This window comes from Gouania willdenowi, chromosome 21 (genome assembly GCF_900634775.1).
Source record: "Gouania willdenowi chromosome 21, fGouWil2.1, whole genome shotgun sequence".
NCBI classification, from domain to species: domain Eukaryota; kingdom Metazoa; phylum Chordata; class Actinopteri; order Blenniiformes; family Gobiesocidae; genus Gouania; species Gouania willdenowi.
The window spans coordinates 26,837,134-26,909,222 of NC_041064.1; the positions used below are offsets into that span (position 1 = coordinate 26,837,134).

At 40.4% G+C, this 72,089-nt stretch overlaps 1 protein-coding gene across 3 annotated transcripts; it reads right to left on the reverse strand.

The window, feature by feature from the left end:
- Positions 1-6,312: 6,312 nt before the first annotated feature.
- ankrd50l (ankyrin repeat domain 50-like) lies at positions 6,313-47,079 on the reverse strand. 3 transcript variants are annotated; one of them, XM_028435781.1, is made up of 4 exons: positions 46,981-47,079; positions 46,231-46,915; positions 12,167-12,378; positions 6,313-10,765 (listed from the first exon to the last, which is right to left on the reverse strand). In XM_028435781.1, the coding sequence occupies exons 2-4, from the start codon at positions 46,638-46,640 to the stop codon at positions 7,233-7,235; spliced, it is 4,155 nt and encodes a 1,384-aa protein (XP_028291582.1). In that variant the 5' UTR covers positions 46,641-46,915; positions 46,981-47,079; the 3' UTR covers positions 6,313-7,232. The 3 variants fall into 3 exon arrangements, with proteins under 3 accessions (XP_028291582.1, XP_028291581.1, XP_028291583.1); XM_028435780.1 differs by having other exon boundaries at positions 46,231-47,072; XM_028435782.1 differs by lacking the exon at positions 46,231-46,915 and having other exon boundaries at positions 46,981-47,004.
- Positions 47,080-72,089: the final 25,010 nt, after the last annotated feature.

The following is a 72,089-nucleotide window of genomic DNA, read 5'->3' on the forward strand; positions in this document are numbered from 1 at the left end:
ATATCCAATTTAAACCATATCAAAGTATATTTTAAGCTTTCAGTGGGGAGAAAAAGAGAGCGACAGAGAGAGACACCAATAAATCGAAATTGTTGTATTTTAAGCCTCTAAAACATACAGTTTAACCAAAGTGGGCTCTCTCCCAAACACCTTCATTCGATATCAAAATAAACGTGCGCTGTGATAATGTCCAAACGTAAACTAAACTCCAAAATGAAATATAATCAAAACAGCGCATCAAATGTCCATGTTTTAATCCCAAAACAATTTAGATAATCTGTCCAATGTCACATACTGAAAATGTTCTCCAATATCGTTTACCTACTCACTAGCCACGGAGTACCTATTCATATTGTTGTCACTTCAGTCTCCATCCACCTTCAGCTTGTCCAGGTAAGCATCGGCCTCCTCCGGGGTCTTGAATTCCTTTTCAACTCCCTTATATGTCACACGAAGACGGGCAGGGTGTAGTATCCCGAACCGAAGGTCCGGGATTTCTCGAAGCCTTCGTCTCACGTTGTTAAAAGCAGCGCGTTCTCGGGCGGTTTTAGCTGTGAGGTCCGGGAACACAGCAATGGTCATGTCCCGAATCTTGACGTTCCTCAGCTCCCTCGCCTTCCGGAGAATGTCCACACTGTCAGAAAAGTAGTGGAGTCTGGCTATGACTGCTCGAGGCCGTTGTCCTGGCTTTGGCTTCGGTTGAAGCGTACGGTGTGCCCGATCCAGTCGTGGTGCTGCATCGAGGCCGAAGGCCTCTTTTAGCATGCCTGCTAATGCATTCGGAGCTATGTTAGCGTCTTCGGGAATGCCGATAATTCGGATATTATTACGACGTGATCTCGATTCTAAGTCTTCACACTTATTTTCAAGTCTTTCCACGTCTGCAGAAAGCCGTTTCACAGTCCCTTCGATCGCCGTGATATCGTCCGTGCATGTAGAGAGGCATTGTTCCATGTCGGCCACCGTGCTTGTTAGCCCCGCCATGCTCGCCTGGACCGATGCTATGCTGGTTGAAAGCTCGGTCTTCATGGCTTTAAGTTCACTTTTGATTGAATTTAGATCGTCGCCCAGTGCAGCTTTTAGTTCGGCTTTGAACATTTGGGAGATGTCGTCTCGGAGTGACTCAAGAAGTGCGCGTTGATCGAAGCCGGCCTGTATCCCTGCCGCCTCAACACAGGTATTATCCCGGCCAGGTGAATCACCGCTTGTCGAGGCTTTAGGTAGCTGAGCAGGCCGGATCAGAGTCTGAGTCGCACCTCCTCCTTTATTCATTTTAGCAGGCATTCTGATTGTTCTTATCGACCAGGTCACAGAGATATACAGTATGTCAGAGGTTTGATAAAGTCAGACGGTATAATAACCACCAAGATGTTGAATTTGAATAAATTCTGCAGGAGCTCCACATGCACGCGTCCTACTCCATTGCTCGCTACGCCGGAAGCCCACATTTTGAGGAGTTCTTAAAGGTTTCATGTCATTTTTTACCCATCTCCATTTGTTCTAAGAACCCAAAAAACATAGTATTTGAGGTTTATTTTCCCAAACTCGCCTGTTTTTGCCTCTGAAAAGTTACTTTCTGAGCAACTCTACACAAACAGGCTGATTTGCAGCCTACTTATGCATATTCATGAGTTGGCGTGTCTATAGACAGAACACTGACTTCCTCCTCCCTGCACGGTGACCCCTAGTAGGGCCAGAGGACGGCCCGCCCTCCTCCCACCCACTCCGTAGCTGAGCTCATTCTGCTTTATAAACATGAGACAGAGTGTGGGGGCGGGGCGTTCGCCGGTACATACATAGACTGTAGAAAATACATACATAGCACTGCAAGAAGAACGCTGACATGCTCACCTTCATGGGCGTGTCTGTTTACATGTCAATTACGGCAGAGAGCTTCCTGGAGGCGCACTTCTCCAGCTTTGATGACTTTGTCATCAAAGTGGGAATGCGGCATCAAATTGGAGCGAGGTGTTTGGGCTCACCCTGCAGTAAGAAAGGAGCAAATCACCCTCTAACTAACAATTGAGGGAATCAATGATAAAAGCACTTTAAGCATGTGTGTGAAGCCCAAATAGCACTTTTTTGATGTTTAAAGCACAGAAAAGTCAATTTAGCGTAACATGGGCCCTTTAAACACAGTGCGTTTGCTGGTTATGTGCAATGGTTGTCTCTGCAGTGTTCTACGGTCTGTTTTTTGGATTTTTCCCAGTGAATACATGTTTGGTGTTAGTATTTTTAGGGATTAGTTTTACTTTGTTTGGTTACACAGGATTTGATGAACATTATTCCTTCCAAATTTTCTATCTGATTTTGGGTGCCACAACAGCCCTGAGCCTGACACAAAGATGTTTTCACTCAGCATCAACACCACATGCCTGCATGGAGGCGCTTCATAGTATTGTGTTCAAAATCGTCAGAATTTATCGCAACATTTCTGAACAATCCGTAAAAGGTGTTTCTTTAGCATCTTTCTTTTGATAAAAAAAGATGCTAAGGTTTATGAAGCAGATGTGGCTCATAGGCCACAAGGTGAATATTTTTTGCTTAAAGGCTTTACCCTCAAAGGAGGTATTTCCCTTTTTGTTGTTGAGTTGCAGCTTCTTCTCTTCCTGTCTCCCTTTTTGTAACTCCACCAGTTTACCATCAGCTGTTTCCAAACTGATCAGCCTTCCTGTTTCTTCATTGTTCTCCTCATGTGAGCTTGTTATCCTGCCTTCCACATTTTTCCTTCCTTACATCACTCAAAGCCCTTTCCGTCCTCAGCTTAGTCTCAGTTAAGTTATTAACAGTGGCAAATATGCTCACTTTAGCTGTCGTAGGATGAGAGGATGTAACAATGATGGTGAGATCAATTAAACCTTTCGTTAGAGAAGCAGGCACTGATATTACTTTTCCAAAGGATGGCATACCATATATTGATTTAAATTGGGGTTTTATCAAACGGAGTAATCTGCGAAAAAAAAAAAAAAAAAAAAATACAACAAATTTGGATTTTATTACAATTGTCTATGCAGATTTGTACAACAACAGCTCCAATTTGAATAATCTCTAATGTTTTTTTCCTTGAGTAACAGTAAAGATGTTCATGGCTCCTAAACAAAGCCACACTGCTCATATTAAAGAGAATTAGAAGCATGTTTTTTCACATGTTAGCACCTTTTACTACTTTTATAGACTTAATAAAATATAAAAGACTAAGCATGATCAAAGTATGAATTGCAATTGGGGCCAAAAATGAACTATACATGGCTCACAAAAACTACAGCCTCCATGACTCCTTGGCTGTGATGGAACAGCAGTGCACACCAATACAGTAAGAGTGGACACATTATTAAATACATACATGCCAACCTATACTGTTAGACCAGATTGTTGCTGGTTCTATAAAATGCAAAATCAATATTTAAGTATCTGCTTCCCTGCATGTGCATGCTGTTTACTTTGCAAACCTGTCTGTCAGGTGTGCTTTATACCATTTCCACACACACTTTCAAAGCACATTATTCTTGTGAGATTGACTTCTCGTTAGTCGACATAAAATAAATTTCTAGTAACACGACATTGTCTACTAATAAACAATTTTGCTTTACTAGTAAGTGCGCCAAAAACCTTTACTTGTAAAACAATTCTTTATTTACGAGTACTACCAGTATTCTCAAAATATCTCACTAATAGTACTGTACAATACACTGTTTAGTGTACAAGTAGTACTAGTAAAGCCAAAAGATTCAGTAGTAGCACATTAGTAGTAGTACATTCCAGTAATAAACAGTATCTGTTTTTCTGTACAAAACTGCAAAGTAGGTCATCGCTGACACACAAATGGCAAAAGTACCCAGAAACGGCACAGTGTATGGACAAATCAAACTACAACGTGTTCAGTCAAAGTTTTTATCAACACATTTATAAATGTACTATAGACAGATCAGGAGTCAGAGTGCAGCTGATAGAAACAGAAAAAAATGTCAAGTGAGCAGGAAAAAAGCCTACATTTTAGTCTTTGCAAGTAAAATACCACACACAAGGCTTTAAAAGTAAAATACCATTAACATGAAAAAGCAGGTCCAGAACATTTACAATACTTCTTTTCAAAAGGCACTTAGTTCGAAACAATCTTTAATATGAAATTAAACATTAATTTAATAGATAGATAGAAGATAAAAGTGCAGCAACTTTATTTTGAAAATCTCTGCTTTGGTTGGTCAAGCCCTTTTTATGCCTTATGCCTAGTAAATAAAAAGGGTTTCCATGATTCAAAACTAATAAGTGCAAACTTTAGTTCATGAAAGCAAATATTTGATAAAGATCTCAAAGTTTCTACTGTTACCCTGTTTAATTGGGTCACAGTTTTTTTTTTTTTTTAAAATAGAAATGTTACAAATGCACCACTACTGCAAACTGGTACAGGATGGGTGGATATGCAAAGCCTTGCTTTCAAATGTGTCTCTTGTGATGTTGGTCATTCGATAGCCAAAGTTCATGAGATGTAACTACAAATATACACACATACAAATCTCAGCTTTCCATTTTCACTCGAAAAATATAACATAAAATGATGAAAAACTAGAAATGTATGGTATATTATGTACTGTGGTTTGGTATTAAAATCCCTTCTCTTTCCTTGATCACTTTGTCTGGTCTTTTGTTCACTTTCCTTACTGCTTGTAACAGACCCACGGTGATCCTTTTGTGTGGATTTAGTTACTGACTTTTGTGTTTTCTAATGAGTCACAATCCCACACAGGGTCATAGAGTTTACTGGTTACAGCTACAAACGGTGGTAGGCCAATTAAAAGCAGGGAAACTGAAATTTGAAACTCCAAATATCAAAAGACCCTGTTTTATAGGCAAAAACAATATGTCATAAAAGGTCATCAAGTTTTGTAACAATGCTTGGCTCCTAACTTCATAAACAACACCTACAAATAACTTTTTGCAAAACTTCTGCAAACCCCCCAAAAACTAAATTAAACACGTTTAAATTTAATTAAACACAATTACCTTTGCACTTTAAATGAATAAGCCTGATTGTATCTATGAGAGATTTGCATTGCAGAAACAGGAATGTTGTTTCTGTGTCATTCAGTTCGTTCCACCTTCGTTTTTACTGAAGGGGGTGGAGACAAAGATTACTTCCTCTCTTTCATCTAAAAATACTTAAAAACACCCACAAATTTGTAGAAATCTGCTTTTTTTCCCAACACTTTAAAACTTGGGAATGCATGGTTACCACAGAGATCTGATTGATACCTCCCAAAAACACAAAACACATGCATGGGCTTCAACTGCTGTATTATCCTGAGAATGAGCTCACTGCATAATTGATCAAATCTCAATCACGGGCATTTAAAGTAAGGAAACGCAAACAAAATCTGCATTGATTGATACAAAAAAAAAAAAAAATCACACACTATCTATCTAGTTTGGTCCAGTTTTCACTTACACTGTTGATTGCCGGTTAAATTTCAATAAAATAAGTACTATAAATCTAAACAATAAAATACCAAAAAAGCAGTGACGTGCACTCAGGGTAGGCAAGGTAGGCAGTGCCTACCCAAGGGTGATTGGATATTTTGATAATTTGTTTTAATTATAATATAATTATAAATGAATTATTTTTCAATTTCTGATAGCCTACAGTACCTATAAGTTTGAAAGTGTCAGCATTTTGTGCGTTTCATAGACCAACTGACTAAACATCGCTATTTCCTGGTACGGCAGAGCCGCTGCACAGTCTCATTCCGCTGTACGGCAGGAGGGGGCCACACCCCCTCCCAAAAGCACATTGCTGCTCTGCCTCTGTTTCCATAGCGCATGTGCAGTCAGTTCCCCAAGATGAAAACCATTTATGTAAAAAGGCAACTCTCTACACTGCCTTTGGATGTAACTATGCTATGCTAAATGCTATACGTAAGTTCACAGTTCATTAGTGAATTGATCCAACGTAACTTCTGCAGCGAGTGGGCGGGATAACACTACAGGAAGGATGACAGCGCTAGAGACGATAAAGAAACTTTCTTTTGAGGAAAAACTGCAGTTTTTAAAAGATGGGAGACCAACACCTGAGCTACTAGACCTTCAGCAAAGGTAAAGTCAGAACATTGTTGGTACTTTCCACAGTGAATAGTACAAAAGGAAGGGTTGGCTTTGTGGTTGCGCCTCGCTGAGGCTGTTCTGAGTTGTTGTTGTCATTTTCTCTATGTTTCTGTGTTTCCAACACAAACAACGAATGCGCTGCCGTGTCATAAGATATATCTTGTTGGGAGAGTATGGAGGCTGCTATTGAATAATTGCATATGTTTCTTTAATGGTGTTGTACGATGTTGATTTTGTTTGATTAACACTTGCCAGCAGAAACATATAAAATTGTCATTGGGGGTCTCGATTTGCAACGTGCCTTCCCAACCCTAGTGGTCAAGGTACGTCACTGCAAAAAAGGTATCATTAAGATTTAAATCTGCATGTTCTTTATGGTTAACATTGGATTCCTCCAGAATTTTCAGTTTTTCTCGCTCAGTCTAAAAACAAGAACTTTACATTAATTGGAGTCTCCAAATTAACTGAGACAGTGAAGTGTTTCTGTGTCTATGATTGTGTATCAGATTGTGTTTAGTGATCAGGCCCGGCCAGTAGCATCAGAAATGAATAGAGAATTCTTCTTTCCGCATTCAATTTATGACTAATACATAATATATAAAAGCGAGTTATTTCATCACTCTGCTAAATATGTGAGAACATTGCCCTGTTATTCTGAAATACAACAGTGATATGTGTGTAAGAAACTTGCCTGTGGCTTCTATAATTGGATAAGGTTGGACATATAATCTTTCTTTTAGCATACAATACAGTGAGATAATTATGTGAACAAAATGCTGTCTTGTCTCAACAGGCAATGTGATTTATTTAGTTAAAGAGGAAAAATGAATAAAGGTGTCCATTCAACATATGCCTTATTTTTAGTGAACGCTTTTCAGTCATGCAATTTTTCTGTTGTTACATAGTGCAGCTTTGTACCAAGAATCAAACCATTCAGCTCTCGCAGTTGTTCTGCACTGATAACAGGTTTTAAAGGATTTTTTTTAATGGCATCACAGATAATGTGAATGACGTTTTCTATTTAACTTTATTTAATCTTTTCAACAGTTACCCCTGAACCCATATAGACAGAAATGCTTACATTAGAGGCACACCTAAAATTACACAAGAGCAAACTTGGGTTACTTGAGTTGGTATCACAGGGATGTCTCCCTCTTGTATAAGGCCACACTAGTGGGTCCCTCAAACTGCAGTTTCATGGCTTGTTTCAGATTCAGATGTGGGTCTGTTGTTGACATGCTGACCATGATGTCCTCTTTTAAGGCACTACAAGATGGAGTGAGGCTAAAACTGTGGCAGGCAGGTGACAAAATATCCTTCTTGGGTTCAGAATCCCAAACATCTCTTTGAAGGGGGCTCTGTAGCCTGAATGGGTATCCCAAAGGAGGACTCTCTCTATTTTTAGCACCAAGAGGAAAGTCCTGTCCTGGTGTTAGCCCAAGAGAAGTCATGACTGAGTGCCATTTTCCACCCGTGTAATTAGTCCTGTCTGCTTTGATTAAGCTTGAGCCTTGTTTAGTCATTTTCTCATGACACTCAAGTCCAGACAATAGAGCTGTCTGTGGAGGTTCAAAGCTGTGGACCATTGCAGTGATTTTGCACATAGGAGAAGGACTGCCTTTGGGATTCCTCTTGCTACTTCCATGGAGACTGCCTGTGCCCGAACTCCCTGGTGGAGGGAGGGTGGAGGGGCGGCTACGGCTGCGAGGCAGTGAGTGCTGCTGGATCTGTTGGGTGAAGCTGAGGCTATCGGCGGGCACTGTCTGTACCGTGGCTAATGAGTGGCAGGTAGAGGAGTTTTGGGAGTGAAAACGCTCTGCAGTGGAGCTGGGAGAAGATATGGAAGAAGAAGCAGTAGCTATTGCTTCTACTCCATCATTATCTAAATTTCCTGAGGAGAGGATCTTAGGTTTAGCAGGAGATACACTACTTGAATTGGGCACTTGTCCTTTGTATGGTGTGGCCCCGTGACGTTCCAGGAGTCTGACAATGTTAAAGTGTCTGTGTTTCCAAGCCACTTTGATAGGACTACGGCCATATTTGTCTATGTGATCTGGATTTGCTCCTTTTTCCAGAAGCATTTCAACAATGTTAGCATGCCCGGCTTGGGCAGCAATACTCAAAGCTGTTGCTCTTTGATGACAAGCAAGGTGTACATTAATAGCAGTGGCTTCCAGGAGGCACTGTCCTACTTTTGCATGTCCTGTCCAAGCTACTGAATGCAAAGGTGGTCTTCCTCCTGAATCTTGTGCATTAGGGTTTGCCCCATGGTTCAAAAGTAGCTCAACGATCTCCCAACATCCCTGCCAGGAAGCTACATGAAGTGCTGTGCGACCTTCTGAGTCTCGAGACTCCAGGGGCACTCCACCTTTTTCTATGAGCAGAGTGGCCATTTCAAGATTACCCTCCAAAGCTAGGAGGTAGAGCAGAGGTCGTCCCTCTGCATCTCTGACATCCGTATCAGCTCCTCGCTTCATCAACAGATCGGCGACATCAGGATGGCCCTCCAGGGAAGCCGCGCTCAGTGCTGAGTGTCCATTATATGCCCTGTGGTCAATGGGAGAACGCCGGTCCAGCAGCAGCCTCACAGTACTCCAATGACCATCTTGAGCAGCCAGTATTAGAGGTGTTCGTCCCTCAATGTCCATTTCCCCAACACGGGCCATGCTGCCACATTCCGTCAGTGAAGCACAAACAGCCCTGTGGCCATCGCAGGCTGCGGCATGAAGAGGAGTCCAGCCCAGGTCATCCTTATGGTTCTCATCCAGGCCTCGGTCCAGCAAGGCTCGGACAACCTCTGTGCTTCCTCTAGCAGCTGCTAAGCAGAGGGCAGTTCTACCTTCAGAGTCAATGGCGTCCACGGCTGCTCCCCAGAAAAGCAGCCGCGACACTGTTTTAATGTGACCCATGGCTGCAGCTGCCAGGAGAGGAGTGACAGCAGCTGCAGCATGGACAAAGCTATCAGGGCCAGCAGTTTCATCTACATCAGCTCCGGCCTCTAATAGAAGCTCAACAACATCATCATTTCCCTCATAAGCTGCCAGAAGCAGTGGAGTCATTCCGTCGTGATCTCTGTGCCTTGGATCTGCTCCGTGCTCCAGTAACATACTTGCTACTTCACCAAAGCCTTTAATCCCTGGAGCAGTCGGGACGCAGAAGGCAGCGACAGACAACGCTGTTCGTCCATCTCCATCTGCTAAGTTTACCTCTGCATTGTGGTTCAGCAAATTCTCCACAGCCTCATGATGTCCCATATAGGCAGCAGCGATAAGGGGTGTGCGGCCCTTGCTGTCAGCTTTATCAACCTGTGCTCCATAGTCCAGCAGTGTGAGAACAATTTGATCATGACCTCCCCACGCAGCTGCTCTCAGAGCTGTGCGTCCTTCACTGTCACAACCATCTACATGTGCTCCTGCATTGAGCAGTAGCTTAACCACCTCACCATGTCCTCCCCAAGCTGCAGAACGCAATGCTGTCCAGCCTTCATTATCAACATGCTCCAACATCTTCACCACAGTACTTGAGTGTTGGCTCTTTATCCATTCCAGGAACAGAGATAACACATTCACATGACCCTGCCTTGAGGCTAAAGTGAATGGTGTTTGACCCTGATTATCACAAATAAGTGGATCAGCTCCACGTCCCAGGAGAAGTTCAACAACATTAGAAGAACCTTCGTGAGCAAAGTGTGCTAGCAAAGTCTGTCCATCTGGAGAATTGGGATGGTTCACAGACACTCCGCTGTCCAATAGCTTCTTTATAGAGAGCTCCTTTTCGAATGCCCCTGCACCGTTAGTCCTTTCTCCACAAACACAATTTTGTCCAACATTTACATCTTGATCCAACAAACATGCAGCAGACACGAGACCACTTTCAATCAACAGTTGAGTGACATTCCTGCAGACTTGTGGAGGAAGCTGAGCCATTGATGTCACAAGGCTTTTGCTACAGCTGGGAGTAAGTGTAGGTATGTCTGTCCAAAGCATCCAGAGTGCCAATAATGCAGGTTTGTCTCGGTGGTAATCTGAGTAAATTAGGTGTGTAGCAAGCTGGCAAATGTCCTCAATATTCAAGTTGTATCCCTGTACGCTCAAAGCCATTGCAAGCATGCTGTGACCCTCTGCCCTACAGCAGAGATATTTTTGTGTGCAGTACTTGACGTCAGTAAGCCACTCTGTAAAGCTGGCATGAAAAAGTAATTTGGTGCCTTGAGGCCCATCAATGAGTAGTGTAGACAGGGTTTGAAGTTTGTTCTGCAGGTCCTGAAGCTTTAGTGTGTTGTCTTGTGTCCAAACGGCTGTCAGTAACTGCTGAGGTGTGAGGGGCCTCGGCGCTGCCAACAAAACATTGAGGAGAGGTCTGATGTAGGTGAAGAGCCCCCTGGGGAACAGCCTCTGGCACAGCCAAAGGTAAAGCCCATTGAGAGTCCCAGGAATGTCTCGGATTTCCCGCAGTCCAATTAGTGCAGCGGTCACACCATCCAGAACCCGCTCCAAAATGAGGAAGCAGCCACCACTCTTGATGTGAAGCAGATTTAGCATATCGGCCGTATCTGGGGTCAGTTGACGACGAAGCGCTATTTCTTTATCAAGCCGGCAGAGGATGTACTGCTGCACATCTCGGACTACTTGTGACTTCCGCAAATCATCCAGGCAGAGTCGTCGGAAACCTATAACACAGATTAATAATTTTTTTTAAGATACAATCCATATCTTGTGAGATGCATCATGATAAACCCTAGAGAAAAAACATTGTTCCAACATTTTAATATTTTTTTATTTCATAAATGGCACCAAGCAGTTTAGTAAACATAATCAACTGCACTGCTCTCTATGGCTCATAAACGTTTGAAAGAATAAACAATTAAATAGTTTTTACTCTATTTTATATGTATTTTGTTGTAATCGCTTGGGTATGTTAACAGGGAGTACTGGCGACGGTCACAAGCAAGTACAAAAACTTTTGTCACCAAGAATTTAATTGGATATGTGATGGGGAATGAAAAAATCAGGAACATGAGTTATTTACAGATTCTGAAAGTCAAATATTATTATTATTATTGTTTTTTTTTCTTTGTCTGCACATGCTCTCAAAGGTCAACACTACATTGTTGCATTGCTGTCTTTTTAAGACAACAATGCATATTTTGTTATTGCAATTATATTATTGAAATGAGTCAATTATCATGTAAAGAAGCATATATATATATATATATATATATATATATATATATATGTATATATATATATATAAATCATTTAAAGAAGATATGGTCATTCGAATGTTGTCACTCTAAATTACACAATGAAGAAAACAGTAACGGTCTTCAAAAAAAATAAAGGTCATAAAGGTCAAAAAAGTAGGAATAACTTCTCAACACAATATACTTCAAATTTGCAACATGTCTCGAGACAGGCAGCAACCAAACAAAAGCCTCGCTCCGCAGCCTTTTAAACCAAAGTTACATAACATCTTAAAAGCTATTTTTGCATTTTTGTGGTTTCATAACAGTATTTTCTCATTTGCATTGCTTGATGTTTCTGCCAAAATAAAGTTTTTTTTTTAAAAGTAGTGGCATAAACCTTGAGTGGAAAGTTTGCATGACAAATGCTATTTCTGGTTCCCTGTCACCTGTAGTACATTTATTATCTATACCCAGTGTTTGGAATAAAGGCATTTAAAATAACGGCGTTAGGTAACGGCGTTTGTTTTTCAGTAACGGAGTAATCTAACTAATTACTTTTTATGCCATTACAACGCCGTTATCATTACTGAACGTTAAATGCGGTGCGTTACATGCATTGATTAAATAAACTTTTATCCGAAAGCATCCCCAGCTTCTTACTCAGCTGTTGTGAGGAGGTGGGTTAAAAAACGAGGTGAGCGATTATGACTGGCTAAGGCGGCGTCATGTTTCATGGTAGCCAATCAGAGTCAGTGTTTTTACACATGTGCCAGCAAGAGGAGGCGGGTTAAAAACAAGGTGAGCGATTATGATTGGCTAAGGCGACGTGCCAGCACACGCGACACACACACGCGACACACACACACACACACACACTGTCTATACCTGAAAACATCTTGCACACTGGCTTGTTGTGGCGTCGGACAGTGCAGACCAGCAGTAGCCAGTTGGGCAGCAGATGTTGATTGGTGGCGAGGAGCATTGCAATGGATCCACCTTTTCCAGCTTCACTGAGCAGTCCATGATCCAAAGAGTCAACAATCACCATCAAGGTCTGTGCAGGAGGTGGAAGGTCCAGTAACGGTCCCAACACGGCTCTGTGGAGGAAGAGGAAGTTTATTTCTTAGAAGCAGGCACTGAAGGTCAAACCTGTTTCCAAAAATGCAAAAAATGTGAATGTTTGAGTCATACCCTTATGAGAACCAGCACATACGTATATTACTGTCCACTAAAGTGGATGTTCATTTTTGCTCTTTAGCTTTTGCTCCTTTCAGCTATTTGTACTTATTCCAGACAGGCTTCATAGAAGATATCCTAACCTAAGACATATCATGTGTTAGGATGGGATAATGATAACTAGTTTATAAACTGAGAAAAATGAAGACTACAGAACAGAGAAAAAGAAGACTACAAAAAGTCCATGACAAGAAAAGAGACCTGAAGTCAGAATGAAAGTAAACTTTTTAAAAGATCATTGCTTTCACAATTCTCTAAAGTGCTCAAAAGACTGTTCGAAAATTAAATTGTTTTATTGATAATAATCTTATGAGTATCTTTATGGTTTTAGTTCAAATCTAGTCGAGGTCTACAGCTTAAGCAATGTTGAAAATAACACATTACAACATAAATTGACATTAAAAATATACAATAGGGGTGTTTATAGATCTTAAGAAAGCATTTTCCACTGTTGATCAGTCAATTTTCCTCTCTAAGATGAGTACATACAGTGTGAGAGGAGTTTTGAATTGATTAAACAGACAACATGTGCAGTCAGCTAATTATAAACCAGCATGTTTAGGGATAGAATGTGGGGTCTAACAAGGTTCCGTTTTGGTACCTAAACTGTTTATTTTATATATAAATGACATCTGTGTTCTAAATTATTTAAGTTCATGTTGTTTGCAGATGATACTCATTATTTCTGTTCAGGACATGAAAATGAATATTGAAAATGAAAATGCAATGGTAAAACTTAAATTCTGGTTTCATGAAAATACGTTATCATTTAATTTAAACAAAACTAAGTTTATACATTTTGGTAATAAAAAGGAATCCTCAAGTTTATTTATCTTTTTTCAGATTGAGAACATATGAGTTTAGGTTTTTGGAAGTTATAATTGATGAAAATGTGTCATGGGAATGTCATGGTTAAAATTACAACGTACCCAAGCAACATTCAGGCCTGCAAACAATATAACTGAGTAGTTAGTTATTGCCGGCATTAGGATTTATTTTTATCGGGTTCTGGACTCATTGGAGAAATTTGATCCTTGTAAGATGATTTATTTTCAGAAACAAGGCTTATATTGGGATTGCCTGAAACTGTGATTGCATTCTGATTTGACTGACTGATTTGTGATTTGCATTGATTGCTCGAACTATGACTATGAACTATGGGCAGCCATATGCTTGAAAATAGTGGTTGTTATGGACAAACTGCTACTAGTGCAGAAGTCCAATAACTAAACAGCACCCAGATTTAAGTTTGGCAGGCAGTTCCTTCCAATCATGCCCCTCCAGGTCACACTGACATTGCCTATGTCAAAATTAAAGTCCCATAGGAAGACAATAGAGTCAACAGGTGGGGCACTATCCAGTTAGTCTCTCAGAGATCCCAGAAAAGGTGTGTACTCGGGGTAAATCTAAAGTATAAGCAGAGAGCCTGGACGGGTAGCAAAAAGCCCACCCTGGTCTTCTGCCTCACACCCGAAGCAACTCTAAAACAATAAGTCAAGTTCCTTTCAAACACTTGCTGTATTTCCAATGCTTAGTTTCCATGACTGAGGATTAGGCCGCATGGGTCCCTTCCTTGGTACGTTCTAGACCCTAATATTCAAATATAGTACATTCCTTTTTTGAAGGAAGTGGTGGAACAAAACCTGCCATTGTTGACTGGAACAACTACAAATATGTCATAGTGATTTGAAAAAAAATAAAATATATATTGTTTTTTGTTATTTTTTTTTACAAAGCTGTAGTTTTCAAAGAGACCATTATTTTAGGCTTGTTATCAAATCAAGTCAAACTTCATTTATATAGCGCTTTTCACATAGTGTAACTCAAAGAGCTTTAGATAGTTAAAAACCACAAACCACATCAACCACACACACACACGCACACACACACACACACACACACACACACACACACACACACACACACACACACACACACACACACACACACACACACACACACACACACACACACACACACACACACACACACACACACGCAGGTTAAAATAAAGATAGTGCCGTATAGTACATGGCTGGGTACAGAGGTTCTTGGTGAGGAGACACCATCACAAGGAGCCATCTGCACTAGAGCAGGTAATAAACCAAGGCCACGGGACACCGACACAGAGCCTCCAGTGTAACAATGATAAAAGCCATTCACCACTTTGGACTGGATAGATGTGCAATGTTTTGGGCTGATAAAATGGACACAACCTCACCAGTGATAAACTTACACCAGAACACACACATACATTAAAGTGCATAAGAGTTAAACATGTTTGTTACTACACCTAGCTAGTCACAGTTCAAGCAGTGGTGTGTTCATATATCGTGCTGTGATGTTATGTAAGTATTTCACAAAGCTGCACTTCGGGATTTGCGACTGAACACTTGCAGGAATGTGAATGTAAACGTGTCAGTGAACACTCCTCAGCAGATACTGAAGAGCAGCATAGCATGTCACTCGTGATGTCTTTTGAGGATTTGTAGTTTTAAAATGATCTGCTGAAGCCGATACTTTGATCACCTTGATTTGGCTTGGTTTGCGTTCACAGTGAACCTTTGGATCTGCACCAAAGTGACAGGAAAAAAAGATGCTGGTTTTTGATGCACTATAAATCAGATCTTACAGTGTGGATAGGATTTTCAGCAGTAAAACACTTTGCATAGAGGTAGTCAGAAAAAAGGGAAAAGAAAGGAAAATAAGCTACACAAATTTTTACTGAAATAAAATAAACTAGGCATGTTTTTGATGCAGCGCAAGTTGTTTTGCAATATACAGTATGTTACATTGAATTTGTGCATATTTCCATGTGTGAATCAATGTTGTGTTACAATAGAGTGGCCATGTCCTTCATTTCTTTGTGCGTTTTTAATGTATATGTGGTCCAACTTACTGATTAACATGCAAAAATGCATGCTACATACAGAGCCACACAATCTGAATGTGATGAGTCTGTACAGGCTGCATATAATAGTAACCAGCTCGGACGATGACCTGTGTTTGTTACACACTTACATAGATCAATGAGATAGTTCAGACATGTTCATTCAATTATAGTCTACATTTATTTTTCTCTTATCTGCACATGCTGTCAAAGGTCAACACTACATGAAGTGCAATGCATGTTTTATTATTGCAATTAAATAAATACATTTATTTTATTTCATAATTGTGACCATCACCAGCCCTCCCTAAGAAAGGGTACAAAAAACTTTATTAAACGTAGAATATAAAAAGGAAGGGCAGTGTTACATCTAGGTGAGTGGGAAGGGAACAGGGAGGAGGGAGTCAGGGTCGGACAATGGAAAGGGTCGTGAAGAGTCGACTGTTTTAAGGTGAGAGTACAATGTGGTGTTGCAGTTGTGCTCATTGTGTTATGTAATCAGTTAAGCCAGTCTGGTGACAAGTGTGGGGAAATTGAAGTGGGTGACACAGCACCCAGCTCAAGTATAATGGTGGTAGCCGTGAACAGAGAAAAGGAGTGAGGGGTCCACCTAAAACTGATATTTGGATTATGTGCCGCTACTTCTTATTTTCCCTCTAAGGATATTCATTCTTGGATACAAATTGAAAACAACACAATAGAATTGTCATTAAAATCCTATATTTACTCAGCTGAAACTAAACAACTGCTAAAAAAAATACAAAAAACCCAATTGTCAGAAATACTGTTTCGATCTGGCACCAGGCACATGTGGCTTTGAATGAGGGGTCTAAGCTTTCAACTCTGTCACCCATTTGGGGCAATGGTACATTTAAACCAGAACGTGCTGATATGGGCTTTAAAATGTGGATGAATAAAGGAGTGTGTAAAATAGGGGATTTGTACAATGATGGAGTTCTGGTGACCTTTGAACTGTTGACAAACAAATATGAAACATTTTTTTAAGTATCTTCAGGTCTGGAGTTTTGTTACCAATTTACTGAAGTCGACTGTGCACACCCCATTGTCCACTATAGAGAATATGGCTGTTAACCATCATCAAAGTAGGGGCTTTCACAATTTTATAATACTAGTACAGTGCCCGTTGGAAGTATGCATTCATGTGGGAGCATAAGGTGTATATTTGCAGGTGCAATTTTCCTGGTTTATTTCTATGGGATCCTTTTTATTTGGAGTCATGTATATTTTTGTATCTTTCTGTTGTGTTTTTGTGCATTTTTTTGTATTTAGTATTAGTATTTAGTTTAGTGTATTTTGAGTCATTTTAATTTTTTTGTTGTCGTTTGGTGTATTTTTCTGTAATATATGTTTTTTTCTCTCTCACACATGCACTGCAGAGAAATGTGTAGCTTTCAACACAGCAGCCATTGCCGTCAATCACTTCCGGGTGAGGTCCGTCCGGTCTAAATAGCGCACGGTCAAACTAACGTTTTGAAATGACATCATCTTCAAATAAGAAAAGGGGTTTATTTCCAACGTGTGCGATTTCTCTGCTTTATTTCTATAGGACATGAACATGATAAATGTGTTTGTTGTTTTTTTTTACTCACTTTTATATATTTTTGTTTGGTGTATTTTTCTGTAATGTATGTTTTTTGGAGTCATTATGTATATTTGTGTATCTTTTATTTCATTTATTTATTATTTATTCAGTTCATTTCCGACATGGTTGCATTCACAGAAATTCATTTGACATTCAGAGCAAAATCATTTTTTGTCCTTTTTCATGCCGGAAAGGGCGACGGAAAAAAGCATTATGCTTATCCAGATCCGTCCCCTAATTTGAACACAGATAATTTTACATCCAACCTCGTTTCTTCCTTTTTTTTTTTTTGTCCTTTTTTATGTGATGTATTCTCGTCTGCAGTCATTGTTCCTGTTGTTACTCCTCTTCACTGTCCTTTTTCTCCGTATCTCCTCGGGCTTTCTTTTCCAGTCGTTGTTTACGTTCCTCCAACTCTCCACACGTAAAGTTCTTCTTCTTTCGGAGTACCTTCATATCCTCTGAAAGTCGCCTCAGCTTACGATCCATCCGGAAGGCACATGCACATACACATACCCCCATCATTAGCAGGCCAAAGATCATGACTCCTAGCAGATAGATGTCTTCCACATCTTCCACTGTCAGCTGGGAGAGACAGAGCATCTGGCTTCTCCCTCATGCATCCATGACATATCCACCTGGGTATGTGTCCTTTGGACACGGTATTTCGTGCTGAAGCAATTGCCTCGTTGAGAAGATTTTGTCAATGGCGCTCAATGACCAGTTAATGAGTTCCATGTCGTCGCTGTAGAGTTCAATGAAGAGTTGACTTGAGATCTGTATGCATGTAGAAATGTACTCCTCGTTTTCTCCTTAAATCGTTTCAGATTAATGGACTGTTGCGTCTCTGCGTCAAGGCTGTTCCAGAGGTTCATGGCTCTATGCACAGTACTATGTTTGCCAACGTTTGATATGACCCTGTTTGGTCTAAACACATTATTATGTCTGAATTCATAGGAATTTTGATTGTATGTGAAACGTTTTTGTATTCGATGTGGTAGTATTTTTGATGAAGCCCTAAATGCGTGTATTTGTGTGTTGTAGTGTATTATTTCTTGCAGTTTTAGGTATTTTGACTTCTCAAATAATTCGTTTGTGTGTGTGTTGTGTGGTACTTTATGTAAAATTCTTTTAGCTTTTTTTTGTTGTTTAAATAGTGGTTCAAGATACGTTTTGTAGTTATTACCCAATATTTCGGAGCAGTAATTTAAGTGCGATGCTATGAGTGAAGAATAGATTGTTTTAAGTGATTTGGTATGTAGGATTTGTTGAAGCTTCCATAGGATGTAACTGCTTTTGGCAACTTTGTTTTTAACTATTTGTATATGTTTTTTCCAGGTCAGCTTGTCGTCCATCCACACTCCGAGTACCCTATATTCTTTTACTTCTTCTATTATTTCCATGTTTAGTTTCATTCTTATATCTACCGTTTTTTTTCTCTTTCCGAAATTAATGAATTTTGTTTTACTGACGTTTAGGGCTAGTTTATTTACATCTAACCAAGTTTGAATTTTTAATAGTTCTTCATTTGTTGACTCTATTAGAGTTTTAATGTCTTTGCCTGAGCATAGAATGGTTGTGTCATCTGCAAACAACGTTAGTTTGAGGCTATGTGAGACTTTGAAAATGTCGTTTATGTATAGAATGAACAGTTTTGGCCCTAAAATTGAACCCTGTGGCACACCACATTGTATGGTTTGGTATTTTGATGTGTGTTCTTCAAAGTCAACATATTGTCTCCTATTTGTCATATAGCTTTTAATCCATTTTAAGGCGTTGTACTTTATTCCGTAATTTTGAAGTTTTTGTTCAAGAATATCATGATTAATTGTGTCAAAGGCTTTTTTTAGGTCCAGAAAAATTCCGAATACAAATAGTTTTTTTTCTAATGCTTCTCTTATATTCTCCGTGATGTCAATTATAGCCATTGCTGTTGAACGTCCTTTTCTAAATCCATATTGTCCTTCATGTAGTATATTATTGTCTTCTATAAATTTGTCGAGTCTGTTCATAAACAGTTTTTCCAGAATTTTTGATAATTGTGGTAATATTGATATAGGTCGATAATTAGTGAAATTCCATTTTTCTCCACCCTTGTAAATCGGTCTGATTTTTGCAATTTTCATCTTTTCTGGGAAAACCCCATTCTTGAATGATAGATTACTTATATGTGTTAATCGCGGGGTTATTTCAGCTGTTATGGTTTTTATTAGACTCATAGTTAGATTATTAGTGTCTCTGGATTTTTTTGAGGTACAGGTTGTGATTATTCTGTCCACCTCTGCTTCTGTTACTTCTTCGAGTACAAGGTACTTATCAATGTCTTTCTTCTCATTGTCAAAATGGTTCCATTTAAGTGTTGGGTGTTTATTTATCCCTTTCTCTATGTCTTTTCCAGTATTTATTAAAAAACTGTTGAGTTCTTGTGCTATTATGTTTTTATTGTATTCTTTTACATTGTTTATTATAAAATGGTCTGCATTTTTTTCTTTGCATTTGCGCATGGTTATGGTGTTTATTATTTCCCACAATTTTTTGTTTTTGTTTTTATTCTCTTTTAATTGTTTTTCATAGTATTCTCTTTTTTTTCTCTTAGTAAATTATTAACTTTGTTTCTGTATTTTTTGTAACGTACTTCTGCTTTTAATGTTTTTTCTGTTATATATTTTTTATATAATATGTTTTTCTTTTTGCATACGTTGGCTATTTTCTTATTAATCCATGGTACATTGTTTATTTTACTTTTGGTTGTTATTTGTTTCAAAGGGCAGCATTTATCTTATATTGTCGTTATTGTGTCTGTAAATGTGTCATACGCTGTATCTACATCTCCTTCCTTGAAGACAGTTTCCCACGTCTCTCTTTTTATCTGTTGTTTAAAGTTTTCTAGTTGTTTTTCTCCTTCCAGTCTCCTGTATGTCTGTGTGTTATGATTTTCACGGTTCTTCTTCTCTTTTGTGTTTAGTATCATAAATATTGGTAAATGATCAGAGATGTCATTTATTAATATACCACTCTTTACATCTGTGTTTTGTATGTTTGTGAAGATGTTGTCTATCAGTGTTGAGCTGTGTTTATTAATTCTGGTTGGTTGCGTTATGAGAGGTTTTAATCCATTTGTGTACATGCAATTGGTAAAGTCTTCAATGTGTGTATTTTTTAAAGGATTTAAAATGTTTATACTGAAGTCTCCACATATCAGTAATCTCTTATTTTTAATTTCTTCTATCATTTTAGTTAGTTTCTCATTAAATATGTCTATTTTACAGTCAGGTGCACGATACAAACAACAGATTATTATCTTACGTCCCTCTGGACTTGTAATTTTCACTGTTATACATTCCATTACTTCTTCCACAGTTAGACTCAAAGACTCTATAATCTCCATCTCTATATTTTCTTTTATGAATAGTGCTACCCCTCCTCCTGGCTTATGTAATCTGTTCTTATAGACAAATTTATATCCTTTTATCATAAAATCCATGCCTTTTTTTTCTTTCATCCAAGTTTCTGATAGTGCTATTATGTCAAACCTATACAAAGTAGAGATGTAATCCTTAATGTCTTCAAAATTTGCATACATATTGCGACAATTACAGTGAACAAGTGACAGACCTTTTTCCTTCTTATTTTCCACTTTGAAGTCATTCTCTGTGTAGTAATGGCTGTTTGTGTATTGTTTCCAGTGTGAAAAGTTGTTTGGGTCCACTTCGTCTACTTGATTAATCTCCCGTTGTTGATGTTGATGATGTTGTGGATGATTTTTAGTGATTCTGTCCATATCCATGATTTTTATCAGTGTTCTTGACTTTTAGGTACCTCATTCGTATTTTTCCAGGTCTTCCATCCTTTGGAGTAGAACGGGTTTTCCATTTTCTCCTCCTGGGGGTGTGATGTAAATCCTGCAGCCTCTGGTCCAAGTTTTCACAATTTTTCCTCCTTTCTTCAGTTGGCGTGCTTTCCATGCGATACTTGCATTCTGCTTCGTCAGGTTCTCGTTCATAAACACCATCGTTCCCACAAGTTTTCTTCCTTGTTTCATTATTTCAGCTTTATATTTCACGTTGGTAAATGTAATTTTCACATCTCTGGTGTCTTTGCGTTTTGGCAGCAGCTGGCAGTAGTCTTTCTGTTGTGTTTTTGTGCACTTTTTGTATAATTCTAGTTATTTGTTGCCATTTTAGTGTGATTCTGTTTCTTTGGGTGTTTTTTGTATAAATATTTAGTTTTGTGTATTTTGAGTCATTTTCACATTTTTGTTGTATTTTTCTGTAATGTATGTTTTTTGGAGTCGTGTATTTTTTTATTCTTTCAGTTGTCTTTTTGTGCATTTTTGTGTTTTATTTTGCTCATTTAGTATATTTAGTATGTGTTCCGTGAAATGTTTGAGACGCTGATAACCAAACTCCAGATATTGTAGCGCCAATCAGAAAAGTAACAAAACTGCACAAAACAAAACGTAAAGCTCCAAACTACATGAGTGAGTAAGTAAATTAAAGTATAATGTACAATTCGGCTGCCTTTTTTTTTTTTAAAACAAAAATAATTTTTTACCTTTGAACCGAGTGGTCAGAGCTTAGCTTTCATGCATGGTACAACAGGGAATCTGCAGTTTTACAGATGGAGTATTGAACAGGTTGAGGTCAAAACCGACTCTAGTGAAACAGCGTGTTATTGAGCAACAGTTATATGGTTTAAACTAGGAATGTAACGATTAATCGTAAGGCAGTTAAAAATTGATTCATAGGTATCACGATTGACATCGATACTTTGAAAATTGAATCGCAGTACTTTTTTTAAACAGCAGAAGGCTGTTTATCCCTTCTCTTGTCCAACAGTGTACGGCGGGCGGAATCTGCTACTATTTTCTTTCTGGCCGCCTTCTACTCTTACATGTTAATGTTACATGTTAATAAATGATTCCTTACCCATTTAGCACCGAAAGAATATTTGTAATATTACGTAAATATCTGAAAAAGTCACGTTTTTCTATTAGCTCTGTCTGCTAGCATAGCATCTCTTCTTCACTGCTAGATTAGCTGCATGCCAACCAACCACTGGGTTACCAGCGCCCTCTGCTGGTCCAAACAAATATCTGATGTAAATCAGTGCAATTACGTGTTTTTTTTTTTTTTTTAAGTCCAATTGTTAAGGCACAAGATACATTTTCAGTTGCACTTTTAAAAAGAAAAAAAACTAATATGCAGTTTTGCATTGTTTACTATAAAACCAGAATTTAAATTAATAAGCTTCTTCTTCAATTGTATTATTCCTTTTTTTTTTATTTCATTCAAGATTTATTTTTAGTTAAATTGCATTGTTTTGAATAGTTTATCAAGGGATTCCTTTGACAATTAAAAATAAAAGGAAATTAATACAGTATTTTCTAGTTTTTTCCCCCAAAAAAATAAAGGAATATTTTTCATTTGACTACAGTCCCATTTTGTAAAATAAATCGTGAGAGAATCAAATCGTGAACCTAGTATTGTGAATCGAATCGTATCGGGAGTTGAGTGAATCGTTACATCCCGAGTTTAAACAATGGAAAACTTTGTTTAAACTCACCAGACTCACCAGTGGCTTACTGTTTCAAATGACCTATTCCGAGAGCTCCCGTGTCTCGGTCTAAGCTATCTTCTTCTCTATCACTCGTGTGTTTACAGTCCGTGTCTGCTTTGCTGTGTGCGCAGCGATTGGCTCTGGCCGCACACGTGATTCTTGCTCGGGTGAGGAACTGTGCAGTGAAATAGATATAGATGGTGCACTAGCGCCCCCTCACACCCTGAGGTCAAAAATTTAATAGGTTTTATTTCGGGGCTGTCCAGAAGTGAAATAAAATTAAAATAAACATTTTGAAATGACCATATTACTCCAAAATAACAGATACACACACTTGGGGTATTTGGAACTCGTTGACTAAGTTTCAGGTCGAACTCGCACCGCGTCGGTAAGATATTAGCTCCACACACACACACAACACACACACCATCCTTGCTTTTATAGGTAGATTTTAATTGCAGCCTCAAAAGAAAGTAGTCTTTCACATTTACAAGCCTGGTGATTTGATATGGAAACAGACATTTGAGGATTGAAACAACTCCTGTTTACTCACAAAAACAAATCATCAACAAAAGATTCTGATTAGCACAGTACAAGTGGTTGTTTACAACCTACATCACACCAGTGAAACTCCATCCTTTCAACCCTAATATCCCTAATGACTGTATCAAATGTGATAAAGAAAAGGGGACACTTAATCATTGTATGGGGCAGTGTGAGGAACTTCAAAACTTTTGGAAGCAAATTTGTGCAGTCATTTTGAATTTGATTGAATGTAAAATGCCCATTGATGGTACTGTAAACTCTGTGTAGTGCACATTTTTCCAAATATCTTCAAATGCAATCCAAAGAACAGGAAACTTGTCAATTTTTGCCTGGTGCAGGCAAAATATGTTATTGCTTTGAAATAGAGGGACACAGAAAGACCTGGGGTGAAACAGTGGATTACTTGGCGCTGGAGTAACTGACATATGGCCAAAGGAAAACTCGAGGACTTTAAAGACATTTGGTTTCCCTTTTTACACCTTGTAAAATACTTTGATTTATAGAAAGTAACGTTGCTGTAATTGAGTGAAGAGTGGGTTTTAGGGTGGGGGAGGGATTTTATTTATTTAATTTTTTGTGTTTTTGTATTTGTGTGTGTTTTATGTTTTATCCTTAAATTATGAAAAAAAAACAACTGATATTTGGGATCAACGTATGTAAGGTTTTGCCCAATGCAAGCTTATTCCAAAGCCCAAGACATGCCAGTGCATCCACGACCGATGTGTGCAAGAGAAACTTTTGCCAAAGAGCCCCAGGCCACCCCCCATGACCGAGCAGCCCATCCAGATGCCCTAGAGACCCCAGGCCGAGGTGCAGCAACTGCACCCCAATACACACCCAAGAAAGCCCCAAGGAGTTGAGGACCCAGCCAACTCCCGCACCCCGAGACACCCCGCCAGCGCTACTCCCGCTATACCCACCCAAGCTCCAACATCTGACCCTTCCTGGGAGAGGGCCCAGTGAGCCCCCCACCCGAGATCCCAGCAGTGAAGCAGAGGCCCGCGCCCAGGAGGTGTAGATTTCCTTTTGGTGCAGCTCAGCTTGTGATGTCAATGCCAATAGACAATAAATTAAAGTTGCTATAACACAGCAAACACTATGACAGTGGCAACATACACACAGTGGTTTCAGCCTTCAGGGAACAGCAGTAAATTGTTGTATATTGCTACTTACTTTAGGCCCGTTCTCCAAATAAGTTTAGCAAAAAACTCTCCAAGCTTGTGTTTATCACAAACAACCCCATGACCCCTGACGTCACCAGCCCGTCTGCAATTGCAAAATGGTCAATTAAAGCTCAGCAGCAAAGGTCACCCAGAGCCCTGTGCTTAGAGCGGTGAAATGCTGAAGAAGTGTTAGAACTGAAGCTGCAATACAATCTTAACCACACTTCCTCTTTATATAATGAGTGTAAACATAGTAAGGAAGTGTTGCACTTATCAGGTGACAAAAGCCCACAGTGGTTTGATAAGCACAAGCTTTAATCAGAGCACATCTTGACCGCAGAAAAAGAAGTCAAGGCTGAAGCAATGGAAGCTAAAAATAACTTTAGTGAGACATGATGGCTAGATTCTCAAAGACTGACCAAATGATGAGTAATGTTTAATCTAATTTATTTTCAAACAGCCAGTCAGTAAACAAAAAGCAAACAAATTCACCTGATGATTTAGTTTACACTGTTAAGTACTCTTTTGATATCTGTGCAAATATGCACAGTTCACCAAATTAAATTCCTCGTGTGCATAACATACATGGTCATTAAAGTTCATTCTGATAATTGTAATAACTTCCGAATTACAGGCACTAAAGTTTGTTCTTTTGATACATCTTAGGGCTACCGTGGCTCAGTGGAAGAGTGGTCATCCAATGACCGAAGGGTTGGGGGTCAAATCCCGCTCTATCCATGCCATTGTTGTTGTGTCCTTGGGCAAGGCACTTTAGCCATATTGCCACGTATGAATGGTATGAATTGTGTATGAATGTTGGTGGTGATCGGAGGGGCAGTAGGCACGAAATGGCAGCCACATTTCTGTACCACCACTGGTGTGACTGATGTGAATGAATAATGGCTTCTGTAACACACTTGAAAAAAGTACTATACAAATCCAGACTGTTATTATTACCCTGTACAGGTTTCCAGTTGATTGCAATATCAGCACACAGAGAGGTATATCATATATTCAGTGAGCAGGAAACTAAAGAACTCTGACAAATTGTATCATTGTGGAGAAATCAAAGTGGAATCAAACCCCTTGTCTTCTAGATTAACAGCATCACTAACCAATGATGTGTCTTTCCAAGACATCTAATGAAAGAGAACAGAGAACAAACTGGAACTGGCTTTCAACTAAATATTTCCGCAAAGTGAGGAAGCAATCAACAGTACGTGTAATTTCTAAACCTGTTGTCAGGTTCGATTATTTGTTGACATTTGTCAAAGAGCTATTCATTTTCCAAAAAATATAAAATTATTTTCTTAATTTAAAATTTGCTAAATGTTTGAATTTCCCATTAAAGTGAGCTGATTGTCTCACCTTGGACTTTAAAAACTTAAAAATTCTAAAGCATATTATGAATGCAAAGCAATTTATCGCCAATGAAGTGTATTTAAAAGGTGTGAATCGACTAAACGTTTAATTTTATATATTCATGAATTACAAATCTGACAGCAATTAATCATGATTAATTAGGGCGGCAGTATCTCAGTCCGTAGAGACATGGGTTGGAAACCGGAGGGTGGCCAGTTCAAGTATGTTAGGAAGTGTGACCAAAGTGGCTCGGATGTGGTAGGAGGCAGACGAGGGAAACTTAATCCAGATGCAAAAATAATTTATTTCCAGGAACAAAAGTAAATCCCAGTTTTACTTGCAATGTAACAGTAGCCTCCAGTGTCTCCAGCTACACTGACATCCCCACCCCCCAACAGTCCAAGACAAACTGCTTAAATAGACTCCTGTCAGCAGGAGTCAATCAAGGCAGCTCCATCTACCTAGGTAGCGCCAAGTACTTCCCCCTTAAATCAGGTAGAGAACACAGTCATTCACAACTTCCATTTCATACATAAATGCTAAATGAAGTGCCAAATACTGTTTCTATATAACGACACTTATTTAAATAACATTTCTCCCTTTAATCAAATAACCTAATTTTATGTCCCACCCCTTCTACTTGGTCTCACCCAGTGACATCACCAGTGACATCACTGGAGTTGTCACCCAGAGTATAAATGCAGGAAATGGTGGTATCCACCTTCCCTTTGTCCCTGGAACACATGGTGGTGCAGGTGAGTAGCAAAGAACACTCAGCAATTAAATAGCAATGCTAACTAGTACACAAGATGAAATTGATGGGACAAATGGTGTGTTCTCACCCACTTTGTCACACTCCCTCCCCCTTACGAACGTTACTCCTCGGAGTCACGGGACAGGAAGTCAGCAATGTTATTCTTGTTCCCCGGCCGATACTGGACCTGAAACCGATAAGGCTGAAGAGACAAATACCATCTGGTAATTCTGGCATTAGTGTCTTTCATTTTGTGAATCCACTGCAATGCTCTATGATCAGTCTCGAGAACAAACTCTTTGCCAATGAGGTAATACTTTAAGGTGTCTAAAGCCCATTTAATGGCCAGAGCTTCTTTTTCCACTGTTGAGTACCTCCTTTCCCTTGGGAAGAGTTTTCGGCTGATATACTGCACAGGAAACTGGGTCCCATCCTTTTCTTGTAGTAAAACGGCTCCAAGACCCACTCCGGATGCATCTGTTTGTACTGTAAAGGGCAGATTGAAATCTGGACATTGCACAACAGGATCTTGGCACAGACAGTTTTTCAACTCATTGAACGCATTCTCAGTTTCTTGTGTCCACTTAACCCTTACTGGGCTGGTTTTGCGAGTCATGTCCGATAGTACAGCAGATCTTGAAGAGAAGTCGGGGATGAGCCGGCGATACCAGCCAACTAACCCCAAGAATGACCGTAACCTCCTCTTTGTGTTAGGCAGTAGTGAAGTTGCAATTGCCTCCACTTTCCCTACCTGTGGACGAATGCCTCCGCCCCCAATCACATAACCCAGGTACTGAACTTCAGGCTTGGCAATGTGACACTTCTTAGCATTGATGACAAGACCAGCAGCCTGGATACGGCGAAAGACATCGGCGAGATGTTGCACATGCTCCTCCCAGGTCCTGCTAAAGATAACAATGTCATCGATGTATGCCGCTGCATAGTCATCCGCTCCTCTCAATACTGCATCCACCAATCTCTGAAACGTTGCTGGGGCTCCGTGTAAACCAAAGGGCATCACTCTGAATCTGAACAGGCCACTGGGAACTCTGAATGTTGTCAAGTCCTTTGAAGCTTCTGCTAAAGGTACTTGCCAGTACCCTTTGCAGAGGTCAAGGGTCGTCAGGAAGTTGGCATTTCCCAAGCGTTCAATGAGATCATCCACCCTGGGCATAGGATAGGGGTCAAAGGCCGACACAGCATTCAGTTTTGAAAAGTTTACACAAAATCTCAATGTAGTGTCATCTTTCTTTGGAACCAACACAACAGGACTACACCACTCACTGTGAGAAGGCTCGATGATTCCTGTAGCCAGCATATCCTCCACCTCTTTCTTCAGTTCAGGAACCAGTTTGGCTGGAATTCGACAGGTAGTGTCCCTGATCGGTTGCTGTTCTTGTGAATACAGGCGGATCTGATGTTCAATGAGGTCTGTACGGCCTGGCTTCAGACTAAACAGCTCTTTCGCCATGTAGATTTGCAGCTCCTCATCTTTCCCTGCTGTAAGGTGACTTAGATCTGGAAACACTAGAATCTCAGATGAAGAAGGAAAATACTGCTCCTGTGGGTCTTCCTCATCAACCACTGTGCATGCCCACAAGGAGGTTGCCTGTTCGGGTTGATCTAGCCACTCTTTCAGAAGGTTCACATGAAACACTTGATGCTTTCTACGGCGATCTGGTAAAGAAAGTTCATACGTGACTGGGCCAATCTTTTTATTAATTTTATATGGCCCCTGCCATTTTGCAAGAAGCCCACTTTCGGATGTTGGTAGCAAAAGGAGAACCTTTTGGCCTTCCTGGAAAACCTTCCTCCTGGAAGCTTTGTCATAACTTTGCTTCTGACGCTGCTGTGCTTGAGCCAGATTGTCATTGGCGAGTTCTTGAAACTGGGCTAGTCGCTCTCTCATTTTCAGGACATATGAGAGCTCGCTGCACTGTGGTTGTGGTTGTGGACCCTCCCAGGCCTCCCTCAAAACATCCATTGGACCTCTCACCGAATGCCCATACAAAAGTTGAAAAGGTGAAAATCCAGTGGATGCTTGAGGAACTTCTCTATAGGCAAACATCAAGAACGGCAGCCACTGGTCCCAGTCTGATCCTGATTGATTCACAAACTTCTTTAGCATGGACTTGAGGGTCTTGTTAAAACGTTCAACAAGACCATCTGTTTGTGGGTGGTATGGACTAGTCTTTACACCACGAATTCCCAACAAGCGGTACACTTCTTTTAGAAAGCATGACGTGAAGTTTGTCCCTTGGTCAGTGATGATTTCCCTAGGAATGCCAACTCTGGAAAACAGCTGAATGAGGCAATTGACAATCTGGCGGGTTTTGATTTTTTTTAATGGGAAGGCCTCCGGATACCTTGTGGCATAGTCACAGACTACTAGTATGTACCTATAGCCTGCACTACTCCTTTCTAGTGGGCCCACAATATCCATGGCGATGCGGGAGAAGGGCGTACTAATGATGGGCATGTTAATGAGGGGAGCCCTATCAACTTTCCTGCCTGGAGCTGTCAGCTGACATTCTGGACAAGCCCGACAATATGTTACAGTGTCCACATATTGCTGGGGCCAATAGAAGCGTGGAAACATCCTAGAAAATGTTTTTGCTTGGCCTAAGTGACCAGCCCAGGGAATCGAATGACTCAGATTGAGGATGGTGGGCCTCAAACTTTCGGGGACAACTAGCTGATCACCAATACGACTACGACGATACAACCTGTCTTCTTTGACCACAAATTCTTCCTTTCCTCTCCCTGTAACTTGGACTGTGTCAGGCACACTTTTAGAAAATAAAGACACCAGCGTGGGGTCCTCTCTCTGTAACTTAGCAATGTCGCAAGGAATAACAAAAAGATCAGGATCTAAAGGCCTGGATATCTTCTCTGCTACTTTTGTTCCTCTTACTCTGTCCTGTCTCCTCTGTCTCTTACTTTTCCTTTCCTGGCCCCGGCTGGTTGATTCATCACAAGGCAGGTCTTCATTTACAAAAGGTAGCGCCTCCCACCCCTCTTCTGCGCTATCCTGTTTCTGCTGGCTCTTAGACCTTGTGACAGCGAGCAGGTTTTTACTGAAAATGCTATCTTTAGCTTCACAAAACTGTTTGGCAATCAACTCAGCAAGGATAGGGAGATCACAACCTAGCACAACCTGATAGGGAAGTTGTTCTAATACCCCTACTGACATGAGATAGTGCTGGCCTTCGACCTGGATAGCTATCTCAGCTATGGGGTACCCTACCTTGTCCCCATGAATACAGAAAACATCAACTGTCCCTCCACAGAAAATAACATCCCTAGGGAGACTATCCTGCCTGACTAGGGTGCGATTACTTCCTGAATCAAGAAGTGCTACACAGGGTCTATCATTTATCACTACCCCTATTGTGAGCTCCTCTTGGTTACCTTCCAATACTTCATCCCTAATAAACTCACAGACTGAAGACTGGGGAAAAAAACACATGTAATTTTTGCTAACCTGTGTTTTAGGGCATTCTGCTATAAAATGACCTGTCTGACCACACCCATGACATGACATATTTGCTTTATTTCTAGGCTCAAATCTAGCTGAATTTGAGTTAATGGGGTAATATCTTGTACTCCTGACTTTAAACTCATTTCCATTGCTAGGCTTACCCAATGAAGTGGGTAGACAGGACTTAGCTGGAAGATAGTCTTTTGCTGGTCGGCGGGCTGCCAGGAAAGCTTCAGCCATTTCGGCTGCCTCCTTAGAGGATTTTGGGGTCCGCTCTTTAATCCAGGTGCAAAGCTCTGGATTCAAGACTCTGAGAAACTGCTCCAATATGATGTTGTCTCCAATTTGTTCCTTCGTCTTCTCCTTGGGCACCATCCACTTCTCATACAAGTCCTTGAGACGGACCTGTAACTCTTTCGGCGTCTCCTCTTCTCCTGGAACACTGGAACGAAATCTTACTCGGTAGGTCTCGGCACATATTTCAAACTTCTGTAAAACAGCACCCTTTACTTTTGCATAGTCCATGGTGTCATCAATATCCATTGCTACATATGCAGAACGGGCTTTCCCAGTTAGCAGGGGAGCCAGACGCAGAGCCCACTCTTCCCGAGCCCACTGGCAAGCATGAGCCAGTCTTTCAAAGGTGATTAAATAGTGTTCAATATCCTCACCTTCAATGTAGGGCTGCATTTTTGGGCTTTTCCAGCCTGAAAACCTCAGAAAACTAGAGGGCTGCTCTCTGGCAGCTAGCGGCGCCGCTTCAGCTTCATGTCTGTCTTGGATAGCTGGTGAGGACAGGGGCTCAGCTGTTGGTTCAGTTGTGGGGGTGGGCGTGGCTACTGCACCTTCCATGGGCCGTCGGCGATCCTGGCGGTCTTGATGCACCTCCTGCTGGAGCAGGACGAACTGATGCTGCATCCGTTTCCATCTTTCCTCCTGTTGTGAGCGGTCCTGGTCTGCCCTGGCATCTCGATCGAATTGCTGTTGCATCAGACCTTGCAGAAGACTTGAGAGTTCAGCCATAGTTCCCTGCCCCTCGGGTGGAACACTTGTTGCCCCCTGCTGGCCACCGACCTCTGTGGGCACTTCCAGCGGGCGCTCAGTCATTGCGAGTTTCTTTGGTCGAGTCGACATTTTCCCTGCCTCCTACTGGCCTGGATCCCACCACTGCCACCAAATGTTAGGAAGTGTGACCAAAGTGGCTCGGATGTGGTAGGAGGCAGACGAGGGAAACTTAATCCAGATGCAAAAATAATTTATTTCCAGGAACAAAAGTAAATCCCAGTTTTACTTGCAATGTAACAGTAGCCTCCAGTGTCTCCAGCTACACTGACATCCCCACCCCCCAACAGTCCAAGACAAACTGCTTAAATAGACTCCTGTCAGCAGGAGTCAATCAAGGCAGCTCCATCTACCTAGGTAGCGCCAAGTACTTCCCCCTTAAATCAGGTAGAGAACACAGTCATTCACAACTTCCATTTCATACATAAATGCTAAATGAAGTGCCAAATACTGTTTCTATATAACGACACTTATTTAAATAACATTTCTCCCTTTAATCAAATAACCTAATTTTATGTCCCACCCCTTCTACTTGGTCTCACCCAGTGACATCACCAGTGACATCACTGGAGTTGTCACCCAGAGTATAAATGCAGGAAATGGTGGTATCCACCTTCCCTTTGTCCCTGGAACACATGGTGGTGCAGGTGAGTAGCAAAGAACACTCAGCAATTAAATAGCAATGCTAACTAGTACACAAGATGAAATTGATGGGACAAATGGTGTGTTCTCACCCACTTTGTCACAAAGTACCAACGCGGACCAAAATACGGAAGTTGTTCTGGTAGCTGGTGAGGTGCCAGGGCACTTCTCGAGCACTGTCGAGGTGCCCTTGAGCAAGGCACCTAACCCCAACACTGCTCTGGTGTGCTCCCTTCATTGTAAAAGCAGCCCCACTCTGACATCTCTCCATTAATGCATGTCCACAGGTCCTGTTTGTGCATATGTGTGATTCGGGCCTATGTGTGTGAGAAGCATGTCCCTAAAAATAACAGAGTGCAATGTAATTTCCCTTCAGGGATTAATAAAGTAATTCAAATTCAAAATTAATTTGTAAATGACACCCTGAATAGTCAAGTAATTACATGGAATGTGTGTTTATTCAGAAGCAGTTATATTTATTAAGGTCTATCTACACACAGTACAGTAAAACTAATCATGACAATGACTTGGATTTATATAGCACTTTTTTTGAGGGGACTCAAAGCACATACAGAAACCATAATTCATTCACACCAGTCACTCACACAGTCATGCTGGTGGTGGTAAGCAACAATGTAGCCACAGCTGCCCTGGGGCATGGCTGCCATTTCGCAGCCTACGGCCCTTCTGTAGGAGGAGCAAGGATTGTGAGGAGGAGGAGTTTCCAACTCGCCCATTTGGAGATCGCTTTTTACAAAATGTGGAATAGCAAGGGAGGGAGGAAACAGAACTTTTTCCAATTTGGCCCTCTGAATTAGGCTAAAGGAATGTATATCACTGTAGCAAAACCATTATCAAGTGATTTTTTTCATATCACTGCAATTTTAATGATTATTGCATCTCTATGTTGTACTTTTCAATACATAAGAAGACAATGTTTGCAACACATTTTGTAAATCTAATGATAATATTCACAGCCCTAAATGAAACACATTGTTATATGCCCTGACTGTCCATAATCTGAATGCTGTAATATATGCAATTTTGCTAAAAGATCATAGAAGAAGTAGTGGTAGCTCAGTAGTGTAGTTGTTAGTGCATCCGCATTACAGTAAAAAGGTCCTGGGTTCAAGCCCTGTACTGTACACTCTGGGGTGTTCTCCCCGTGCTTGTGTAAAGGCTCAAACATACTCGGGCGTACATCCACGTAGCAGAGTCCACCAGGCCAATTAAGTGTTATTAAGTGCAAAGATCAGATTTTACGACCGTTCGGACTTGTCCACGTACCTGGTGGCTCACACAGCACGGCATGTAACGACTCGCATTAAATGTAACACCGAGCTGCATTTCACCTGCAACACCGTTAAAACACATCCCAGGAGTACAGGAACTTCAGATGATTGTAGGAAATATAGGATTTTACTGGAAACTACTTCATGGCAGTGCGCTCGAGTATGTAAGCTCTGAGGAGTGCCCACAGTCTGCCAGGAGTCCGTTCTGCAAACGTTCGCCTGAGTATATTTGAGCCTTAATTTTTCTCCAAGTACGCCAGTCTAACATGTATGTTAGGTTAATTGGAGTCTCCAGATTGCCCGTCGGAGTGAATAGGAGTGGAAGTGGTTGTGATCTGTCTGTCCATTTCTGTTTGCTCTGTGATGAACGGGCTGCGATCTGCATTCAATATCTAACCAATCAAATATATACCAGTAAATCTGCTTCTGTAAAATTTCAGGGCTCACCAGATGGGAACTTCACCATACAACACTGATGTGTGCATGACATGAACCCAAGTTAAAGCCTGAACTGGAGCAGCTTGACATGAGAAAACAGTAAGGAGGTTAAAAACCTGCTGACACACATGTTGTCTATCTAGCTGCTGCTGACTACAAAAGGTCTGAGGAAAACAAGGAAACCAAGCCGGTACTTCACACCACCGAAAAGCAAACACCAGAGCATTGTAAAATAGCTGAGACTAGAGGCAGAGTAAACACTAGAAAGTCCCTGAGAAGAAGATGAACGTGCTGACTGGGACTGACCTCTTTGTTCAGTTATTCCTGCCCACTGGAAGGATGCTGTGTTGTAAATAACACTGTAGCATGCATTTAAACTCATTGTGTTAGCTCTGAATGCTTTGTGTTACGAAGACAGAAATAAAACAAGACAAAGAAGGCAGGCTGTCCAGTGTACAAGTTGTATTTTACCATGACACTGTATAATGACAGCTTGTCAGATGATGGTTGATTAAAGCTTTGAAATATTTCTTGTTGTTTTGCTTTCACTGGACTCTTTTACACTCTCTTTAGTTATTTAGCCTGTGGATAGTTGAGAGCCACAGCTCAGCTAAACCATAGCTGAGGCCAGGTACACTTGTGCTGCTCTTTTATTGGGAAAGTCCCAGATTTCATTTGGATTTGGGTGGAGATTAAAACACCTGATATGTTGAACACTATCATATAGCTTGGTGTGCATTTACAATGTAGTTTCTGAATCACTCAAAACTGATAAGAAAAACCATGTCAGGAGAAAGTGAAGGAGAAACACATCAGTGAATCCCTGACTTGCGTTGCGTCCAAAGCAAGATTCATGGAGCTCTGCGCAAAGCATCCTCTGCACCGCACCGTCACCAGACTCCACACGGGCAGCCTCATGTTCAGCTGTTTTTCACACACACACACTTTACTCTGCATTGTCTTTCAGTGGCTGTTAATTTTGACTATTGTTTGAAAGTATTTTTTTTCTCATACTAGAAAGGTTAACTGGAGAATTTTTTTCCATCTCCGCTGTGTTTTGTGTCAACATTCAGTGCAGCAATGATTTCTCTGCGTGTTTCTACCTGAATGTGGGTCATACTATTTTTGGCGCAGAAAACAGTCACCGCAAACAGTTCCAGTTCGATGCATTGCATTGCATCCACTGCATTCATTTATTTGCATCTCTCCCTCCCATTTTTTTTGCTCCCCTTGTGAGATCCACCTACTTTACATATTAATTAGAGGGAAATGTGCTAAATGGATTGTGGCCGCATTGTGACGCACAAAAGATGTGCTGATTCCCTGTGGTTTGTAGCCCTTATCAGTGTATGGAGTGACACATGTTTTAATACCCCTAAACCTTTAGTGAATCCGCCCCATAGGATTCAAGGATTCAAGGATTCAAGGTTCTTTATTGTCAAATATGCCCCATGTTAAACATACAGCACAGATGAAATAGCAATCCCCCCCAACCCCCAGTGCAAACCTGCAGTGCATAAAAAGAGCACTTAACACACAACAAACACACAAAAAAAAAACAACTAGCAATACTATACAACAAATAACTTAACTAAAGACATAACAAATAACAAATAACGAACAACAATGAGGTAGAATGTGGATAAATTACTATGAGGTAGAATATAAATAAATTACAGTATTAATAATATAAACAGAGTGCAGATGAAGTTAAAAAGTGAGGTAGTGCAGAGTTTAGGGTGCGTGAATTAGTGGAGCACGCAGGGGGTGGAGGTGGAGGGGGGTGATGCCAGGTCCTGTAGGGGCAGACTGTGGCAGGATGAAGGGGGGGGGTGGAGGGCAGAGGGCGCAGAGGGGTGAAGGAGGGTAGACAACTGAGGGCAGAGGGTGGAAGGAGGCGGAGGGGGGATGGAGGCAGGGGCAGGAAAGGGGATGAGTGGACGAATGGGAGGGAGAGCTGGGAGGGAGTTGAGTCTCCTGACAGCCTGGTGGAATAAACTGTTCTTGAGCCTGCTCGTTCGAGCACGGAGACTCTGCAGTCTCCTCCCAGATGGCAGCAGGCTGAAGAGGCTGTAGGACGGGTGGGTGGGGTCACCTGCAATCCTGGTGGCTTTGCGGGTGAGACGTGAATTGTAAATGTCCAGAAGGGGGGGAAGAGAGACACCAATGATCTTCTCAGCTGTTCTCACGATGCGCTGCAGAGACTTACGGCAGGACACAGTGCAAGCGCCGTACCACACGGTGATGCAGCTGGACATGATGCTCTCAATGGTGCCACTGTAGAATGTGTGCATGATGGAGGATGGGGCTCTTGCTCTCCTCAGTTTGCGGAGGAAGTAGAGGCGCTGATTAGCTTTTTTTGGCCAGTGATGCAGAGTTGAGGCACCAGGACAGGTCTTCGGAGATGTGCACACCCAGGAACTTGGTGCTGCTCACCCTCTCCACTGCAGCACCATCGATGGTCAGAGGAGCATGCTGGGTGTGCGTTCTCCTGAAGTCCACAACAATCTCCTTCGTCTTCACAAAGCACCAAATATCCTTTATATTAATATTCGCATTTATCTGGATCAATGATCCTGATCATGATACAATTATCAAGATACTTTAAAGCTGATATCCAGAGTTTCTGAGAAATCTATGTTTATGTATGATTCTTTTGAAATGCGAAAAAATACCTAACTAGTCTTTTACTATGGTCTACTGCCGGTGGTCATTCATATACATTAATGTATATAAGTCCCTCCTTCGTCCTACAGACACTTATACAAATGGAAACTATCCATATTGCAACAACACATCATCATTAGGGTAAAACTAACCTGTCTCTCTCTAACCCAGCTCAGTGGTTACCAGAAAAAAAAAATAAATAAAAATAAAATAATAATAATAATAGTAATTCAGTTTTGTCTATTTTTGTTTTCAAAGTGAAAGAACACATGTTTTAATAATTTATTGGATTAGGTTAGGGTTGCATGCACATATATACTCATAATCAAACTCAGTACGAGGTAAACTCAGTCTGTGACACAGGCCCTAGAAGCCCAATCATCAGACCGGCCCACCGGGAATTGTCCCGGTCTTCCCGATTAGCCTGCGTACTGCCCTGATGACTTACGCAGCACAGCTACACCAAGAACATAAGTATCTTTCCCGCTGCAAAGTTCCCTTAGATTCCACAGGTCGGTTAGAACAGTTTATTGCAGAACAATTCATTTTGACAGCTCAAAAAATATTTGCAGCGCCCCGATAAGGTGAAACATTACATTGCACTAGAAATATGGACTCAGCTACAATTTAAGGCACACAGACTACTAATATTGCAAAAGAGGCTCCCAGAAAAAATCTTTCCAAACTGACATGCACTGTTACACTGTCACAGGGTTCAATATGTTCACATTTACCAGTTCTAGATGAGACAAAATGTGTTATATTTAATTATATATTATCCGTGCCATCCTCTCCTTTTACTGTAGGGCGGTGGGTGCTGCGTCATGGAGCTGATGAGCTGTGATTACCTGAGTTGCGCCTCGGCTGCTGCTGCTCGATAATGACAGACTTCAGACTTCTGTGCACCTTGGTCATAGTGATGTCCAACTATTTTCATACTATGTCCAAAGTAAAGCCACAACTACAGCGTAAATAATAAGCGAAGCTGTCATATACGGAGGTTGGTGAAATGTGCATGAGAGGATGAACGAGAAACTGTTCCCATGCACACATATTCAAATGGGGCTCAGCTTCAGTTCAGACTCGCTCACATCAGATCCATAAAGGTTTTAAACAATTTATATTTAAAACTGTGTATTATGTAGGAAGCCACTGGTTCTGTTTCACTGCAAACATCTCTGTCTCCTCTGGATTAAAGCAGGACGCTTTTCAGGGTTATTTCCTTAAACCACCAGCGCATCGCACAAAAATAACAAAATTGTCTTGCTGTCTATTAATTTTCCCATATAATGGGTCATCTTAGTTATCATCAGAACAGTTGCCCCCCCCTGAGAAATTTGGCAGGAGCCGCTTTTTTGCACGTTGCCGGTCTGCTTTTCAGACAATGACTATATTAGAGGTATAACGATTTGTTTGAATGATGAATGATATTGGTTTGTTTAGAATGATTTGATCCAAATGATTTGGTGACTTGAAATCGATTCAGTACTTTTTTAGCCAAAATATTAATTCAACCAGTGTGACTGTGAATTAAATACCTGGATACTGGACGCTTTCCTAGATTTCTGTTGTTTCTTGTAAGGGAATCGTCTATACATTTATTATGGACAAGTAACAAAACAAATAAGAAAACAACATTTAGTGGCAAATGTATTCACATGTTATTTAAATAGAGTCCACCCAACACTTCAGTTTAAATTAACAGGATGTTGACATTTTCTGCTGATTTTCAATACTCAATATGTTTTTAATAAAAATACTAATTAGGTTTACCTGACTCTTCTGCTAGTTTTTCCAATATGAAAATAGTACAATATTATATAAAAAATGAACTGCAGTCCAAACCTGTTCAGATTAAATAAGCAGTGGTTGAACCTGCTTACTTACTTTTCTCACTTTTTGTTTTAACACAATAGTGAGCCTGAGGCTTTGTGCACAGCTAACGCTAACAAGCTTATGCTACCACAACTGCTGCTGCTGTCGTGAATGCTGCCTAGAGGGCCCGACAGTAGATGTTGACGTTCTTTTGGAAAATCTCGACCTGCACAAAAGCCAAAGTGTTTCCACACACTGGACCCTGAAGGTGGATTGATCAATTTATTTTTTGCTGGCTTCTCCACCATGCTGTTTTGTTGTGTCATCTGGAAGGCCACCTTGCCGAGCACAGATCAGTGTTATCGTATGAATATAAATTTATGCATCGATCTAATTAATTAAGCAAAAAATAGGATAATGCACAACGTAATTTGATAGCATCACAATTACTGTCAATACATGAACTAATAGGGTGCTGCACGGTGCAGTAGTGGTTAGCATGTCCGCCTCACAGCAAGTAGGTGCTGGTGTAGAGTTTGCATGTTGTGTTGCGTGGCTTTCCTCCGGGTAGTCCGACTTCTTCCCACACTCCAAAAACATGACAGGTTGATTGGAGTCTCTAAATTGCCTGTAAGAGTGAATGTGAGTAGTTGTGTGTTTGTGTTGCCCTGTGATAGACTGCCCCCATTTCCAGGGTGTACCCCTGCCTAATGCCCATTAGGAGACAAGCAACAGCAGACCCCCTGACCCTGGAAAAAGGAGCAAGCGGGTCAGAAAATGGATGGATGGACATGAAGTACTGATGCCTCGATATGTTGTAGCTAATTGTAATAGGACTTCCGGGAATGAATTTTTCCTATTTACATTTCCACAAAATCCCAAACTTAAATGAAAATTGATGCTACAAATCAAGTGAACGCAAGCTGATTTTCTTGATCATTTTACTGAAGGTAGTGTATCCTAACCCTAAAAGTTCGTCTTTAATCCAGTCAAAGCTGATGAAACTGGCTTAAGCAGTGGAACACCATTTTGTCAGGTCATAGATTCTGTTGTGTGCTTTGCGCATGTTGTTTGTGAGCTGAAATTAGATCTTTTAGATCAAAATTTTAAATCAAATTAGAGCTTTAAGATATTATTTCAAATTAGAAATCTAAAATTTCCAATTAGAAATTACCTAAATGAAAAAAAAATAATCACCTAAATGAATGAGGAGTTTAGCTCTTTGCCCTAAACCTGTTTTTCTTCTTGCGTCACTGTCCTCCCTCTTACAAGATTACCAGCCAAGGGAATTATAAACAATTGGAAAAATGTAAACACAAAACTACTGTTTCATGAGTAAAGCAAGACAACATGGGGGGATGGAAGTTTTGACACTTTTGAATACATACAGTGGGTTAAAGTGGGCAGTGGTGGTATAACGCTTAAGGAAGCAGGCTTGTAATTGGAGTCACCGGTTTGAATCCAACCTTTTAGAGAAATTTAAAAATTGTAAATCCACCTGTGAAGCGGTATTTTTCAGAGGTTTTGGGTCGCTTAGACCCCAACCCGGAATACGATTCATCTTGACAAACGTAATATAGTTCAGTTCCAAATTTGTTACCATTATTGACTCTGTTGCCCCAGTGAAGATAAAAGCTTCATCAGGGGGAAAAAACAGTCACCCTGCAGAGATGCCACACTGGTAAAAAATCAAAAAGAGTATGCAGAGAGGCACAACGCCACTGGCGGGAAAAAAACAATTCCACGTATACTAGGTGTAGTGACAACACACCACATCGAAACTTTACCACTTCTTGCAGGACATGAAGTTTTCTGACTCGTCTGTTCCAAGTATAATCCAAGTGAAAATTAAGAAAAAAGAGGCAAGCATAAAATGAATCAATCTGTCTCTTTAATCCCAAAGAAATAGAAAATAAAATAAAAGTTCCAAAATCAAAGTGTCCATACATTTAGAGTTCAGTCTCAATGTCCTTACGTAACAACAACAATGACAACCGACTGAGACAATATTACGATGGCAATGACGCCATTGACGGTGGCGACAATGTTGACAACTTTGAAGGCTTATTAACAAGGCTGACGGCTTTAACAGCTTGCGAGTCATAAATACTTCATAAGTGCTTCACTAAACTGCCCGTCCTGTAACCATATGGGCATCACCAGTTGAGTGTTTAACTCACTTTTCAACACTAGCCTACACTTTACGGTAGAAATCAGGTTTACAGTAGTAAGTCAAACTAATAGAGCACAGAAATTCTCATCATTTAGAAACAACAGCATAAATCAATATTTAAACAATATTACCGTTAAAAATATTCCAAAACACACATCTTTAAGATATTGATATTTAAAGACAAAATACTATGGCATAATAATGCTAACACTACGACATCTGTAACATAACAATACTACAGACACTAGTCCACAAACCCTCCACACTTGGACTGAGCTTGGAATTCACAGTCTCTCAAAAAAGTCATTTATCTAAATACTGATGCATCTGTCTTTGTGTTACTGGACCTCAGAGTTGCATTTTTTTTTTTTTCTCTTGTCTGCACATGCTGTCAAAGGTCAACACTACAAGAAGTTCAATCATTATGAGACAGCAATGCATGTTTTGTTATTGCAATAAAAATAAATTGATTTATTTTATTGCTTAATTGTGACCATCACCAGCCCTCCCTAAGGAAGGGTAAGAAATCTTTTATTATAGGGAGGATATAAAAAGGGAGAGCAGTGCTACACCTAAGTGGAGAGGAAGGGGGAGGGGGAGGGGAAAAGGAGCAGGGAGGAGAGAGTCATGGTAGGAAATAGAAAGGGTGGGGAAGAATAGATTGTTTTAGGGTGAGGGTGAGATGTGAAGTTGTAGAATATATTGTACTTATTATGTTGTGTAATCAAGCCAGTAGGGGGAATGAGTGAGTGGTAGTACCTAAAGCAGGTATTTGGGATTAACGTGTCTAAAGTTAAGCCCAGTATGAGTTTTATCCCACATCCCAAGGCGTGCCAGTGCATCGTATACCAGTATATGTGCCAAAAACCGCTACCGCAAACCCAGGAACTGCCCCGGGACCGCAGATGCAGCCAGGCCAGCAGAAAGAGTGGGGGCCAGGGAGCCCCAGGCCACCCCCCCCACGGCCGAGCACCCCCCTGCGCGCCCACCCCCCACACCGGCGCGGCAGGCCACCCCAGACCCACACGTCGCGAGGCGCATCCCCAAGGCAACCAGGAGACGAGGCAAGCACCAAGCCACACCCGTAGAGAAGGGGCACCCCCACGCCCCACCAGGCCGGCACCACCCGGAGAGACCCCACAAAGAGAGCCCCCAGCAACACACCCCCACGCACCCCAGAGACCCACCGCCCCGCCACGCCCAACCGCACCCTCCCGATCCCCACACGGCGGCCCAGCCATCAACAGAGGGGCCCGGCCCCCACCCGACAGGCCCAAATGTGTGAAGTTACCCACCACCCTGTTATGGTGCCTCTCCATTCCCCAATGGAGAGGCACTTCCCTATCCTCTGAGTGAATGGATGTGTTTAGTAAATGTATGAAGTGCTATTAAAAAAGGGTGGCTAGAGGGGAGCGGTGCTCCCCATCCAGCCTATGTGTATATATGTGTATGTGGTGCAATAGCTCCGGAGGGTGGAAGTGGTGGTCCCACCCTCCGGGGGGTGGTGTGTTGAGGTGTAATCAAAATTGGAGGGATTAGTAGGGCAGCCAGAGGTGGGAGTGCCGCACCCGTGCCGGGTATGTGAGTGTGGTGCAACAAGTGGGTGAGCCAGACCAGCTGGGAATGAGTGATGTGAAGTGCCCATGTCAGAGGCCTGTCTGGTAGGAGCCCGGCCCGTCCGCATGGCGGGCCACCGAAGAGGGTAGATGACGCAGACGGGCACGCGGCACTGCGGGCCACAGGGACGCGCCGAGCAGCACAACCGGAGACTCCCCGTGGCACCCCCCTGAACCATGCCAGCCATACGGACCATATTATCTTGAGAATCACAAAGCAACACATCTCAACATTCAACACTGGTCATGTTTGAATATCAAATAACCTATTTGATTGCTCTTCCACAATACATAACTGAAATTCAGATCAATATCAAATTAATTTGACTGTCACCAGGGATTGCAACTAAAGTTTTCTTTGTGCTACTAACTTTTTACTTGCTAGCACCAGTAAGCGTACAGCCCTGCATATTTATGCAGATGACACACAACTTTATACTTCAATGTCATCACACAACAGTTCCTTGAGCCTAAATAATGTTTCATTGTCATGTCGACCCTGTAGCTACACATAGTTCTCTGCGTTGACACAGACCCCTAAGCCGTTGCACGACGTGCTCCTCCAAAAGATCCTAACTATGCGTCGAGGCAACGCAGACCGCTGGGGCTGTGATTGTTTCGCTTAAAACCAAAACTAATTGATTTTTCTGTTTGACGCCACCATTTTTAAAATTTTTGCAGAGCGGTACGAGTATTGTTTCTACGGTGAATCAAGTTGAAGAGAAAACCCAGGAAAACAAAAAGTGCCAGCAGTTTTTTAATTTTTTATACTTTGTGTTTGCGCTTTGCATTTATTTGCATTGAAGAATAAAGCACATGTTTTGAAACCGTTGTTTTGTTGTTTGTTTACAACACTATACACACATTGTTTGGTATAGAGAAGTATTAATCTCAAAAATAAATTGCATTTGAAGATGCTTAAGAGATAAAACATTGTTTACTGTGACCAAAAGTTAAACACTTTTTTGGTGCCCTTCTAAAACCACATAAACACAGCCCCAACTGCCTAGCGGCATGGTGCTAAGATCGATGTGTTGCTTCGACGCAGAACTTTGAATAAATAAAGAAGTGCATTTACCACATCAATAAATGAATGTACCAACACTTTCTTCATCTTAATGCTGACAAGACAATCTTTTCTTTTCAACCTAAACCAGATTCAGAAAAACTTGTTAATGCGTTCAGTCACAACAACAAAAATGCATGTAAAGTAAAGTACGTTTTCCATTCTAAACAAGACATCAATCAGACAGCTGGAGCTGGTCCAGAATGCTGCTCCTAGAGTCCTTGGTAATACAAAGAAGATTAACCACATTAGTGTGGCTATCAAATCACTACACTGGCTTTCTTTAAGTCAAATGATAGATAGAAAAATCCTCCTCCTAGTTTAAAAAGCCTCTAAATGGCCTTGGACTTCAGGGACCGATGTGAATCAAGACCAAACATACTGAAGCAGCATTCAGTTATTGTGCTCTACACTTGTTGAACAAACTTCATGAGCATCTGAAGTCTGCAGCTACAGTCAGCTTGTTTAAATCAGACCTGATAACACTGTTATCAAATGTAATAATTTCCTGATTAATCATTGTTTAATAATCAGTTCTAACTAATGTATTCAAATTGTGTTTAATGTTTTTTACTGATTCATTTTACAAATTGTCATTATCTTTCAAATGTACATATTCAGAAAGCTAACAAACTAAATTGTACAATCAACAACCATTCTTCTAAGAATTGAAAGAAGAAACATCTGAGAGACGCTGTTACTGGTAATATTTTCTTACTTTAGCAAGCTGCTCGCTAGTGCTAAAGTAAAGGATGCATTATTTCAAAAGTGCCTTTATTTATTTATAATTATTGAGACTAAATTCGCCTTTTCTTTGTTTCCACCACAACAGCAGATTGCTAAAGCTCAACACAATAAATTATTTAGAAAAATGTCATGTTCAAGCTTGAAGTGAGTTTTCTTTTAATAACGTGAGGCCGATTAGTGTAATGGTATGTTTGTTGCAGCTTCTGATTTTGTTATGTGCTACAACATATTAATGGTAAATGGACTTGATTTATATAGCGCTTTATCACCACACTGAAGTAGTCCCAAAGCGCTTTACATATCAGCTCATTCACCCAATCACTCTCACATTCACACACCAATGGGACAGGACTGCCATGCAAGGCGCTAGTCGACCACTGGGAGCAACTTAGGGTTCAGTGTCTTGCCCAAGGACACTTCGACACGTAGTCAGGTACTGGGATCGAACCCCCAACCTCTCAATCAGAAGACGAACCTCTACCACCTGAGCCAGGAATGAGATAAGCGTGGACATGCACATACTTGAAAAGTATCTCGATGAGTTTCATTTTTCCTATTGAAGCTTTTAGTAGCTTTAAGGAAAGATTTCCAACAGGAATGCATTGTATGCAATGTTGCACTTGGCATATAAATCATTAAAACCAGTGATTCCTGACTAGGGTTATGTTACCACATTGCAGAAGGAACCTGAACAGTTTATTAACTGATAACATTTCTCAGTTAAGTATAGGTATAATACATACCTGTGAAGTATCCCGTTTTAGCCGGGAAACTCCTGTATTTTACCCCTCTTCCCCGCCATCTTCCCGTATTAGTATTTTAATTATCCCATATTTTAATGAAATAAATAAAAGATGCTTTACTAAACTGAACGCCGTCACTAGCCTCGCGAGAACTGCCATTTGAAATGGCCTGGCTTGGTGGCAGTTCCCGCGATATTAGTGACGACAGCGACACCAAACCCGGAAACAACTCAGAACAGAGATGATGAATGAATGAAGACGTTCTGGTGAAAAAAAACAAAGAAATGGTGTAAATACTTTGTAAAATGTAACATATAATTTATCTTCCTAAAGACCATCAGGATGGGACACATACACGTTCTGTTAGATTAATAACTGAGATTTTTGTCTACCACAACGGAAGGAACGATGTAAGTCACCATGAAAAACCAGCACCACAAGCCCCACAAATATACACTGCTTTATAAAGTGTTAAATGATGTAACGTCTGTCATAAATGTGTCTAATAAGTCATTAGTGAATACCAGAGAACCACATGAGTGAGCATGAGAAATTATAATAAAATATATAATGAAAATAAAATGTTAATGTTTAACTTAAAGACAAACAATGTGAAATTAATAATAAATATGCAATGTGTTGACTTATATAAACTGTAAGTATATTAAATAAACACGTGCTTCATAAACACATTTATGTTTTTATTTAGGATGTTTTATAATTTAGGAATTAGAGCTGGGCAATATATCGAGATTCAAGATGTATCGAGTTTTCTATTTTGGTGATATAGAAAACTATATTATTTTATATACTGTATATATATATATTATAGCTTATTATGTATCAAAATACTAGTTTTAGGAGTTGCTTCTCAAAACAACATGTAAAGCTCAGTGAGATGGATTAATGAGTGCACATGTTGTGCAGCTGTTTGTTTATAAATGTTCATGTGTAGCATTTTGCATCAGCAAATTTAACTCAGAATTGTTTTTATGGTCAGACTTTATTTGATAAATTTATCTAAGATTTATATCGTATATATCATCATTTTGAGAAAAAATATTGAGACATGAGTTTTGGTCCATATCACCCAGCCCTAGTAGGAATGTTCACAGCATTTCAATGTTAACAAAGGTCGACCTACCAGATTATAATCACATAATTGTATTTAGTAAGTGGTTGACAAGTGGGTATTTTAGATTTATTGTACACTTGTCTTAAAATATAAGGGATACTGGAGCTTGGTTGGGCAGGTGGGACGGCTCGTAGTAGACGCCAGAAAATTTCCCTTATTTTCAAATTTAAAACTTGACAGGTATGGTAATATTGTTGTGATTGGAGACACATTTATAATGACAATGAGAGTGAGATTAAATAGATTTACCAAAGCCAAACTGTTCAAGTAATCCAAACTGTTAGGAATACATGAACAAATGGATTAATGTCACTAATAATGTTGCTGACATTGTTGAGGATAGACTAAAACACAAAATTGACATTCACCAAGTATTGGGTAGATATCACGCACATCTCTGGGGGGCATTTTTCCGTTTTGGAAATGCTCAAATGTGAAGATCACAGTCCTCACAAGCATTATACCTTTCACACCCATTTCATCCATATTTTTACCTTTGAAATGTTGTCAACCAACAGAAGTGTTTACTCGTTCCAAATTACACAGAATCAAGTTGTCACATCAATGGCAAACAATGGCTGCTACCTGTTGGTTTTGCCACAGTGGCTAATTCAAGGAATAAAATTGTTCAACTAAGTACTTAGAAATAGTACTATACTATGTACCATTTAAGCATTGTGAAATACAGATTACAGCATATTTTGTTTTCTGTCTGTGTGTTTAGGAAAAGTTGCAACTTTTCAGGAACATCTGCAGGTGAAGATCAGGCTGACAGTCATTCAAGCTTTTGAGCTCAAAAACAGTTAAATATTGGACTTTAACAGAATAATCGTAAGTGAGAAGACATGTATAGGTACATTTTAAGTTACAATTTGTTTTCTGTATTTACACAAAAAAGAAATAGAATATCCAATAGGGAGAATGCTGCAGCACTCTCATGATACACAGCTAATACAAACCTTTTGAAGGTGTCATCGGGGTCTTGTTGACAGCTGAGAGTTTCAAGTGAGGAGGACACCGAGGGGCTGCTGATGATCTCTTCATACCCAGGAGAAAGAAGCGGTGAGGTCCTCAGTTGCTCCACCAGACCAAGGATGAATCTCCATAACACTGTGCTACTCTGGTCTTCCCTCTGACAGAAGTGTGAGGCCAGGCAGCGCTGAGAGAACTCAGCTGCTCTTGCTGTCCTGGATGTTGGCCAAACCACCTCAGTGCACAGGGCGGTCTTTCCTGCACCGGGACCTCCAGTGACAAGAAGTCCAGCTGCCTGCCCAGGAGCCGAGCGGGTCTCCAGGCAGCGATACAGCTTTTCCAGGGCCCATTCCCGACAGTAGAAAGGGCGACCCTGGAGCAAGCTAGTGCCACTCATTTGTTCATTTAGGGAGGACAGCTCTCATTCTCCTCCAGCAGCTTCACCTCAGCTTTGATCCTGAACAGCTGGTTCGTGACAGCTCCAAGTACTTCCTGAAAGTCACGCATCAGGGGATTGATGTCTCCTTTTAAAGGCTGACAGAAACGGGCAGAGTCAGCTTTACGTGCTCCCTCTTCATCTTTTTCAATCGCCTTGATCTTTTTTGTTGCTGGATTTGAAAAACCATGGTTACCACGGCTCTCCACGCTCCTCCTGGGAACTGCTGAGCTAATCTGTCAGAGATGAAAATCTTCTTTTAAACAGTCAATGATATAATGTATCACACCACAGCACTCACTCTGGATTCTTCAATTACTGCTTCATTCTTTGGTGTCGCTGCTTAAAACTGCAGCTCCACCATGAAACCTCCGTTTATCTCACTCGCAGTCTCTTTCCCTTCGTTCTGTGCATACCTCGCGCCACCCCTTTCTCTCTCTCCCTCCCTCCCTCTCTTGCTCAGTCTGTCATGCTCTCCGGTTTTTCTTGTTTTTTCTTCTCTCCACCCTCTCCTGGTGTTTCGCAGCATGTCAAGACATGCAGACTGAGGAGAGTTGGACTGTGTGGAGTTACTCCACACAGCTGACAAAAAAAGAGGAGTTACGTGAGGTCAAGGTTCAGTCATGGGGCAATGCTGCATCTTAAACTGCTGTCTTATTTGTAATTTATTCCTTTTTCCATATTCTTCTTCAGAAAAGCTCTTCTTTAGGTTATGTTATGTCTTTATTTTTGAGTTTGTAGTAAAATTAACACATTGAATTTACAAAAAACTAACAATGAATAAATGTATACGTCATTTCAAAAATTGGAATAGGAATTCAATCTTGTTTTCCTAAAAAAAAAAAAACCTCTTGGTTAAATTACAAGTAACATTCTTGCTACTTCAAATTAAATTATTTTCTTGGGCTACAAAGAAATGAAATAATCAACAAAACAAAACAACAAACAAGACCAACGTGCAGTTCATGGATTTACCAAAATTATTCTCTATACAATACATTGTGTCAGACATTTCTCAATATTAAGTAGTTTTACTTTGTTTAAGGTATATTGCAAATGTTTCATAACTTTACTCCACAAATTGAAATGTGAAAACAAGTCGTCACATCTGGCAAACGATGGCGGCTACCTATTGAGTAATGTAAAGGATTATGTTGCAAATTACATTTTTGGGCATGTAATCTGTAATCTGTAAGGCAAGAGGCGATACAACAAAGTACAATGTAGCCATTAATTAGTGAAATACACATATCTTATCAATTAAACCTGTTAGATGCTGCTTCAATGAATAAGGCCCTTTCAAATGAAGTGTGCTTCATCTTATTCACCAATTTTAATGACATTCACAAGTGTTATGAAAACTCCATGTCCAATTATTTCCAGACAGCTGTGTGCCATTTTGTATTGTGTTGTTATTGCCACGTTGTTGTTTCAATATTGAGTATTTGATCTTAGGAGAGTTTTAACACTGTTTTTTTTGTGGTGGTGTTGATATGGTAATAAGCTATTAGGTCAGATTGGTATGTGATTTTATATGGCATTATTGAGCTGGGATTTTGTCATCAAATGTGGCCGATCCTTGCATATGAAACCAATCTTTTCCGCCAATCTTTTCTACTTCTACAAACATTTTAAAGTAAGTCATATTCTGCTGTGAGATTAATTTTTCATGTGTTTATACACGATGACTGCATTATTTGTTGTACTTTTAAACACAGACGTTGCTCCTTTGCTGAGTCATGTTAGATTACTCGCAGTACAGACAGATTGTGCTGTATTCACAGTGCCAACAAAAACCAGCCTCTGCTCAATGTCTCATAACAAAGCTTTGATAAGCAGAGCTCTGTAGAAGCAGTCATTTTCCATCAAAATCCTTCCTCCCTTCACATCCTCCCTCCCCTTCCTCTTCATCATGCTATAAAATATATTGCTTTACTCTTTCAGGGTTCCACGCGTCACCCCTCCTACCATAGGAGGGTCATTGTATTTATCCTTTGCTCTTTTCTTTATTAAATATGTTATTTTTTACATTCCCGTCTTAGTGTGGATGTCATCAATGCAGAGCAACTATTGTGGGTCTAAATCAGAGGACAGCTAAAATGTTGCCTTTAAAAAAAAGAGAGCAAAGGATCTTAATTTGTAATTCCTGTTACAAGGAAAAAAGTCCTGGCGGAGCTGCAAACAAAGCGCTACCTTATTCACCAAAAGACACCACCACACTGCTCAGTATGCAGCATTTGAGGCTAGAAATCAAGCTAATGCTAAGGCTAAAGCTAGCGTAGCAAAGAGCCAATGGGCTGCTGTTAGTGCAGCGAAAAGAGCAAAGCGACTATGAAGAAAACAATGGAGTTCATGGCTTTGGATATGAATAAAAAACTGCCACTAATGAACAATTGACTGTAATAAGTGTGAGAACAACTAACCTGTGCCATGTTCATTCTAAATTACCTGATGACTTTTGAAAAATGTTACACATGATGCACTTTATTATTTTTGTAGAATTTTTTTAGGAGCTTTATTGGTGGTTTAAGAGGATTTTTTTAGTTTGTCCTGTAGATTATTATTTTATCATCGACCCCAAACTCAAAATACTTAAATCAAAATACTGCTGAGTACTTATTTTTGGTAAAGAGCTGAAACAGGTCTACAGTGGAACCTGTTGGACAAGTTTAGTTTGTTTTTATAATTTGAAAAATGAAAGACTAAAGGAAGCACAGAGTAAATTTAAGACTAGCATTTGTGATCTATAGCGCGGTTTGCAAAAGTCTATCAACCCAGTCGCACGAGGGGATTGTGAAACTGCTACGTAAAAGAATGAGTCTGTCTTTCCATGGGGCAGCAGGGGTTTGATTCCTTGTGTGTGTTTTGAGATTTCATGTGACAGGCCAATTAAATGTGCAGCAAAAATGTAAAAAAGAGGGAAACAATACATTTTGTTTACATTTCATTGAAGATAAAGAACTGAAAAGTGTGGTGTGCAAAAAGTATTCAGCCCCCTTTACACGGAAACCCATAAAAAAGTGTCTTCAGAAGGCCTCTAATTGGTAAGTAGAGTCCAATTTTACATGGGCAATTTAACCACATTATAAATACAGCTGTTCTGTGCAAGTCTCAGACATTTGTTAGTGAACATACAGTATGTGAACTAACAGCATTATTAACATCAAGGACCAGAGTAGATAGGTCAAAGATCAAGCTGTGAAGAAGTTAAAAGTAGGTTCAAATAAAATAAAAAGAATATATATATAGTAAGCTTTGAACATCTGACAGAGGACCATGCAATTCATCAACCAAAAACGTAGAGTATGCCACAACTGCAACCCTACAGGGCCGACCCCATGGACTGATCTTGCATTCCACAAATCGGGCCTTTATGAAAGAGCGGCAAGGAAAAAGACATAGTTGAAACAAAGCTATAAAAAGTCTTGTTTGACACATCCATGTTGGACACAGAAAACATGTGGAAGAAGGTGCTCCATGGTCAGAGGAAACTAAAGTGAACTTGTAAATAATTTATTGAATTCTTATAACTAAAAGTGTGTGAAGATGTTCAGAGTCTGATCATGATTTCTCCACATATGATACAGTCACATAAGAAGGGTGACATTCCATTGTTCCTTTGTGTTGCTCTGGGGGTTGCTGTATTGACACCCTGATTTACATGACAATAAGCCATCAGCCAGCCAATTATCAGCATCATGCTGGGTTTGTGGGTGAAAAACCCAAGAAGTTATTTGTACTGTTTGAAGTTCCTACAGCCATGTTGGCAGCATGCTTGAAGAGCAGCATGCTTTCCTGAGCCCAGAATTCTCCCTGCTTCCCACTGCCTGCGTGTGGGTAGAAGTCAGTTTGTTGTAAGATTTTACTTGTGACTAACCTAGAAATAGAATTAACTAGACTTAGAAATACTCTTGTCATCTTTCCTTGAAGCTGTTCATCAAATAACTGGGAAGGTAGAGGTGAATAAAAACCATACAAAGTTATTGGACAAAATTTCAAAGCACTATGTGTAGCAGAAAACAAACACTGCATATCCCACTGAACACACCACAAACATCTGCCCTGAGCCCAACAATGTGCTCAGATGAACCTTTCAGCTTAAGTTCCTGGATCTTTTGTACAAAGACCTCTTTTCATTCTGAGACCTGCTCCTTTATCGACAAATACCTTTCCCAAATTACAGTATCCAAGTAATTTTAGGCTGTTACACAACTCAGTTTTCCTATCATATAATTAGGTGCGAGCAATTATCTTCTGTCTGCTTTTTTTGCATGAAAAAAACATATTTTGAATCATAAGCTGCTAGGGAAATTTACCTTTAACTGGTACCAATATATGAATGCAGGTTTATTGAAACCTTCATAGAATTTAGTCAAATAATATCAAAGAATTCTAATATTTTTAAACTTGAATTACATTACATTATATAAAGTACATTACTGAAGGAATTGGAACTTATATTCATTGTTGTAATGCTGTCTGGCAAATGCATTTATTATTTGATTGTGCATCTTTCTCTGAAAGAATAAAAGCTACTGAAAACAGTATACCCTGATGCCTTCCTGTTTAGTTTTTAGTCTGAATGGTTTCTCAGATGAGTGACACCAACGTCATGCACCTGCTAATGAGCGGTAAAAATTTAAAAATTACCAGAAGACGAGCAGATGTGTTGTTTTAGCAGTGCACTGATGACAGTAATCAGCAGAGCTGGCACCGAGCTGTGAAGTTGACTACATTCCTGTCATTACTTGCGGTATTCACAAAGTATGTAGAATTTACAAAAGCCAAGATGGCATGCAAAGGCAAAACCTTTGTAACGTGATGTCAAAAGGAACCAAAGATAGCACTGTAATGCCAGAAAAAAGCTCCTTGCCAAAGTGTTTTAAAGTCTGTTTTTACACATAAAGGTTTGCAACATTAAATCATGTTCCCTTGACATTGTTACTTTGTTATTATGCAAATACTTTCCCTGTCTGACCCAGTTTTTTCAGACGTGTGCACCCAGAAAAAATGCAGATGGTAAAAAAAGAAACTGGTAATTTAAATACCAAGAAAATCACAGGTGTTACTTAAAGTTTCTCCATTGCCATACCGACAGAGATGGCAAAAGTACCCAGATTCTTTACTTGAGTAGAAGTAAAATACCTATGTAAAGAAACGACATCAGTAAAAATAAAAAGTACTGATCCAAATATATACTCAAGTAAATGTAAAAAGTACAGGCTCTGAAATGTACTCAAAAGTAAAAAGTATTTCTAATGCACAATTCACTGGCTGCAAAGCTATTAAACACAGGTTAATTTATAAAATGTGCCTATTCTTACAGTTGCCGTACGGACAACCCCCCATGCTTTTGGTACTGTTTCCGAAGTACAAGTACGTAGCATCTTAGGGTTAGGTTTAGGGTTAGGGTTAGGGTTAGGTTGTAACCCAATATTGCAACATTTTTTAGGGTTAGGTTTAAGGTAAGGTTTAGTTTTAGTCACACGACCTAAACTGGCCAATGACTGACCTATCACGTGACCTAAACTGGACAAATAGGGGCGCTAGAATGTCTGTATATTGAAAAGGCAACCGCACGAATAGCCACTGCCTTAAAACAATCCCTCTGTCCGATGACACTGTCGCCAGACGTATAAATGATCTTCAAGAACAGCTGGTAGATAAACTCCAAGACAAATGTTTTGCCAACAATGTGATGAAGCAACTGACAGCAATACAGACTGTTTATTTATTGCTTATGTACATTTTGACATGACAAACTACCTGTGTGAGGATCTACTTTTTTGTTAATCAGCACAAATTGTTTTATTCATTTTTGTTTTGTAGGTTAATGTGTTTTGTTGGGGCGGCAGTAGCTCAGTCCGTAGAGACAAATGCACCAAACCCCAACACTGCTCTGGTGCGCTCCCTTCATTGTAAAAGCAGCTCCACTCTGACATCTCTCCAATAATGCATGTCCACAAGTCTTGTTTGCGCATGTGTGTGAGAAGCATGTCCCTAAAAATAACAGAGTGCAATGTAATTTCCCTTCAGGGATTAAAACAGTAATTCAAAATTCAAATGTATATATTGTGCTCCTGGATTAATGTTGCTGGTTAATTTGAATGTATTAATATATATTGAGTTTATTTATTTTAATTTTTTAGTATCCAATGATTCAAGTCGGTCAAAATTACCTGCAGCACTTATATAATGTATATATCCATCATTTATCTTTTATATTTATTATTACCTCCACTAAAGACGAAGCGCAGAAGCGGTAAGATTTTGTTTTACCCTCCGTGTGTTAGCAAGATAACTTGAAAACGGAATTGGATGAATTTTTCAGGAAAATTGATAAATGGGACAAGGAACAGGTGATTAAATTTTGGTGATGTTCTGGCTACCAAAAATATATACATTTTTCCATCCACACTATGGAACTTCTTGTTGATGATGTCATAGGTTCTCTCAGAACATGCTTCGCTGATGATGTTATCAGTGTTCCAATTAGAAAAAGAACAAAAATATAAATAGCCCTTACAGAGCATGATTTGTAACAAGGTTTCAGTATTTTAATAACTAACTGTCATTGCCTGTTAGACCTCGGAAGCTAATTAGGTCTGGGACTGGTTAGTAGGTGGATGGGAGACCACTAAGAATTCCAGGTGCCACAGTGGTGTGGCAGTCACCCCAGTGGTATCTGTCATTGTGTCCTTGGGCAAGACACTTTACCCACATTGCCTAGTATGAAAGTAGTGTGTGTGTGAGTGAGTGTTGGTGGTGGTCGGAGGGGCCAATGGTACACTTTGGCAGCCTTGCTTTCGTCAGTCTGCTGTCAGTCTGCTGGATGATAAACTGATTAGGGGATGGATGCTGTCAGTTTTTAACAGCTACTGACAGATGAAGGGGCTGGACTAGCTTGACTTCCGTGCCTGCCTGAAATAACGCAATGTTCAATTTCAGTCAGGATCACTTTTGTCAAAAGCATGCATTTAGATTTGGTGGTAAGGCTCTGTTCTGGGATGTCTCTTTCCTTTCCAGCAGCTACGTGGAAAGTCCGAAGCAAAAGGAGCTCCCATTCCCTTTTCCATGAGTTACATGGAGAGGCATTAGCAGAGAGAGCGGTCTGCAATACCCCCAACCTCACCGCCATGTGGTACTGCCCTAAGTAAGCAGAGCGGTTAGCATGACCCCCAAAAATGCCATAATAACAGATTGTCTCTTTCATGCGCTTGCATGGAAGAGCCAGTAGAAACATAAATGAAAATAAATACACAGATAATGAATAGACAAATAAATGATTAATAATTAATAAAACAAGTCTTGAAATTGCATAATAAAACCACATATAGTTTTCACCAAACTATACTGTCCTGCCAAATTTAATGGAATTGCAATCCCAGGAAAGGCCTCAAAAATCCAAGTAAGTGGATGGACTTCCCTTGCTCTGTGGCAAGAGAGGTTCTTGTTGGCTGGCTGTAATTCAGCATCTCAGGAAGCGGGACATGGATGTAAGGGAACAGACAACAGAATTATGTCCAGAATTTAAAATTGACAACCCTTTCCTGCTGGTTTAGAGTGCTAGAGAAAGAAAAAAAAGGTAATTGTTACATCAGCTATTGAGATATTATAGAATAATGTATTAATGGCCACACAACAGAGATGGTGGAATTTGTTTTTGGTACAACACATGAGCCTCACATCTCCTGTGTCAGTTACATAGTTACATACAGACAGACAGTTAAACAATGCAATATTACACATATAAGTTACTTTAAATATTCATTTAGTGTCTGTATGGCAGTGGGGAGGAAACTGTTCTTAAATCTGGCTGTCAAAGACTTCTAGCGCCTCCCAGAGGGTATGAGTGTGAAAAGGTGGTGTGCAGGGTGTGTGTGGTCTGTTATTTTCAATGCTTGCTGTGTGACACGTCTGCAATACAAAGTCTATATGGATGGGAGTGTATGGCCAGTGATTTTGGATGATTTGTTGATTATACATTGGAGTTTTGTGTGTGAATGACTGTCCATGTTACCGTACCAGACTATTATTGATGATGTGAGGATACTCTCAATTATAGCTGTGTAAAACTGAAGAAAAATGTTGCATCTGACTCTGAACTTTTTGAGCTGTCGTTTATTAGCTTTTTTGTAGGTATTATCTGCATGCAGTTTCCATTTTAATGTGTTATTTGAGGCACATAGTAGCATTGTATAGCATACTCAAATAACTATACTACCCATTTTTTGGGAAAATGCAGCAAATATTTAAAGAAAAAAAAAAAAAAACTTAAAAAAGAAATTTCCCTCTGTAGGACACGGTTCATGACGCCTCGTTTTCACCTCTGTCTCTTTAAGAAACTCCAAGCTTGTCTGACGCACCTTCAGTACTCATACGAACATGCATGGATGTTGTTTACTTCTGTATTTCTGTGTGCTGTATTTAGATACTTTCTACATTTTTATATTGCTACAATACATTAGAATGATTATCAAAGTGAGGAATGCTAACGAACAGACGTCTCTTTTCCCTGACACACACACACACACACGCACACACACACACACGCACACACACACACACACACACACACACACACACACACACACACACACACAAGCTTACCCGTGCTGCTGCTGCTGGCGCTATAGTCCAGAATAAGGATTGCATTGTGCCTGTGTACTTATGAATCCACTTTCAAATAAGCTCTTGTTTTAAAGCAGTCATCTGAAAATGCAGACAGCTACTACGATGAGCAGAGTAAACCGATCGACACGCAGTTATCTCTCAGCTGTTTTTGTGAGTGCTGCTGATTTGACGGAGCTGGGAGCGGGGGAGGGGTATGAGTTTATTTACATTTTTATTTTTTTTTTATTTTAATGTGTACAATAATGAGTACAGACAACATAAGCCATGGGTTTTTTTTTTACAAAAGTATTTAAAATAAGTAAATGAAAAGCTAAATCTGTGGAGGCGGGTGCTGTGGGCTGAACCAAGGAAGAGAACATAGGAGGGGGAGGGGCTTTACTGTGGAGAGGTGGGTGGTGACGAAAGGTCTGAGGTGTCTCTAGGAGGTGGGGGCGTTCCTAGGAGGACTCAGGCGTATTTATACCTAAAATGTCTGCAGTCAGAGTTTTTAAAGATTACTCAAACAAACATGAATGAACCAAGGCAACACTCCAGGCATGTTTTGAATCAGGGAATGACATAGTAACAGTGACGTGCCGTGACCACTAGGGTTGGGTAGGCACGTTGCAAATTGAGACCACCAATGACAATTTCATATGTTTCTGCTGTCAAGTGTTAATTCAATTCAAATCAATTTTATTTGTATAAAGCAATTTCCAACAAAGTCATCTCAATGCGCTTATCAAAATATAAAATTCATAATAAGAAAGAAAAAACCCAATAAGATTCACATGAACAAGTGTTTAGCCATCTAGCAAAATCAATATCATAAACACCATTAAAGAAACATAAACAATTATTTAATATAGCCTCCATACTCTCCCAACAAGATATATCTCATGACATGACAGCACATCCGTTGTTTGTGTTGGAAACAGAAACACAAAGAAAATGACAACTTAGAACAGCCTAAGTGAGGAGCATCCACAAAGCCAATCCTTCCTTTTGTACCATTCACTGTGAAAAGTATGAAACATGTTCTGACCTTACCTTTGCTGAAGCTCTGGTAGCTCAGGTGTTGGTCTCCATCTTTTAAAAGCTGTCGTTTTTCCTCAAAACAAAGTTTCTCTATCATCTCTAGCGCTGTCACCCGCCCACTAGTTAAAGAACGTAGCAGCAGCAGTCACGTGTCATCTATTCACTAATGTGCTGTGAACTTACGTATAGCATTTAGCATAGCGCAGTTACGTGCAAAGACAGCTCTCTACACTGCCTTTACTCATAAATGGATGTCATATTGGGGACCTGACTGCGCATGCGCAAACATGTAAAATCACGCAATGGGAACGGAGGCAGAAGAGCGACGTGCCTTTGGGAGGGGGCGTGGCCTCCCTCTGCCTTACAGTGGAACGAAAAAAAAAAAAAGACTGTGCAGCTGTTCCAGGAAATAGCACTGTTTAGTAATTTGGGCTATGAAATGCACAAAATGCGGACACTTTCAAACTTATAGGTACTGTAGGCTATTGTAAATGGAAAAATAAATAATTTATAATTAAAAAAAAAAGAAAAAAAAATATAATTAAATAATCAAAATATCAATTCACCCTTGGGTAGGCACTGCCTACCTTGCCTACCCTGACGGCACGTCACTGCATAGTAACATAATATAAATCTTGAAAAAGTCGATTTTATATAATACCTCCCCTATAAGGATGGATACTGAGTTGTGTGAAGATGTGAGCATGTAAATGGACTTGGTAAAAATGGACTTGATTTTATATAGTGCTTTATCACCACACTGAAGCAGTCTCAAAGCGCTTTACAAATCAGCTCATTCACCCAATCACTCTCACATTCACACACCAGTAGGACAGAACTGCCATGCAAGGCGCTAGTCGACCACATGTTTGTGTAGAAGGAGAACAACCAGGGCAATAGGACACACCCCTTAGGGGCACCGGTGCTGATGGTCAGGGGTTGGGACAAGAGGCCACTCATCCTAACCCTTTGTGTCCTTTCAGAAAGGAAGCTCCTAATCCAGAGGCATAAGGAAATGTCAATGTCCATGTCCATGAGTTTACTACAGAGATTTACTGGGTCGATAGTGTTGAAGGCGGAGCTAAAATCAATGAACAGAACACAGGCGTAGGTGTGAAAGGACTCGAGATGGTGGAGTATCCTGTGAAGAGCCAGGTTGACTGCATCCTCTTCAGACCTATTGGCCCGATAAGCAAACTGTGAACTGTCCATTAGCGGCATGGTGATTTTTTTCAGGTGACAGAAAATGATGCGTTCAAATGATTTAATGAGGAGAGATGTGAGGGCAAAGGGCTGAAGAATTCTGAGTGTGAAGTGAACTCACCACTTTTTAGAAACCGTATAGAACGCTGATTTAGTCAACAGAGTCTCATTCTCAACTTGTCACATATTGATGATCGGTCAGGACCCTTTAGCGTCAGTATTAGACGCACGGGTAACCTTTAGGCATTCATTTTTGACGCTGAGGGTCCGTAACATGATTTTCAACGGGCTGACGTCAGCTTTTCAACGAGCTGGTTACGTGACCAGCTCGTAACACGTGACCTTGTGAAATTGCCTTATTTCAAGATAGATTGTGGCTTTAGAATTGTTTTGATAACATTGCTAGTGAGAAATGTACCCTTAACTTTCATAATATCCATTCGGTTTATGTAAACAATCTGTATTTTTTCCAGTACAATGGACATTCTTCTGTGGCTGCTATGTCAACCTGGACGCCAAAAACGGAAATCAAATATAGATAAAGATCCATTCACTGACAGAGTGGATGTTGAAAAGCGTTAACACCCAACACTGCTCACTATAAGACCAGGCATTATTGAGACAGTGCCTCGGGCTGGACGCCCAACGGATTAATGTGACCATGTACTTTGATCTTAAGGTCCTCAGTGGCTCACAATAAAACCCCTACTGGAAAAGAGATGAGGTCTCTATTGGTGTGTAGTTCAGTGTTTAATAGATGATCAGTCACCAGTTTAACGTTTTGTGTGAACTTGTTCAGACTTGTTCAGACTATTCCAGACAGTGGGCATATCTTTTATCAGTCTATGCTGCTCCATATATCTGTAGTGAAGCTAATAGCTTGTACCTTTTCTAGCTTTGTTGAAACCTGCCTCGTGACCTTCTTTTTGAGTGCAGTGACGGCCGTGTCCGTGAAATATTCGCGGCCTGGAACCTTGTATTTCGACACTGCTTGTGCCATAAAAAGCCGGAATCCCATGTTGTCAACAAAGGAGAGGGGCAGGACACAGGGCACAGTCATTTTGGTAATTTTCTCAGACATCTTGCTCCTTTCTATGGACTGAACTGACCAGGGTTTGCTGCTTTGCTCCACTCCCTTCCTCTTGCACGCAGCTGCCGCAGCCTCAAACTCTTGGCGCTCTGTTGGGTGTTTTTTTCTCAAATATTTAATCAGGTTTGTGGTATTGAAACTGCCCGCTTTAGTTCCACCTCTCACTGGGGTTGAACAACTTCATAATTTTAAAGGTCGACTTTATTAAGTAAACCCAGGAACACTGCTGCTTTGCCTACCGTGAGTCTGCGGTAACTGTTAAACCTCGAGGCGTTTAGACTTTGTTTGGGCTGTTTTTACGGTAGCTTCAACTTCCTTCACCGAAACCGGTGTTGTGCCAAAATCCAAATGTCCGCCGAGAAGCCGCAATGGTGGGAACTGTCGCAACAGCGGTCTTCCCCCGCTAACGGAGCCTCCGTCCTGCGCTGCTGATGTTTTCCACTACAGCTAACGTTAGCATGTATATTAACCGTAGTATCTGCCTACCAGCTTCAGTTTGAACACAAACAAGGAAGGAGCGAGAAACACTTGATGTTGTGCTGACTTGCCATGCAGGGGTATTAGGACCCTAGTTTGCTGTGTTGCACCGCCATCTTGGGCAAAAGTCAGGGATTCCACATCACGTGGACAGAGTCGCGAGACAACACGTAGACAGAGTCGCGAGACAACACTAAAGTCGACGAGTCAACAAGTCTGTCCAACCCCTACCTCTCACAACTTAGGGTACTGCCCTAAGTAAGCAGAGCGGTTAGCATGACCCCCAAAAATGCCATAATAACAGATTGTCTCTTTCATGCGCTTGCATGGAAGAGCCAGTAGAAACATAAATGAAAATAAATACACAGATAATGAATAGACAAATAAATGATTAATAATTAATAAAACAAGTCTTGAAATTGCATAATAAAACCACATATAGTTTTCACCAAACTATACTGTCCTGCCAAATTTAATGGAATTGCAATCCCAGGAAAGGCCTCAAAAATCCAAGTAAGTGGATGGACTTCCCTTGCTCTGTGGCAAGAGAGGTTCTTGTTGGCTGGCTGTAATTCAGCATCTCAGGAAGCGGGACATGGATGTAAGGGAACAGACAACAGAATTATGTCCAGAATTTAAAATTGACAACCCTTTCCTGCTGGTTTAGAGTGCTAGAGAAAGAAAAAAAAGGTAATTGTTACATCAGCTATTGAGATATTATAGAATAATGTATTAATGGCCACACAACAGAGATGGTGGAATTTGTTTTTGGTACAACACATGAGCCTCACATCTCCTGTGTCAGTTACATAGTTACATACAGACAGACAGTTAAACAATGCAATATTACACATATAAGTTACTTTAAATATTCATTTAGTGTCTGTATGGCAGTGGGGAGGAAACTGTTCTTAAATCTGGCTGTCAAAGACTTCTAGCGCCTCCCAGAGGGTATGAGTGTGAAAAGGTGGTGTGCAGGGTGTGTGTGGTCTGTTATTTTCAATGCTTGCTGTGTGACACGTCTGCAATACAAAGTCTATATGGATGGGAGTGTATGGCCAGTGATTTTGGATGATTTGTTGATTATACATTGGAGTTTTGTGTGTGAATGACTGTCCATGTTACCGTACCAGACTATTATTGATGATGTGAGGATACTCTCAATTATAGCTGTGTAAAACTGAAGAAAAATGTTGCATCTGACTCTGAACTTTTTGAGCTGTCGTTTATTAGCTTTTTTGTAGGTATTATCTGCATGCAGTTTCCATTTTAATGTGTTATTTGAGGCACATAGTAGCATTGTATAGCATACTCAAATAACTATACTACCCATTTTTTGGGAAAATGCAGCAAATATTTAAAGAAAAAAAAAAAAAAAACTTAAAAAAGAAATTTCCCTCTGTAGGACACGGTTCATGACGCCTCGTTTTCACCTCTGTCTCTTTAAGAAACTCCAAGCTTGTCTGACGCACCTTCAGTACTCATACGAACATGCATGGATGTTGTTTACTTCTGTATTTCTGTGTGCTGTATTTAGATACTTTCTACATTTTTATATTGCTACAATACATTAGAATGATTATCAAAGTGAGGAATGCTAACGAACAGACGTCTCTTTTCCCTGACACACACACACACACACGCACACACACACACACACGCACACACACACACACACACACACACACACATACACACACACACACACAAGCTTACCCGTGCTGCTGCTGCTGGCGCTATAGTCCAGAATAAGGATTGCATTGTGCCTGTGTACTTATGAATCCACTTTCAAATAAGCTCTTGTTTTAAAGCAGTCATCTGAAAATGCAGACAGCTACTACGATGAGCAGAGTAAACCGATCGACACGCAGTTATCTCTCAGCTGTTTTTGTGAGTGCTGCTGATTTGACGGAGCTGGGAGCGGGGGAGGGGTATGAGTTTATTTACATTTTTATTTTTTTTTTATTTTAATGTGTACAATAATGAGTACAGACAACATAAGCCATGGGTTTTTTTTTTACAAAAGTATTTAAAATAAGTAAATGAAAAGCTAAATCTGTGGAGGCGGGTGCTGTGGGCTGAACCAAGGAAGAGAACATAGGAGGGGGAGGGGCTTTACTGTGGAGAGGTGGGTGGTGACGAAAGGTCTGAGGTGTCTCTAGGAGGTGGGGGCGTTCCTAGGAGGACTCAGGCGTATTTATACCTAAAATGTCTGCAGTCAGAGTTTTTAAAGATTACTCAAACAAACATGAATGAACCAAGGCAACACTCCAGGCATGTTTTGAATCAGGGAATGACATAGTAACAGTGACGTGCCGTGACCACTAGGGTTGGGTAGGCACGTTGCAAATTGAGACCACCAATGACAATTTCATATGTTTCTGCTGTCAAGTGTTAATTCAATTCAAATCAATTTTATTTGTATAAAGCAATTTCCAACAAAGTCATCTCAATGCGCTTATCAAAATATAAAATTCATAATAAGAAAGAAAAAACCCAATAAGATTCACATGAACAAGTGTTTAGCCATCTAGCAAAATCAATATCATAAACACCATTAAAGAAACATAAACAATTATTTAATATAGCCTCCATACTCTCCCAACAAGATATATCTCATGACATGACAGCACATCCGTTGTTTGTGTTGGAAACAGAAACACAAAGAAAATGACAACTTAGAACAGCCTAAGTGAGGAGCATCCACAAAGCCAATCCTTCCTTTTGTACCATTCACTGTGAAAAGTATGAAACATGTTCTGACCTTACCTTTGCTGAAGCTCTGGTAGCTCAGGTGTTGGTCTCCATCTTTTAAAAGCTGTCGTTTTTCCTCAAAACAAAGTTTCTCTATCATCTCTAGCGCTGTCACCCGCCCACTAGTTAAAGAACGTAGCAGCAGCAGTCACGTGTCATCTATTCACTAATGTGCTGTGAACTTACGTATAGCATTTAGCATAGCGCAGTTACGTGCAAAGACAGCTCTCTACACTGCCTTTACTCGTAAATGGATGTCATATTGGGGACCTGACTGCGCATGCGCAAACATGTAAAATCACGCAATGGGAACGGAGGCAGAAGAGCGACGTGCCTTTGGGAGGGGGCGTGGCCTCCCTCTGCCTTACAGTGGAACGAAAAAAAAAAAAAGACTGTGCAGCTGTTCCAGGAAATAGCACTGTTTAGTAATTTGGGCTATGAAATGCACAAAATGCGGACACTTTCAAACTTATAGGTACTGTAGGCTATTGTAAATGGAAAAATAAATAATTTATAATTAAAAAAAAAAAGAAAAAAAAATATAATTAAATAATCAAAATATCAATTCACCCTTGGGTAGGCACTGCCTACCTTGCCTACCCTGACGGCACGTCACTGCATAGTAACATAATATAAATCTTGAAAAAGTCGATTTTATATAATACCTCCCCTATAAGGATGGATACTGAGTTGTGTGAAGATGTGAGCATGTAAATGGACTTGGTAAAAATGGACTTGATTTTATATAGTGCTTTATCACCACACTGAAGCAGTCTCAAAGCGCTTTACAAATCAGCTCATTCACCCAATCACTCTCACATTCACACACCAGTAGGACAGAACTGCCATGCAAGGCGCTAGTCGACCACATGTTTGTGTAGAAGGAGAACAACCAGGGCAATAGGACACACCCCTTAGGGGCACCGGTGCTGATGGTCAGGGGTTGGGACAAGAGGCCACTCATCCTAACCCTTTGTGTCCTTTCAGAAAGGAAGCTCCTAATCCAGAGGCATAAGGAAATGTCAATGTTTCATGTCCATGAGTTTACTACAGAGATTTACTGGGTCGATAGTGTTGAAGGCGGAGCTAAAATCAATGAACAGAACACAGGCGTAGGTGTGAAAGGACTCGAGATGGTGGAGTATCCTGTGAAGAGCCAGGTTGACTGCATCCTCTTCAGACCTATTGGCCCGATAAGCAAACTGTGAACTGTCCATTAGCGGCATGGTGATTTTTTTCAGGTGACAGAAAATGATGCGTTCAAATGATTTAATGAGGAGAGATGTGAGGGCAAAGGGCTGAAGAATTCTGAGTGTGAAGTGAACTCACCACTTTTTAGAAACCGTATAGAACGCTGATTTAGTCAACAGAGTCTCATTCTCAACTTGTCACATATTGATGATCGGTCAGGACCCTTTAGCGTCAGTATTAGACGCACGGGTAACCTTTAGGCATTCATTTTTGACGCTGAGGGTCCGTAACATGATTTTCAACGGGCTGACGTCAGCTTTTCAACGAGCTGGTTACGTGACCAGCTCGTAACACGTGACCTTGTGAAATTGCCTTATTTCAAGATAGATTGTGGCTTTAGAATTGTTTTGATAACATTGCTAGTGAGAAATGTACCCTTAACTTTCATAATATCCATTCGGTTTATGTAAACAATCTGTATTTTTTCCAGTACAATGGACATTCTTCTGTGGCTGCTATGTCAACCTGGACGCCAAAAACGGAAATCAAATATAGATAAAGATCCATTCACTGACAGAGTGGATGTTGAAAAGCGTTAACACCCAACACTGCTCACTATAAGACCAGGCATTATTGAGACAGTGCCTCGGGCTGGACGCCCAACGGATTAATGTGACCATGTACTTTGATCTTAAGGTCCTCAGTGGCTCACAATAAAACCCCTACTGGAAAAGAGATGAGGTCTCTATTGGTGTGTAGTTCAGTGTTTAATAGATGATCAGTCACCAGTTTAACGTTTTGTGTGAACTTGTTCAGACTTCGGTTTTCTTCATATTGGCATTCTTTATTTGTTTGACATTCATATCAAACTCTTTCTAGACCTCTGTTTGTGCCAGATCCGGGAACGTGAACAAGTTTTATACATACCCTTTAAAACTTCTCCCTAGGCTGAGGAGATTGATAGATATGTCATGTATTCATTATGCTTACTTTGAATATTCTGTTTCAGGTGACTCATCAGTCATCCATACTTCTTGAATAAAGATAGAGGAAGATAGTTACCTGTCTAACAATTAGACATGCCTGTCTATTAACGCAGGTCGAAGGGGCTTGCGACTGCATACAGGGGCTCTGCCTCAATGGTCTGGAATCTTGTGTCAACAGCTGCTGCAAGCGTTCCCACTGTCCTCTGGGGTCTCTTTGGCTAGCTAGTAGTTGCTTCAGTATCACTACCGAGGGGATTACCTTTAAGGCGGTGGAAGTGGCAAAGCTGATCTGCTTTGTGATCTCTTTGAATGAAGCCAGGAGTATGTGCACTTTCTCCAGCAAGATCCAGTTGTTTGCAGTCAGGATGGCTGGCAGGTCGTGGTCAGTCGCATAGACTGAGATAGCACTCTTTTACTCCAGCCGGCTTGCAGTGATATAAAACATGCTATTCCAGACAGTGGGCATATCTTTTATCAGTCTATGCTGCTCCATATATCTGTAGTGAAGCTAATAGCTTGTACCTTTTCTAGCTTTGTTGAAACCTGCCTCGTGACCTTCTTTTTGAGTGCAGTGACGGCCGTGTCCGTGAAATATTCGCGGCCTGGAACCTTGTATTTCGACACTGCTTGTGCCATAAAAAGCCGGAATCCCATGTTGTCAACAAAGGAGAGGGGCAGGACACAGGGCACAGTCATTTTGGTAATTTTCTCAGACATCTTGCTCCTTTCCATGGACTGAACTGACCAGGGTTTGCTGCTTTGCTCCACTCCCTTCCTCTTGCACGCAGCTGCCGCAGCCTCAAACTCTTGGCGCTCTGTTGGGTGTTTTTTTCTCAAATATTTAATCAGGTTTGTGGTATTGAAACTGCCCGCTTTAGTTCCACCTCTCACTGGGGTTGAACAACTTCATAATTTTAAAGGTCGACTTTATTAAGTAAACCCAGGAACACTGCTGCTTTGCCTACCGTGAGTCTGCGGTAACTGTTAAACCTCGAGGCGTTTAGACTTTGTTTGGGCTGTTTTTACGGTAGCTTCAACTTCCTTCACCGAAACCGGTGTTGTGCCAAAATCCAAATGTCCGCCGAGAAGCCGCAATGGTGGGAACTGTCGCAACAGCGGTCTTCCCCCGCTAACGGAGCCTCCGTCCTGCGCTGCTGATGTTTTCCACTACAGCTAACGTTAGCATGTATATTAACCGTAGTATCTGCCTACCAGCTTCAGTTTGAACACAAACAAGGAAGGAGCGAGAAACACTTGATGTTGTGCTGACTTGCCATGCAGGGGTATTAGGACCCTAGTTTGCTGTGTTGCACCGCCATCTTGGGCAAAAGTCAGGGATTCCACATCACGTGGACAGAGTCGCGAGACAACACGTAGACAGAGTCGCGAGACAACACTAAAGTCGACGAGTCAACAAGTCTGTCCAACCCCTACCTCTCACAACTTTCAGACTGCAAATCATATACGATGCTGCTATACTTGCTAGAGTTTATATAGTGAAGTATTTCTAAATCAACGACATTTTTCCATGTGTGTAGGGATGTTCGTTTGTTTTTCTGCAACATGAAAATGCGGCACTGCGATTGGTTCAGAGCAGCAACTCTGCCCGTCTCCCTTGTACTAGCACATTTCTCCTACATTCTTCAGGTATCCACTCACTGTCTAATAATCTGTTGAACAACCTTGTCAAAAAACTACTGCCACCTCTCTTACACACTTCCATATCTCCACAGGTATATCATCAGGACCAACTGCCTTTCCACTCCACATCCTCTTCAATGTCTGCCTCACATCTGCCATACTAATCTGTGTTACTTACTGCTCCACAAAAAAGGTGACCTCTTCTACTCTTCATTCTCTCGTTTTCCTCATTCATCAGCTCTTCAAAATATTTTTTCCATCTTCCCATTATACTTAGGGCCTCTATCAACACATTTCCAACTCTATCCTTAATCAGCCTAACCTGATGTGTGTCCTTTCCATTTTGTTCTCTCTGCCTCGCCAACCTGTTGAAATCAGTCACTCCTTTTTTACTATCCAACCAAGCATAAAAGTTATTATGTTCCCTTTGTTTGACCTTTGCCACGTCTATCTTCACCTTCACCGGTATCTTCTGATACTCTCTTTAGTCCAATCAGTGCCCCACTTCTTCTTAGCTAACATCTATCTCTGTATGCACTCCTGCACTTCCTTATTCCACCACCAAGTCTCCTTATCTACTTTCCTTCCAGATGAGACATTTACATCTATCCTACCTGTCTCCCTGATCACATTAGCTGTAGTTGTCCAGTCATCTGGAAGTACCTCCTGACCACCCAGAGCCTGTCTCAACTCCTTACTGAAAACAACACCACACTCTCTGCTCTGTCTTTGTCCGACTCATCCTACACACCACCACCTACACTCTGACCTAACCAGTGATGTGCCATGAGCACTAGGGTTGGGTAGGCAGGGCGTTCCAAATCGAGACCACCAATGTCAACACCAATGACAATCTCATATGTTTCCGCTGGCAAGTGTTAATTCAATTCAATTCAACTTTATTTGTATAGCACAATTTACAACAAAGTCATCTCAATGCGCTTATCAAAATATAAAATTCACAATAAAGAAAAAACCCAACAAGATCCACATGAGCAAGTATTTAGCCATCTAACAAAATCAACGTCGTAAAACATGATTAAAGAAACATAAACAATTATTTAATATAGCCTCCATACTCTCCCAACAAGATATATCTCATGACACGGCAGCACATCCGTTGTTTGTGTTGGAAACACAGAAACATGGAGAAAATGACAACAACTCAGAACAGCCTCATTGAGGCTCATCCACAAAGCCAATCCTTCCTTTTGTACCATTCACTGTAGAAAATACGAACAATTTTCTGACCTTACCTTTGCTGAAGGTCTGGTAGCTCAGGTGTTTCTCTCCCATCTTTTAAAAGCTGTCGTTTTTTCCTCAAAAGAAAGTTTTGCACCAGCGACCACATGATATCAATTCACTAATGCACTGTGAACTTAGATATAGCATTTAGCATAGCGGGGTTACGTCCGAAGGCAGCGTAGAGAGCTGCCTTTGGACATAAATGATTGTCATCTTGGGGAACTGACTGCACATGCGCAAACACATAAAAACACGCTATGGGAACAGAGGCAGAGCAGCAACGTGCCTTTGAGAAGGGGTGTGGCCTCCTCCTGCCTTACAGCGGTTAGGAAATAGCGATGTTTAGCGATGTTGGTTATGAAAAGCACAAAATGCTGACACTTTCAAACTTATAGGTATTGTAGGAAATTGGAAAATAAATAATTTATAATTATATTATAATTAAAACAAATAATCAAAATATCAATTCACCCTTGGGTAGGCACTGCCTACCTTGCCTACCCTGACTGCATGTCACTGCACCTACCACTAGTCTCCTCCATATCACATTGTCTATGCAAGATGTAGTCCACTTTTCTGCTCCAACCTCCGCTCTTGTAGGTCACTCTATGTTCTTGCCTCTCCTGGAAGAAGGTGCTCACAAGAGGCATTTCCATCTCTTTTGCAGTCTACCGTCTGTCCTTCTGCATTTCTATCCTGGATACCAAACCTGCCCATATTATCTCTTACGGTACATGCACCATGTCCACTTTATCATCTCTGGGGATACTCAGCATCACTTCATCTAACTCACGCTAGAATTTGTCCTTCTCTATTAGCTCACATCCTATCTGTGGCGTACAACTATTAACAACATTAACACCTTTAATTTCTAGCTTCAAACTCATCACTCTGTCAAACACTCTTTTCACCTCCAGAAACGTTGGAGCAAACTCCTCCTTCAAGATAGCTCCTACTCCATTTCTCTTCCTACTGTCTCAGGCCATGCACGAACAGCTTGAACCCTGCTCCTAAGCTCCTAGCCTTGCTACCTTTTCATCTGGTCTCCTGAACACACATAATTTCCAAATTCCTCATCTGCTTCAGTCCATACTCTCAGTCATAGACTCTTGCCGTTCATCTTCTCTTTCTGCCTACAAACACACCTGCCTCCTCTCCTTTTTCAACGAACAGTAGCTCAGTTTTCACTTTTACCCTCTAGGTTAACAGTACCTACGGTAGGAGTTCTTACTCCGTGCCTCAACCGATCCGGTATGGAAGTTTTTTGAGTGATTTGTATGTTTAGTTTGGTGTAGGTTTTTTGTCGGATGCCCTTTCTGACACAACCCTCTGAATTTATCGGGGCTTGGGAAGAGACTGGCTTGTACCCACTGTCCTCCTTACCAACATAGAAAACCAAAACCCTGATGTTTGTTAAATGCTAGTGCCTACTGTTTTAAGCGCTCTTTAATAATTCATAAAGCAAAATTAACTGGGAATTTAAAACCAATTTTGCTTTAGTATTCCTGAAATTCTTGTAACTTACGTGGTTTGTTGAAACCAAACACTTTATTAGCCCCACAAAAAAGAAATTTGGTCCAACAGCAATAACAGCTGATGAACAATACAAATTATAAACTGAAGAAAAGCTTATATATTTCAAATAAGATACGATAAGCTAAGATAAAATGAGTTAATATAAGATATGCTAAGCCAAGCTAAGTATAAATAATTTTAGTTAAATTAACAAAGAGGTGGGGCACTGCCTCGCCTGCATTCCCTGACCGCACATCACACTCTGACTTAGCCACTTGTTCCAAATATTAAATATACAATACACATAATGGAAAATAATTTATATAGAGTAGCGCAAGTTGAAAAACATAGCTCAATTTGAGTCTCCAAATTGCCAGAAGGAAAAAATGGTGTGTAAATGTGTCTTTGTTTTGAACCTGTGACAGACTGGCAGTACTGTCCAGTTCAGATGACCTGAGCTCTGACTAGATTATGGTGTGTGAGAAAGTCAGATTCATATTTTGGTCTACTTTTCAAGTCTTCTGGATGATATAGGTGTTGTTTTATTGAAACTTCACAACGTCTGCTTTAAACTACATTGTCTTAATTTTCCCACAGCCATAAACAAACTTAGAGGTACATGAGAAATGACCTTTTCACCTTTTGCTTCCTGACATTCTAATGTGCTTCTATGGAACACCATGGAAAAGTTGAAAGATATAACCTCTCTAACAAAAAAGTAAACTTCATTTTCACTATTCCATTATTTTAGAGTAATAAGGATTTCATTTTACTGATGCAGGGATAAGTGTGTCATTGAAAAACATTCAATTCAGGAGAAAACATAATCTTTTAGAATACTATTTTCTTTCCAGGTCAAACAATGAAACTAGAAAAAAAAGACTGAATGCAATAATGATAGTAAGAAGCAGATTGACTGTACATTAAAGAAAAACTCCAAAACATCCCCACACTGATATACTGACCTCTACTGGTCATTAAACCAAGTCACACTGATTTGAGTCAGTGACTTTCATATTTTTAACATTGTAAAAATCCTGTTTTTCAGTACATAGAAATTTAAATGTAGACATTTCAAAAATATTTAAATAATTTTTTAATTGTAAGGCTTACATTGTGTTATGACAAACGTTAACAAATGGAAAAGGAATAGCAGTGATGAATAGTTCATTTCTTGAGTAAGAGAGTAAGAATTGGTGGGTTTTCTGCAGTTTTAAAATGCACACACATATACATATATAAGTGAAAATAGGCATGCACGTACCTGACTGTGTCGAAGGGTCCTTGGGCAAGACACTGAACCCTAAGTTGCTCCCAGTGGTCGACAAGTGCCTTGCATGGCAGTCCTGTCCCACTGGTGTGTGAATGTGAGAGTGATTGGGTGAATGAGCTGATATGTAAAGCGCTTTGAGACTGCTTCAGTGTGGTGATAAAACACTATATAAAATCAAGTCCATTTAACACCTAACCTCACACAACCCTGCAGTGTGGTTGGATTTTAGTGTTCCATTCTCCATACGTTGCAGTTTGGGCAAACATAACCCTTGCTATGCACATCTTCGATTTGTTAAAACAATGTCAACAGTGACACGGGCTGATTAGAGTTGAGATAAACATGACAAGTTCATGCACCACATTCACTGAAGTACGTGACAGATGACACAATTTAAAATACAGATGTTTATTGTGTGTGTAGCATTTACTAAACTACAGAATGAGTCACTGTACTAATGTCTTACTGCAATGAAAGATGGATAATAACTGTTCCTATTTTATTTGTTTCAAATTTGTAAGTGTAAATGTCTCAAACTTCTTTTTAATTCACAAAGCTGAGTAACCTAAAAAGAAAGGCCTAGGTAAGAGAGGTGAACAAGAACACATTGGTCACTGAGCTGAAGCTCCGTTTTCCCCTGCAGAGATAGAGAAGCACCCAGAAGGTCAACCATTGCAATTACCCTTGACCAATCTGGCCTTTATGCTAGCGTGACCAGATGGAGGCCACCTTTCACGAAAATGCACCGATTTGGAGTTTGCCAAAACACACGTAAAAAAGTCACAGACCGAGAGCAACAAAACTCTCTGGTCTAATAAGCAATTGTAAATCACTTTGCTAACACCAACCATACTTTGGAGCATGGTGGTAGCAGCATCATGCTGTGGGAATGTTTCTTTCCTGCAGGTACTGGGATACTGCATAGAGAGTCAGATGAGGGACACCAACTAAGATAAGATATCCTTTATTGATCACCAATTGGAAAATTCAGGATTAGAGCGATTCTTTAAGAAAACTTGCTCAGACTATACGTAGATTAATTTATTTCATACAATTGCATAAATTAGTCAGCCCTTTCAGTACACTGACTAGGAACTGTGTTATTCATCATGGTTAGTGTGTCATTAGTCAGTTGTTTGGTTCAGTCCAAAAAAGAAACTTTTTACACTGTTTCATGCTTCAGTTACATGTTCAATTCTGCAGTAGCATCATTTAGCTTACTGGATGCAGATATTACACTGAAGTTACTAATACACATTGTATTACATGACTCTGTTAATGTTTACTGTACAAACTTTGTGCAACACTTCTTTCAAACAGATTTTATTTATTTTCGAGGGTCCACAAGGTTAGATTCTTTACAGAGTGAAATGAGGTCAGGCAGTTGATCCAGCTTGAAGCTTCTGGAACTAAATCTATCTGAAGGCCTATTGGTTTCAACTGGAAATTTTTACTTACCCTTAAAAATGAGGAAAGGTTATCCCAAGGTTAGTTTATGCATTATTGACAATCTGCAGCAATAGCAACACCTATAAGGCCAATGTATGGATAAGGCCTCTAGAATTGTTGAAAAAAGGCTTTAATGTAGGAATTGTGTGGGAGTAGCATAGTAGATAGATACAAATCTACATTTTCCTCTGCAGACTGCCTGAATATACTCAAAATAAATATATTCCACAAAGCAGCACGTTAACACATAGTGTAGCAGGCTCATAAGATATCAGTACTAAAGCAAAGTTTCATAGTGAACTGATTTTTCACAATTTTTCAAGTTATTGATTACATTAATCAATGTTGGTTTTGAACCCAGTGTAAACACAATCCGCCCCTTGCTTCGTTGTCAACCAATGCCAATCCGCCCATGACACCAATAAAGCGAGTTGCAGTAGCAGTAGAGACGTTTTTCCTTCACGTCTCCTTGACCTGAGTGCTCCACACCATCATGAAGCTGCTGCACTGTATGCTGTGTCTCTGTCTGGCCACTGCATTGGAACATATGGATGAGTAAGTTTACTTTAAATTTAAAACATAAAAAACAAGACACATTAAAACAAAAACAAAACACACGCAGACTCTCAGCTCTGTTCATCACTGTGTAATACCTAAATATATTTCTAAATAGTCGGTGATGTTGTATGGAATTATTATAGTCCTAATTGTACTTTAATGTCTTAGAAACAATTGCACTTTTCTTGCTTTTTTTGTTGTTGTTGCAATTTTAGTTTGCATTAGGGCTTGCCCATGTCAAAGAAGGATTGTGACTCTAGTGGAAATTAATTTTGTCATTCAAAATATCAACAATTGCATTGTCCTACATATCAGATTACATGTTAATGCTGATAGTTACAATCCCTAACTGACATATCAGTGATTTAATTTTGACT

Excerpts from the sequence above, each read along its gene's own strand:
- ankrd50l (XM_028435781.1), bottom strand. The coding sequence starts at position 46,640 with ATGAGTGGCACTAGCTTGCTCCAGGGTCGCCCTTTCTACTGTCGGGAA. Across the intron at positions 12,379-46,230 it reads CCCGATGACACCTTCAAAAG|AGCCGTGTTGGGACCGTTAC; the intron begins GTTTGTATTAGC and ends CTTCCTCCACAG. Across the intron at positions 10,766-12,166 it reads AGTGTGCAAGATGTTTTCAG|GTTTCCGACGACTCTGCCTG; the intron begins GTATAGACAGTG and ends TCTGTGTTATAG.